The sequence below is a fragment of the Populus trichocarpa genome, chromosome 7, assembly GCF_000002775.5.
Source record: "Populus trichocarpa isolate Nisqually-1 chromosome 7, P.trichocarpa_v4.1, whole genome shotgun sequence".
NCBI classification, from domain to species: domain Eukaryota; kingdom Viridiplantae; phylum Streptophyta; class Magnoliopsida; order Malpighiales; family Salicaceae; genus Populus; species Populus trichocarpa.
The window spans coordinates 8,020,619-8,092,707 of NC_037291.2; the positions used below are offsets into that span (position 1 = coordinate 8,020,619).

At 33.6% G+C, this 72,089-nt stretch overlaps 5 protein-coding genes across 11 annotated transcripts; 3 read left to right on the forward strand and 2 right to left on the reverse strand.

Moving 5' to 3' along the window:
- The first annotated feature begins 5,723 nt into the window (after window positions 1-5,723).
- On the forward strand, window positions 5,724-11,410 carry LOC7462579 (MLO-like protein 10). Of its 2 annotated transcripts, none has more exons than XM_002310659.4 (15): window positions 5,724-6,216; window positions 6,726-6,783; window positions 6,927-7,153; window positions 8,355-8,471; window positions 8,715-8,775; window positions 8,903-8,991; window positions 9,089-9,163; window positions 9,244-9,332; window positions 9,430-9,479; window positions 9,571-9,611; window positions 9,687-9,860; window positions 10,023-10,058; window positions 10,166-10,233; window positions 10,420-10,480; window positions 10,838-11,410. In XM_002310659.4, exons 1-15 carry the CDS (start codon window positions 6,031-6,033, stop codon window positions 11,240-11,242), a joined length of 1,737 nt encoding a protein of 578 aa, XP_002310695.4. In that variant the 5' UTR covers window positions 5,724-6,030; the 3' UTR covers window positions 11,243-11,410. The 2 variants fall into 2 exon arrangements, with proteins under 2 accessions (XP_002310695.4, XP_024460878.2); XM_024605110.2 differs by having other exon boundaries at window positions 6,150-6,226.
- Window positions 11,411-37,242: 25,832 nt separating this feature from the next.
- On the forward strand, window positions 37,243-38,310 carry LOC7483081 (probable E3 ubiquitin-protein ligase ATL44). The gene has a single exon (XM_002310658.4). The coding sequence runs from the start codon at window positions 37,530-37,532 to the stop codon at window positions 38,106-38,108; it is 579 nt and encodes a 192-aa protein (XP_002310694.4). The 5' UTR covers window positions 37,243-37,529; the 3' UTR covers window positions 38,109-38,310.
- A 1,409-nt stretch (window positions 38,311-39,719) lies between these two features.
- Window positions 39,720-42,566, reverse strand: LOC112325995 (uncharacterized). 6 transcript variants are annotated; one of them, XR_008059650.1, is made up of 5 exons: window positions 42,351-42,566; window positions 42,219-42,279; window positions 41,136-42,128; window positions 40,489-40,616; window positions 39,720-40,399 (listed from the first exon to the last, which is right to left on the reverse strand). XR_008059650.1 is itself a non-coding variant. In XM_024593194.2 (4 exons), exons 1-4 carry the CDS (start codon window positions 42,451-42,453, stop codon window positions 41,412-41,414), a joined length of 360 nt encoding a protein of 119 aa, XP_024448962.2. In that variant the 5' UTR covers window positions 42,454-42,566; the 3' UTR covers window positions 40,959-41,411. The 6 variants fall into 6 exon arrangements, 1 of the variants encoding a protein (XP_024448962.2); XR_002979775.2 differs by having other exon boundaries at window positions 40,489-40,641; window positions 41,136-41,472; window positions 41,994-42,128; window positions 42,219-42,566; XR_008059651.1 differs by having other exon boundaries at window positions 40,489-42,128; window positions 42,219-42,255.
- A 5,533-nt stretch (window positions 42,567-48,099) lies between these two features.
- LOC7483080 (transcription factor DIVARICATA) lies at window positions 48,100-49,094 on the forward strand. The gene is made up of 2 exons (XM_002310657.4): window positions 48,100-48,431; window positions 48,695-49,094. Exons 1-2 carry the CDS (start codon window positions 48,100-48,102, stop codon window positions 49,014-49,016), a joined length of 654 nt encoding a protein of 217 aa, XP_002310693.2. The 3' UTR covers window positions 49,017-49,094.
- A 16,015-nt stretch (window positions 49,095-65,109) lies between these two features.
- LOC7462577 (eukaryotic translation initiation factor 6-2) lies at window positions 65,110-67,086 on the reverse strand. Its single transcript, XM_002310073.4, has 7 exons — window positions 66,919-67,086; window positions 66,680-66,776; window positions 66,453-66,538; window positions 66,307-66,351; window positions 66,076-66,206; window positions 65,800-65,910; window positions 65,110-65,699 (listed from the first exon to the last, which is right to left on the reverse strand). The coding sequence occupies exons 1-7, from the start codon at window positions 66,926-66,928 to the stop codon at window positions 65,442-65,444; spliced, it is 738 nt and encodes a 245-aa protein (XP_002310109.1). The 5' UTR covers window positions 66,929-67,086; the 3' UTR covers window positions 65,110-65,441.
- Window positions 67,087-72,089: the final 5,003 nt, after the last annotated feature.

Consider the following 72,089-nt stretch of genomic DNA (forward strand, 5'->3'; position numbering starts at 1 on the left):
GAGTCCACGCACGCTCACGTCCATGCCATGCGCAACCACCTTTTTCAAATTAAATAATATATAATTAATGCAAAAATACGAAACTACCCCTTATCAAACTTGATAATTGCTATAAAAAAAATTAAAAAGACCAAAAAAACCCTTGACTCGAAGGCAAAGAAAATTGTCATGGAAGGGTTTTGTGGTAATTTTACTATGCAACTAAAATCAAAAGGTCAAAATTACCCCTACCCATTACACTACCAGAAAATCTATAAATACAAACGGAAATACCGAGGGAATATTTCCGCCAGTAAATTTCCGAGGGATTTTACCGACGGAAATATTCCCTCGGTATATACCGAGGGAATTACCGTGGGAAAAAAAATTAAAACAAAGCAAAAAAAAATGATGACGTGCCATTTTTACCAACGGAATTACCGACGGAATTTATTCCGTCGGTAAATATGTTGGTAAACTGTGAACACTGTTCATCATGTCAATTACAAAGGGAATCACCGACGGAACTTTCCGTCGGTATTTTCCAAAGAGCTCCAGAGCTGTTCACTTTCCAATTGCACTGTTAATTGTTGTTCTTTACAAACAAAATCACCGACGGATTGAAAAGTTGTCGGTGTTATTTGGCGGTTTTCTAAAAAAATTCAATTAATTTAAAATTTTATTTACAGACGGATTGAAAAATCGTCGGTAATTGTTGGCGGTTTCTGAAAAATTTTTACGAAATTAAAAATTTAAATTAAATATTACCAATGGAATTACCGACGGAAAAAAAATTACCGACAAAAGATTTACCGACGGAGCATCTGTCGATAATTTCGTTGGTAAATTAATTACAGACGGAATATGTGTCTTACGCCGACGGAAAAATTTCATCGGTAAAACTGTTAAATCTTATAGTGTTAGTGCATATGTTTTGGTATTTAAGGGCATATTAGTCATTCTATTGTTCAATAAATGACAAAGAGACTATTATACCTCATTCACAATGATATTTGTGTTATATTTGTAGGGGTAAAATCATCTTTTCATTGTTCTAACCCACAGTAACAATAAGTCTATGTATAACATGATAAATGCATAATAAAATCAAGATATCTTTTTAGTTTCTTTTAATATATATTCACACATACTCCAAAGCCAAAATCGAGCTGGTTAGGACCATTACAAATTGCAATGGAAAACAAATACCGATAAGGATTGTATTTTGTAGATAAAGAAACCTCATTTTAGCCCATAATTATTTATTGTTCTCTATTGGATCCCAAACAAAAAAATGCTATCCATTTGGTCTGAAAAGCTTCAAATAATTCTCAACCAAATATGCATTAAATGGAAAATATTAACAAAAATTGATGGTAGGACCCTGTTGAGAAATGTTTTTTTTTTTTAAGTTAAGATGTATATAAGGAAAAATATGAACAGGGATACGAGGGGCATACCCCAAGAAATACAATGAATTCGTTATCAAAATTAAAAAGTCATGAAACCTATAAGATTAGGGCAAATAGACTACAAGAAAGCTCAAAAAGCTAAACAACCAAAAGAGATATCAATATCATACTTGTAAGGAGAAAAAAGAAAAGATTGTTGGAGACTCACCGCCACTCGACTGAGAACATTGCCTACAACCAAAAGAGCTTGTTGAATTGGTTTAAACTCAACTGCAAAGGGATGCAAGATGACATCGAAAGAAGTTGCATAGTTAGTTAGAGCAATGCTCTATAAAAGCAAATTGAACAAAACACAATGAAGTGAGTACCCGTCTATATTCAATCAATCAATTCTATTTAATTAAAGAAAAAAATTATTTTGAGAAAATATATCTAAAAAAGAACAATATATAAAAAGACTCCATATAACCCAATCAAATAAAAAAAACAAAGATGTATAAAGCATATGAAAAAATGAGCTTAATCTCAGATAAAATAAAAATCAAAGGATAAAATACATAAAAAAACATTAGCTTAAAAGAACGATAAAACAAAAAAGCAATTATTAGCGAACATCCTTAAGCTAGGTTAATTTTTCAAATTGGGATTCATGAAATTCCAAAATGGGGTTAACCAAAAAGCTCATATCCAAATTAACTTAATGTTAATGAATGTAATTGAGTGTAAAAAAAAACAAACTAAAAAATTTAGCAAAGTAAAAAAAAATCTAAATAATAAGGATAAAATCTGATAGGAAAAAAATGATCGAGAGAGAAATCTCTAAAAAAGTTACACTATAAAACTTATCTCAGATGATATAAATACTAAATAAGACAAATTTAAAAAACCAAATAAAGACGAAATTGAAACAAATTTCAATTTACATAAGTTATTTCAAATAACAAAAATATTAACAAAAAAACCAAGGACTAAATAAAAAATCAAATGAGGATAAAATTGAAGCAAAATTTGATTTTCATAAGTTATTTGAAATAAATAAATATCAACCAAAAGATCATGAACAAAATCGAAAACATAGATAATCTAAGGGGCTGTTTTGAAAAATTACAGGGCAGAGCGCAAGAATCAAGGAAGAGAGAGGGAAAAAAAGAAATGTTTGTTGAAGTCAAATTAGAACTCTATTTTCTACATGCGCCACCTCAACATAGAAGAGATACCGAGACAAATCTAATGACAATCTAGAGTGGCATTTGTAGTTACCAAAATCAACCACACACTCCGTCCAAAGATGATGGAGCGGTTGACGCATCAACGTGTGCCCAACACATGCTAATGGTATTTTTTTAACTCCCTTTAATTTATTAATATACAAAACTAACCCTCAATTTATCCAATAAAAAAAAACTAATAGTACAATAATAAAAATACCATCAGATCTGAGACATGTAAAAAACTAAAACCTAAAGGCAAGGAAGTATTTTCACTATGGAAATACAAAGGATAAAATACAAACACCCTTTCTAGCCTGTCAAAGTTTTATTTTTGTTTATAAAACTAGATTGATAACTTTAATGTGCAATTTATAAATAAAAATATAAATTTATCCCTAAATGACACCAAACAATGCATTAATTTTAAAGCTAAATATCCATCTTACCCTGTATCAATTTAAAAATACCAAAACATGTTCATTGAAAAGATAATCATGCCTACGTTTTTTAGACAAAGTTTTTTTTTTTTTTCATGGGTAAAAAGCGGACGGAAGAATTAACTATTCTCATCCAAAGGTGGAATGTGCCTTGGGAATCCCTCATTTGTTTTTAGTTTTATTTATAATTTATAATAATTAAGCCAACTTCTAGACTGAGCAGCAAAAGTCAACGGACTTTTAGTCTTTGGAACAATGTCTAAACAAAGTCCTGATATAAAAAAAAGTCAAAGGATGTGGACCACCCAAAAGGAAATATAGGACTAATTAAAGGACTATAAGGTTCGTTTGTTAACGCTGACAACCCGCATTTAACCGTTTCAATACGATGCAAAAAGATGTTTTTTTAGATTTTTTTCAATTAAAAATAATGTTTATTTAGATTTTTTCATGATGAACACTTAGGCGAAACGCATCCATCAATAATGTTTGGTCAACGCGGATAACTTGAAGAAAAGAGGAGGAGTTGAACACAAGAAGCAAGGAGGCCTCATTGGAATTATAATCATAAAACCCCATTTTCAAAACAAATTCGAAGGTGCTGAGCTTGTTTTCAAGAGTTCTTTCGTTTTCATAATATGCATTTCTTCATTCGTGGGTTTTAAGGCGGTATCTATTTTTGTGATCACACCGTGTTTTTAAAAATATTAAAATTTTCCTTTTCAAATTAGATTTTTAGTGTTTTTTGAATTATTTTAATATGTTGATGTCAAAAATAAATTTTTAAAAATAAAAATTATTACAATCATTTATTTTCAAACAAAAAATACTTTAAAAAGCAACCACTATCACAATACCAAATACTTCTTTGTTGATTTTTTCTTTCAATATTGATTAGTTAAGAAAACAATATGTTGGTTCTCTTTTTGTTTTTTTAGTAAATTAAATGTTTTCTTTAATTTTAACAATTAATGTAATTTAGCTTAGTGATTGTGTACCCAATAACTTTGTTTAAGTTATATCAATACTATAATTAGTAAAACAAGATTCGAGTCTCAATAACTATAATTTTAGTAAATTAAATGTTTTCTTTATAAATATGATGCATGTATTTTTGTGGAAAATATATTTAAATTTATGTTTTTCTCAATTCCTTTTATACTTTCGTCACTAATAAATCAAAGATTCAAAAGCATTAATTAAGAAATGTATAGGAAAACAATAAATTAATATTTTTAATAGTTAAAACACATTTTTAAAATTATTTTGAAATATAATGTAAACGTGTATTAATTCATGATCAATTAGACATAATTCCACAATCAATGCCAGATTCATTGCTCAACACGTTTTGCTGTACATATTTACACAATTAATTTCCTCATCCTTGAAAATTCTTTATTCTCCCGGTCCAGAAGCAGTTTTAATTTCAACTTTTAGAAATATAAATGTTCAATAAATATTTTGTTTTGCGAAAAGAAAATGTAAAAACCAATTATAAGAAGAAGACATATCTTTCCTACTTCTTTAATTAACAAGTTCTCTCATAAATATATGATAAATTGTTGTATTTTCAATTAAAATATACTTTTGTAAAAATATTTTATATCATATTATCAAACATACACATATCAATTTAATGTTTTTCAAATAAAAAATAATTAAGAAAAAACTTTAAAAATTAGTCTAATGGGTAAGCTGTATGTTTCTCATTATGATCTCTTGTTCAAAGTCTGAGGATGATGATGGCAAGGAGTACATGGGGAGAAAGGGATTTATAGTTGTAAATAGTTTATTGAGTGCTCTTGCTGCAGCTTGTATCTAAAATTATTTTGGAAGTCGTAAGAAAATAATATCTAATACAATCAATTTTTTTTTTGACATTATCTTATAATAATTTAGATTTGAAAAATCTCATCTTAATTTTTTTATTTAGTTTAGATTTTAAATTAAATTATGAATGAGTTGCTTCGACCTGATCTTATCAACTAAAAAAGTCACAAGAAAAAGAATCAAGGAAACAAAAACATGTTCACCCAAGTCAAACCCCTCAAAACCGCAATTCGGGTTATCAGCTTCACTTGATTGAATTATTTTTTATTTTATTTTATAATAAAAGGTATATAATAAATTCATAATAAACTCAATATTAAATAATAAAAATCAATATAAATTCATTATCAAAGAATGAACTTAAACAAAAAAAAACTAACAAATAAAAAAAAGGAAAACAAAAAACCCTATGACTAATAAAAAAAAAATCATGGGTCTTTTATAAAAGAAACCTAGGCGCATGCGCCTGAGAGTGGCACGCGCACCTAAGTTTTTTTTATATATAAAAATATCTTTAAAAAAAAATACATGTCAGTTTATGAAATAAAAATAATTTTACTCCCACCACAAAATTGTTATAAAAAATTAATAAGTTAAAAGAAGAATATAATAACATTGTTCCCTGGTAATATAATCAATTAAATGTACCCATATTTTTTAGTTGTATTTATAATAATAATATAAATAAAATAATAATAAAATAAGTCCCAAAATACCAAAACTCAAATTTTATCTCATTTCAAAAAAATTCTCAGGCAAACGGATTTTATAATTTCCTGTCTACCTCCTCAAACTGAGGACGTTATCTTTATATATTTAAAACTGACCAGAGGAGGGAGGTGTCTTTAGTAGCCAAATGAATAAAAAAAAACTCCAAATGGAAAGGAGCAGAGGGAATACAAAACAGGACTGATTCTCTGTTGCCTGTGCTTCTTTTGTTTATTAGGTTCCTCTGATCTCCAAAGCTAAATAAAACCTTGTTTCTTTGAACTCGCTTGCCTGCGTTGACCCTCTCTTCTCGTCTCTTCATCCTTCCTTTTTCCCTCTCTCTCTCTTAACATAAACTTCCATTTTCTTTTTCATTTCAGACCAAACAATCCCTTCATTTTTATCACTCATTCATCTCTGCTCTGTTTCCTCTGTGTTTGTTTTAATAGGATGAAAGTGCTGTTAGGTCTGTCTTTAACGGGTGTTTTTGGAGGTGTAGTGGTTAAGGCAGCAACTGAAAGTAGTGCTACGACAAGGAAGCTTGATCAAACACCAACATGGGCTGTTGCTAGTGTTTGTGCTGTTATTATCATCATTTCTATTCTCTTGGAAAAATTTCTTCACAAAGTTGGAACAGTAAGCTTTTATATGTCTGTGTAAATGTTGTCTGTAATGCTTTTCTTTAATTTTGTATGAGTTTCCTGGTGCTCTTCGACTGTTTTTCCTTCTTGGTAGTACAGTTTAGTGGATACTGATATCACCAGATTATTTAGTTTCTTCCTTTTTTTATAAAAAAAAAACTCTGCTATAATTCTTCTTTATTCTTGTTGTATGGGGGGTTTAAACAATCTATGCCATGTCTGTTTTTAATTATGTAGAAAAGAACTGACAACTCGAAGTCATAGAAAAACACTGCTCTCTCTCTCTGGTGGCCATTTTTTTTTTTTTGCTGCTTAAATTTCGTTGAATTTCCCTTTACTGCTATGAGAAAAATGATTTTTTTTTTCGTTTTGCTTTATCCTTGTTTCCTCTAATGTTAGCTTTACTTGGTTAAAAGAATCGTCTTTTTTTTTTCCCTGTCAATTTTGGGATTTGTTCTTTGAGTCTCGCTAATTTTCCAATATTTTATTTTATTTTCAATTCAGTGGTTTACAGAAAAGCACAAGCAAGCTTTGTTTGAAGCCTTGGAGAAGGTTAAAGCTGGTAAAGAACCAAGCTTTCTATTTCACTAGTACTAATGATCATGATTCTCTCCTTTGGCCTTGACTTTTTGCTTAATGTTTTTTTATGTGCTCCTTTAGTGGGAATGTTATTAGGAAATTCTGAGTTTGGAATGATTATTGCAGAGCTGATGATTCTAGGGTTCATTTCACTGCTCCTGACTTTTGGGCAGTATAACATTGCAAAAATCTGTGTTCCCCAAGATGTTGCAGGCACCATGTTGCCTTGTAAGAAACAAGGTGTAACTGATAAAAGTAGTAGCACCAAAGGGGAAGAGGAACCTGGACGGAGACTTTTGTGGTTTGATCGTAGATTTCTAGCTGGTGCTAAGGGCGCAGTAAAATGCAAGGATGTAAGTGCATATGCTGCAAAACTTGCTGTTTGTTGAAAATTTAAGATCTTCTATTGGCTTTAGATAAATGGGCAAGTTTAAAGTCTATCGATGAAAGTTTTTGTCATGACTAGCATGCAAGATTTGGCCGCAGTAAATGCATCAGTAATGGCCTTGCATTGTATAAAAGAAGCTGAACAGTGTTTGAATGACAACCATTTAAAGCATTATTTTACTGGAAACAAATCCAAAGAATGCTTTCTAGTGGAAGGTGGGGGGAGTAGGTATGGGCATGCTAAAGCTAAATTACATGATATTTGATGCTTTTATATGTATTTTCATTAAGCCAACTAGTTTAGTTGCATGCTTAGAAGTTTCAGAAAAATCCCACATGTTTTTGGAATGAACTCGTTGTTTTGATGTCAAGAATATACTGTGGGCTGTGAAATGCATTTTCATTCTTGAAAAATGATTCACATAAGCTAATTGGTTGATACTTGATGGATACTGATAGGTGTAAACATGGTATGACACACCTTAGATCTGGCCCATCAATTTTCATCTTGAGTTTCCTCAGTTACCGTCACAATTTAGACCACGACAATACAGAACTAACATTGAAGCAACAAAGTGATAATACGAGGAAAGAATGTTATCACATTCTGGTGTTTAATGAGATTGATAATCGATGCTGTTGGGTATAATGCAGAACTAACATTGAATAGGCATTCTGGAACTAATTTTCTTAGGACATGCCAGATTTGATTGAAAACATAGTACATTCTATTGTGGGATCTTGAATTAATCTAAAGCAATGGAAGAAACTGCTTGCTGCTTAAGGATATTTGTTCCTGGTATTGAAATTTAATGTTATCCATCACATTTGGGCATCCTCAAGAGAGCTCATAATAAGTTGTGAGAACATAAACCTATGTTTATCCAAGTCTAAAGATCCTTCTTTTCCTTTTATGAAATATTTTATGGTACACATTACTACATGCTTTTGAACAGTATCTTCAAGTGTTGTAACTAGATAATCATTCCACAAGTTTGTGCCATAAGTAATTTTCTTTGCTGCTTTACAGTAATTAATTTTTATACCAACATTTATTACTCACATTGTTTTGGTAGGATATTAAAATTTGTCTTCATTACTGTACGAGAGGATAACATTGAATCATATCTTGCTCAAAATGATAACTATTCTGAATTTGTCCTGCAGGGGTACGAACAACTCATATCTGTTGATGGGTTGCATCAATTACACATCCTCATATTCTTTTTAGCATGCTTTCATGTGTTATTTAGTGTTATTACAATGACACTTGGGAGATTAAAGGTATGGAAATGTTCCTTTTCTTACACTTTCCTTTATGCTATGCTATCCATACACTCATCAAACTGCCTGGATTGGTTATGTTCATTACTGGAAAATAAAAAACCTATGGTAATGAATAAACTAGAAATATGTTGTCTAATTTTAGGTAGACAAGCCTGTTGACAAACCTATCTCTGTCCCTGACCCTTAATGTGATGCATTGAGTCAAATTTACAGTTGGTAGTAAGCACTTACTTTTTACAGACTCGCGCCTGGAAACGGTGGGAGCTGGAGACTTTGTCCCATGATTATGAGTTCTCAAATGGTATGCTGTCTTATCTTAAAGGCCAGGCTCCCTGTTTATGTTATAGCTTGAACTTTTCTTCATAGTCCAAACATTATACTTGAATACCAGGGTTTGTATGCTCAGTTGGATATTATCTTATGCACAGATCCTTCAAGATTCAGGCTTACTCACCAGACATCTTTTGTGAGATCACACACCAGTTTCTGGACTAGAATTCCTTTCTTCTTTTATGTTGTAAGGATTATATCACTTAACTAGCACCTTTTTTTTTTTTGTGTGTGTGTGCTTGTGGTAGAGCAGTATGGTCTAAACTTGTTTGTATCTATTGCAGGGATGCTTTATCCGACAATTTTTCATATCTGTTAGCAGGTCTGACTACTTGACATTGCGCAATGGATTCATCACAGTGAGTCTTCGTATGCTCAAATTTAATTATTCACTGTTGGATTGCCGCTTTCTATTTTTGACATTGCCATTTTTACGTAGGTCCATTTAGCTCCTGGAAGTAAGTTTAACTTCCAAAAATACATCAAAAGGTCATTGGAAGATGACTTCAAGTTAGTTGTGGGAGTAAGGTAATAGTTCATTTATTATCTCCTCTTCATGTTATATTTCTTTGGTTACACAAGATTTCAAATATATGCATCTTGATTTAAATTGATTTGTTGGCAGTCCTGTTCTGTGGGCATCCTTTGTTATTTTCTTGCTTCTGAATGTTAATGGTAAGTTCCTCTCCCATGGAAATTTTTAGAGCAAATAAGCACTTAAAATTTGAATTTGAAGACAGTTTGATATGTTCGTGTTCCGTTACAGGATTGCAGGCTTTGTTCTGGGCTTCTATAATACCTGTGATTGTAAGAAATCTATTCCCAGTGACCAAGTTTCCAGATCAGAGAAAATATCATTGTTCTGACCATTTATTGTTGCAGATTATCCTAGCAGTTGGCACAAAACTTCAGGCCATTTTGACGATGATGGCTCTTGAAATCACTGACAGACATGCAGTAGTCCAAGGGATGCCTCTTGTTCAAGCTTCAGACAAATACTTCTGGTTTGGTCGGCCTCAGTTACTTCTTCATCTTATCCATTTTGCTTTGTTTCAGGTACAGTATGGCCGCCTCTGCAAATACTAAACCTTACATTACATATACTTAAAATGGAATGGTTAATTTTAGATTCTTGAATATCAAGATTCTTTGCTTTATTCATATTACTCAACTTTAAGTGTGCTAATTGTCATGTTCTTTATATCTTGGTGCTTGCAGAATGCATTCCAGATAACATATTTCCTGTGGATATGGGTAATTAACTGTTTTCAGCAACTCTATTTTGCAAGAATGGATTGTCTGCTCCCATTCTCTACTTCCATATCTATCCATTGCTCAACATTGATGTTCTATATATGCAGTATTCATTTGGGTTGAACTCTTGTTTCCATGACAATTTTGATCTTGTTATAGCCAAAGTTGCTTTGGGGTAAGCATTGGTTTCTTCCCCCCATCAATAGATTGCCATTTCCAGTAATAAATCCATCACAAACATGTTATAGAGGCTGTGAAAATTAACAGTATCCTCCTAACTTCAACATGGAGAAGACCATGTTTTGGACATTAGTCTTTATTTCAAATTGAACTGATAGACTGAATTTCCGTGGCCTTGCAGGGTTGGAGCTCTAATTCTGTGCAGTTACATCACACTTCCTCTATATGCCCTTGTAACTCAGGTACCTTTAAATTTCCAAGAGCTTACAAGACAAGCTCTTCTGTTGGAATGAAGATGATCAAGTAAAATCCTACAAAAAGAAGCTCTAACTTCAAATGGATCATTTGTTCCTAAAGCAAGCCTTTGATCAACCAAAAAATTATCTCCTCATTACTAGAAATGATAGCACGGGTTTCAATAATATCATAGCAAAACCTAAAAGATGCTGGCACTAAAGAGTCCTCGTCTCCGAGGACCTATAGCCTTATTCGTAGATAAACTTTGTATCGTTTGTGCTTCTTCTCTTTCCCATCGCTTATTTCTCACAGGTTTTTTTACGGTTTCCCGGATACTAATCTTTATCGGTGGACACTCTCAGATGGGTTCGCGTATGAAGAAATCAGTCTTCGACGATCAAACATCCAAGGCTCTGAAGAACTGGCACATGCTTGTGAAGAAGAGGCATGCGAAAGGAGGAAAGACTCCTTCTCGGACGCTGGGAAGTGTAAGCCCAAGCGTGTCTTCTGCCTCTTCCGCACACGCATTGCAACGATTCAAAACAACCGGGCACTCAACGCGGTCATCATACACTCTCAATGATCAAGACGAGTCTGATTTAGAAGCCGAGGCATTGTCACCCACAACAGCAACAACCAGTTTTATTGTGAGAGTGGATGATGATGACGACGATGTTACGGAAGTTGATGTGCCGCGCCAAGAAGAGGAAACCAGAAATGAAGACGATTTCTCCTTTGCCAAGCCTGCCCCTCCAACAAAACCATAGTTTGCATAAACTGCTGCATCATCTTCTTGTACGTTAGTTTACGAAAGATCATTGTAGATTCAGATAGCGAAATACAATATCGAATTTATATATTTTTTTGTGTGTATATTTACACTCTTTTCAAAAATCTATCTGGTTTTGAATCTATAATATATCTTTTTTATAGAACCTTTAATATTTTCTTTTTTATAATACAAGATTGGTAAACCCCTACATGGTGGGTTGATAATGATGATTAACGTTGATGTGAGCTTGATTATTCAATTTGTAAAATTATTATTATCATTGTCTTCTTGTTGGGCCGATGTGACAACCATGTCTCATCCAGAAATGTAAGTATGGCCATAGCATCCTCGTGGAAATAGACTCACTCTATTGATATTAATCTTTGAAAAAATGTGCTTTTGTGTCACCTTTTGAATTAAAGTATATAAAAAACACTCTCTATTTATATAAACCATTTTTTCAAATATTTTAATTAAACAATTTAATTAAATCATAATCCAATTAGGATAACATAAAAATCAATTATTAATTAAATACTTTAATTCAATCCTAATACAATAAGAAAAATTAATTCTATAATTAATTTAATTTAGATTTTAATTTTAAAATATAAAATCAACATTTTATATAGCAGAATTATAATTCCATCTCATATACCATATTATAATAAGAAATAAATTTCAAGGGTAAATTTGTAAATTGCACTCTAAAAACCCTATTGTAATAATTTATACGGTGTAGGGGCAAATTCATCAATTTGCCCCGAAACATAATATTTTTTGTTTGGGGGAGTGGGGCACAAAATCATAATTCTCAGCCCACTGCTGATGGTTGGAGCAGTGGTAGCCAACATTATCACTGCAAGCTAGAAGTGTGAAGGTCTACCCCCGCCCTTCGCAGCCTTTAGCGGTGGCCACAACCACCCATGATTGCTGCCTCTATACTAGTGGCGCGTTAGCTATGTGCACAACACAACCAAACATGCTGGCATAGATCCCACTATTGGAGGTTATGCAGCAACCATCTTTTTAATTTCCTGTAAATTTATGCTAGAAAAGCAGATTCTAGCCAAATTCAAATAATCTCGCCAGATTTAGTTGGAACAATAGCCAAAAAAATGTTTTTAAGAAAATCACGAGAGAAAGCAAAATTTAGCAAAACTTAATTTTGCACTTAAATTTAATTTACAATTAACACCAATAGCAATTAAAACATGGAAACAACAACCCTGATTGTCTAACGATGACTCTGAAACCACTGTTAGGTTTCTCGAAATATATACATGCAGTAGAAACAATAAATTTCAAAACTTTTCGGGAGTCTCAAAGATCTTGTCAGATAAATCTAGAGTTTTTTAGGGTTTATACGAATATAACCAGAAGATCAGATGTTCTTCTTGACTTCGAATAATTGCTTCAAAGCTGAGTTATGCAAACCACAAGTCATCCAAGTGTCAGGCTTCTAACGGTAATCCATACGAAACACCAGTGAGAAATCTCCTAAACCCTTTTAGGAAAGAGGGATTGTTATGCATTTGAGTGTTAGCCTTTTTTCTTTTGTGTTTTTCAGGTGTTCTATAACTTAAGTAGTTTTGTACAAAAAAGAGGCATAACATTATATTTATAAAGAAATCTTAAAACCCTATAAAAAAATATCAATTTACTCCGTGAATAATATCATATATATTATTTCAAGATAATTTTATAAATTTATTCAATCAAATCCCTACTTGATTTTTCTAAGTCTAGAATTGTAATCCCTTGTATTAATTACATTTTAGTCTTTAATTTCTAAAACTTATTTACAATCAAGTTACACTTGATTAATCATCTCATTTTAATTTCTGACCAATGATTCTTATATGTGTGACCCATTAAGTTTTTTAATAAGTTGGCCTAAATAAAAATCACAATCCTAAATAAAAGAGGATTAAATAAATTAATTTATTATCAATTCAACAAATGATTGATTTTATATTTGAAGATCAAATACAATATCTAGCAACATATCATAATCTCCCAAATATTAGAAAAACCTTTCAGTGACTAGTTTCTTAGCGTAATTATTATCACTTCATCAACAATGTTCTGCTTTAGATATTATAACATGGAGTGTGTCTACTATGTTAAATCATGTATGTTCTTAATACCATAGTCATTGATTCTTTTATTAAGATTCGAAACTTTTTTCAAATCTCATTCCACCTTACGCAAGGATTTACATTCAATACTATTTGAGAGCAAATTGAATATTTTTCTTAATTCACCTAGGGTAATGAAAACTCTCTTGATTACTCAAATACCTTCATATAATTCATGTTATATCCAATATATGTCCATTTGTTACCCTTGATGACAACTTGTAGCAGGATCAAAATATAACATTTTCTATATAAGATAACTTGGTGATCTTAAGTTTAAGGATAACTTACACAACCGTTACGTAAGCCTTTCTATAGACACATGTGATATCTTCATATAAAATTTTCATGCAGATCAGTTCAGTATACATGTCATCTTACAAGCACCTACATATTAGTTCTAGGTATTCCTCATACCTCATCTTATGAGAACAACTGCTTCTTTTCATAAATGAAAGAACATAATATGTATCAGTCTCAACAGCTCTAATTAATGTTCAGTCTTAATAGAGCATTGATCATGAACATTTAGAAACAATACCTTAAAAAATAGAAATATCATAATTATAACAATTTTATAATTTCATTTGCAAAACATTTTTGTCCTAAAGACTCTATTTTTACTCTAGACTCATTAATCAAATATTAGATTCATTAATTAAATATTTGATGAATATTAAAGATAAATAGAGTCTTTATTAAAATTAAATATGTTTTTATGAACAAAGTCAATGTCGCATATAACCAATCAATTAACTACATGACATATACACTACCACTATAACTTTTTAATTGCCACCTATCCTAACTAAGTTTTTAAAATTATGTTTGGTAAGTGTTTCGAAAAAGATACATACAAAAGAGATATAAACGAGTGTTAGGTTGAAGAGACAAAAATGAAAATATGAAATAAATCTATCTCAAAAAAAAATTTAAATTTTTTTTTAATACTTTTAAAATGAAAAAATACAGCTATTTTTATCCAGCTATCTTTGTATTAATTACACTAAAAAAACAAAAACGTTCGTTAAAATAAAAGCCCACCCCACCCAGGGGAAATATTTGTCAAGTACAAGGAGATAATTTCATAAGATCAGGTGAAAATAAAAGAAGCTTAGTTCATCTTGATAATGTCTTCAAGTGCCTCTATGTGCTCTCACTACTAAAAAAAAAAGGGTCAATAGCATCGGCAATTAGTAACGAAATATTTCAGATGCAAATTTAATAACAGATTAACAACGAATTATATATATACTAATTTTTTAATATTAGCAACGGATTATCCGTTGCTAATACAATGGCACGTTTGCAATGACTGTGCTGATAAAGAGAAGAACAAAATTTGATTTATATATATAAACAACAAAAAGCACCCCACACAGTATATAATTGGTACAGGTATATAAACGAAAAAACACTCGGGAGGAGACAATTAATTACTCCAACTCAAAATCAAACAACTTTCATTCTCCACATAAAAAACCCTAACCCAATCGATTTGTCCCTTTCTTCCTTTTCCAGAAACCCACCCGTCCTCTGTCACTTTCTTTTAAATTATTGTCCAGGAACATGTAATTCCAAAACATCCCTTTTCAATAACCCCACTTTTGCTTTCTTAAACTTCTTCTGTGCTGTGCTCTCAAGAACCCACTTGCAAAGAACGGTGGTGTGCTCCCACTTGCAAAGAACTGTGTTGTGGTGTGCTCCCATTTGCAAAGAATCGTGCTGTGCTCCAAAGAATCCACTTGCAAAAGGTATAACAAATTAAAACAGGTGTAATTAGAAACCCATATTTGAGATATTTTATTTGCAATTTAGAGATAATGTATTTTATTTTATTAACTAATTTTATTGATGAGAATAATAATTTTGTTTGATTTTTTGCAAATTATTTGTTAAATATGGCTTTTATCATATGCTAATATTTTTAATTATTAATATAATGTATTTTATTTTAAATTTATTAACTAGGTGAGGTATAAAAAAATATATACAGAGAGAGGGGGGTTGAAATTTATGTTGAACAGATCATGCAAAACAGAGCATGGAAAATGTTGTAGAAAGTAGCCTAACTACTGTTGCAAAACTATTGCTTTCTTTGCAGTAACTAGTAAAAATGTTGCAAAACAGAGCATGCAAAAAGATGTAATCCTAACTAGTGGTATAAATTACTAGTTACAAAAACCGAAAAAGACTAGGGAGGGAGCTTTCTTTGCAGTAGCCTTCTTATCATTTGTGCAATTTCAACAATTTTTTAGTTATGGCACTGCTTGTGTGCATCACCATGCTTCTATTTAGGTGTCCATTTGTTGAGCTTCATCATCATTCTTTTGCAGAAGCCCAGGAAAACTTTTAAGTTTCACCATCCCTTCTTTTGAAGCCCTTACTCAATTTGGTGTTGCTATAGTCTCTGCTGAAAATATTAGGGAAGTGGAAGCGTCATATAGCTTAACGGTATTTTAAACATTGTCCTAGCATATTGGGTCATGATGCAAAAATGCTTAAACACATACATGTTGATGCAATATTTACTCTTACTTGGATCACAATGCTTAAATAATGTTGTTACATATAAAATATAACATAAGATTCATTACAGCAATTTGGCATGTTTTATTATTTCTTCATACAGTAATGTTGGTCAATAAAATCTAGTATATTTCACTGCCAGTATATAGTCATAGTCACACCATAAATAAAACCTTATTTTCTAGAAGCAAGCAATCACATACACAACTTCTTGGATAAGCCTCCTGTAAAAAATCTATATGGGAGCAGTGCATGAGATGAGAAGTTAACAACTAGGTATATATGAAACTCCAAAATCATACGCACACATAAATTAATAGTTTTAAGTAAAAATTTATATAATTTAAATAATTTAAAATTTTAATACAAACATTCATAATATCCATAGATTTTCATCAACCAACAATTAATAAATTTAAAATAAATAATATATCGGTGTTTCATCTCAAACAAAAAAATATCTCAATTGATAATTTTATTAACAATGCTTACACTGGATTTTTCTCAAATTCAGTAATATTTTAGTTAATGTTAAATTAAATCACATCTTATGATCTCTCAATTAGAGAACGTAAAAACAATTAGCAATAAAAGATGTATTGTAAGAGTTTTTCATTTTTAAATTATTAGCTAGTTATTAATGAAGTTATTTTGATAATTTGTTATATAAAGTTTTAAATATAGATTAAGAAATATATTAAATAATATTCTAATTTTTTTTTGGTTTTAATTATGTTAAATAGATTAATATGAACGATCAATCATGGATGTATCGTCGTCGTAGGGATGGTCATATTTGTCCGAAATTTATTGCGGGTGTACGAAGATTTATCAATTGTGCATTTTCAATTGATGAAAATGTATCTGGAGGTAAAATTAGATGTCCTTGTGTTAGGTGCAAAAATCAGAAGTTTTTAATGGAAGAAGATGTTTATAAGCACCTGTTTTCAAGAGGATTTTTACCTGATTATGAAAATTGGACTGTATATGGAGAGCCTTATGTTTCAGAACCAATAATTGTTGGACCTTCATCAGTTGGGTGCAGTCATGTTGTGAATGATGTTTTTGAAGAAAATTCATATAGGAATATGGTTCTGCATGCAATGGGGGTTGGTGATACATACTCTAATGATATGGTTTCTAGTCTTATGGCAGCAGAAGAACTTCTGAATCCAGAGGCAGATAAATTTTATAAATTACTTAAAGCTGCAGAGGAGTCTTTATGGGATGAGTGTACCAAGCAATCTAAATTATCTGCTTGTGTACAATTGCTTAATATGAAGTCAACTCTAAATTTAACTCAGACTGCCTTCAACAAATTTACTGAATTTACAAAAAGTTGCATGCCTGATAATGAAAATTTAGTTTCAAGTTTCTATGATGCCAAGAAATTTATGCGGCCACTTGGACTTGGTTATGATAAATATGATGTGTGTCCTAATTATTGTATGTTGTACTATGGGGTAGATGCAATGAAAACAAATTGTGACTTTTGTGGAAGTTTACGATACAAACCTAGAAATCCCACTAGTAAAGGTTCTAATAAGTCAGAGAAATAACTCCGATACTTTCCCTTGACACCAAGACTTCAGAGGCTATTCATGTCTCCACATCATGCCAAAGATATGACATGGCATCATTTTCATAGGTCAGATGATGGAGTTATGGTGCATCCATCTGACGGGGAGGCATGGAAGAAGTTTAATCAAGACCATAAAGACTTTGCATCAGATCCACGAAATATTCGGTTAGGATTATGCACTGATGGTTTTAGTCCATTTAACATGTCTTCAAATGTCTACTCTTGTTGGCCAGTAATTGTGACTGTTTATAATTTGCCTCCTTGTAAGTGCATGACACGACCATTCATGTTTTTTTCAATGATTATTCCTGGGCCGAAGAATCCAGGGAAAAAGCTTGATGTTTTCCTACGACCATTAATTGATGAGTTGAAAAAGCTATGGCTTGATGGTGTTAATACCTATGATATATATATATATATAGGAAGGTAAATTTTCAATTAAGGGCAGCTTTAATGTGGACCATTAGTGATTTTCCAGCTTATGGTATGTTATCGGGTTGGAGTACTCATGGTAAGTTGTCTTGTTCTTATTGTATGGAGCATAGCAAAGTCTTTAGATTAAAGCATGGGGGGAAAATAACCTTTTTTGACTGTCATCGACGATTCTTACCTATGGATCACCCATATAGATATCAATCAGACAAGTTTTTGAAAGGAGTAACAGAATAGCTCCCTCCTTTACCTCGTCGATCTGGTTCAGAAATGTTATTTGAAGTGTCTAATTTTACGGAGGGGCATATTAGAAGTTCATCTCACAATGACAAAATACCAGGCTTTGGTGTTAAACACAATTGGGTGAAGAAAAACATTTTCTGGGAGCTTCCATATTGGCATACAAATTTGATTCGTCATAATCTTGATGTCATGCACATTGAAAAAAATTTCTTTGACAATATTTTTTATACAGTAATGGATTGTCCAGATAGAAGCAAGGACAATGTAAAAGCTAGGTTGGATATTCAGTTGTATTGTAAGAAGCCTAACTTACATTTGCAATAAGATGCAAGTGGTCGGGTTTACAAACCTAAAGGCACTTATTATCTCTTCAAGAAACAACAACAAGAAGTGTTTTCATGGATGAAAGAATTGTCATTTCCTGATGGTTATGCTTCAAACATCTCACGGTGTGTAAAAGAGGCACAATATAAAGTTTCAGGCATGAAAAGTCATGATTGTCATGTTTTTATGCAGAGACTTCTTCCAATTGCTTTTCGACCTTACTTGCCTAAGTCACTGTGGGAGTCATTAACTGAATTGTCAGTATTTTTTCGAGACATTAATGCTACAAGTTTAAATGTCCAACACATAGAGTTGTTGCAGATGAATATCATTGAAATTATTTGCAAACTTGAAAAGATTTTTCCTCCATCCTTCTTTAACTCTATGGAACACTTGACAATACATTTACCTTATGAGGCAAAAGTCGGAGGACCCGTTCAATATCGATGGATGTATCCATTTGAACGGTATGTTTTCATGTCATATTATTTTTTATTCTTTTCCATTTTTTCTCAAACTAATTGATATCAATGATATAGGTATATGTTTTATTTGAAGAAAAAAGTGACCAATAAAGCTAAAGTTGAGGGTTCCATATGTGAAGCATATTTGATTGATGAAATTACCAATTTTGCATCTTATTATTTTGGTGATGACGTGCAAACAATATGGAATCGAGTTTCAAGGAATGATGATGGTGGCCTTAAAAGTCTTGATGGACAACTTTCAATTTTTTCTTACCCGGGGAAAAAATTGTTCAGAAGATTGTATAGAAGACAATTGTCACATGCTGAAATGAAAATTGCACATAACTATATTTGTTTCAACTGTGAAGAATTGAAGCCCTATTTAGAGTAAGTATGGATTTTTTATATATACTTTATTCTTAATAATTTAATTTTAAAAATAAACTATTTATAATTTAAGCAATGTCATCAAGAGCTAAAGTCACAACAACCACATACGAGCGATGCTGAAATAGAAAAATTATGCGAGGAGATTTTTCCAATTTGGTAAAAAAATAATGTAAGTAGTTTTATATAATGATTTTTTTAATGCAATTTTATTCTTTTAATAAATTATTTTATTTTTGAAAAAAATATTTATTATGGTGTTAAATGTTATGGTAGGTTGAATATCAATCAAATGGAATTGGGAATCAAATCTTTGCACTTGTTATGGGCCCTTCAAATTTAGTTAAGTGTTATAATGGGTATTATTTGAATGGTTTCAAATTTCACACTCAAAGTTATGGTCGATTTAAAAAGACGATGAATAGCAGGGTTTGTGTGAAAGGAAGTTGCTATGATGACAATGAATATGATTATTATGGAATGCTTGAAGAAGTTGTTCGGCTAAAATATTTGGGGAGTAAGTGCAAAGTATTCATGTTTAAATGCCATTGGTATGATACAAGAAGAGGAATTAGAATGCATCGTTCAAATGGTTTGGTTGAAATCAAGCATACTTCTCGACTATATGGAAATGAAGATTTTGTGATAGCACAACAATGTCAACAAGTCTACTATACATGTCCACCTGATAATAAATCTTCTGAATGGTGGGCGGTAATTAAGACAACTGCTAGAAGTCGCTATAACGTTGACATGGGTGAATTTATTGAAGATGATAACAATATGAGATCATTTGATGTCGCTCAGTCAGATGCGATTTCTCAACCATGTCGTGTCCTTCCTACTCAAACACTTGATGATCCAAATATGGTTGTTGAAGCATCATATTATACAGAAATCAACCATTGTGAATTGCTTCAGTTACAGGCAAATTCAGTAGAAGTTGAAAGGGCTTCAGATGAAGAATTTGATGATGATGTTAATGGTGATTACGATGCTGATGATGTGGTTATGAGTGATGATAATGATGAGCAACATGATGATGATATATTGTAAAATTTAGTTTTATTTATTGTATTTGGACTTATTTTTAAATGATGTAAGTTATGTTTGTATTAATGGTATTAATTAAAAATAATTATTTTGTTCATTTTTATTTTTTTATTGTATTAATTAGTTCTATTCAATAATTAAAAATAATTCAGTTATATTTATTCTATAATGTTGTTTATTGATGTTAATTTTTTATTATATTTCAGGTATCTAGCATGCCCCGACGTGGTTCTATATTAGCTTCCAGGAGTAATAAGACCACTTCATCTAGATCAAATGGCCCTTCATCTGGGCCGAATAGCCAAGCATCCATTTCTCATCAACCTTTTCATCTTGAGTTGCATGATCGCTATAATCCTACTCGGCAAGATTATAGGTGAAGGGATGATTATCAATCGTACGAGGGTTTTTGCTTTCAAGATTTACTTCAAACTCAAGAAGGTTTCCCTCAATATCACCCATATACTTTTAGGGGATATAATGTTGATGGGGGGTTATTATGATTGGAGGGGCAAGGATGTTAGGGGAGATGAGAGAGTTGAGGAAGATAGAGGAGAACAATATGAGAGAGTAGATGGTGATAATGATGAAGATGAGGGAGATGATGTTAATGCAAGAGGATTAGGTGATGAGGGAGATGATTGTAATGTTAGAGATTCAGAGGATCGAGATGACATCCCTTCAATCCATGGTTCAACATCTTCTCCAATGCATCATGAGCAACGGGTTCAAAAGAAGGGTTTTGACACACATAAGGATCCAATTACAAAAAAAAAAGAGCTTCATTTATATGAAACAACAGAGTAAGTTGAAATTTATAAGGTTATTGTGTTTTATAATTATTTTTTAAGCTTTATTAATTTAATGAATCTTTGTCATTTTTTTAAGCTTCAATAACTTATCGTGTGGGCGTGAGATCGGACTTATTTTGAGATCAAATTTTAAAGGACCATGACACAATTAGGAAAAAAGTTGGTTCAACTTATAAGGATGAACTCTTTAAAGAGTTTAAGGTATGAGATTATACATTTTTATTTTAGACATAATTATGTTGACTTATTAATTAATATTATGAGACTTGAATATATTAATAAATATATGTATTGAGAGATTGTTTGATGGATGAGATGTGATCCAAGATGATTGGATCAAGATGGGAGTTGTAATGACATATAATAGAAGTGTTGTCGATAACTTGGTACCAATAAAAATAGAGACTCTGCTGAAATTTGTTTAAAAAAATTTCCATAATTTTAGACATCATTCAATAGTTGACATTAGTAAAGAAATGTTTGAGATTTCATGATATTATATTTGAGGATGTTACATTCTTTTTTTCTATGCACACCATCTCTTAGATGCAAGGATTATTACTGTAGTAAAAAATAGTTTTTTTATGGAAGTGAAGACCAAAATGAAATAAGAACCTCTTAGATACAATTAATGTAAATAATAGTTTTTTATTGATTGAAAACATAAATTAATATATAATTGTTTTTGCATCTCTAACGACTTCAATTAGGTTAGAACATGTCATGTTACTATGATATAAGACAAATTAATTCTATTTTAGGAATATATTAAGAAATGGTAAGGTATATATCAAAACAATATTATAATAATTAGAATATAAGACATTAAATTACATTTTATGATGTAGTTAAGAAGTTTTTATTTTATCAATATTTTTTGTTCATCTTTTTTACTTCTGATTGCATGATTGTAATTATATAGGCTAGTTAACAACTATGTTGAGCTTTGTTTGTTTTTTTTATATAGAAAAAAAATATATTTTCTGAGGATGATGAACCAATTGTTCGTAAAATTTGGGAAGATAAGACTAGAATTGCTTTGAACCAGCAGTTGACACGAGCTCGTAAAAGAGCTATGTCTGACAGAAATACCACAAATATTATGATTGCATAATAAAGGTCCAGTTTGGATACACAATGATGATTGGAATCAAATGATTAAAGAAATTTGGTCCACCCCAGAATTTCAAAGGAGATCAAAATCTACAAGAAATAATCGGCTAACTGAAACAGATGGTAAATTAAGCACTCATTCTGGATGTACGGTGTCATTTGCATCATATCGAGCTAGCATGATGAGGATTGTTTATATTTGTTATAATGGACTTCAAATTTTTATATTTATATTTTCCAATATTTTTTGTTTGTCGATAGCAAGAAAAAGCAGGTGGAAAAGAACCTCTATGAGATGATGTGTTTTCGGTGTTGCATCAGAGTGTCAAGCAGCCCGAAACATTCATAGATAACAAGTCTAAAAAAGTTGTTGTAAGTATTTTTTTAATGTAATTTAATATTATTTAAAATTTAAATGAATTTATTATTATATTTAATTGTATTGTAGGAGAATTACAAAAAAGAGATGATTTCAAGATATGGAGCCGATCGGGAAAATCATCCTTCATTTGATGGAGCAACTTGGTGTGTGGCTATAGGAGGAGTTACAAAGGGTAGAATATATGGTGCACCTGGCATGCCAAAATCCATGGTTAGTACGAGTGCTTCATCACAATCCTATACGATTGAGTCAACACCTTCTAGCTCATCAATTCAAGCATTGAAAAAGCAAATAAAGGAAAGAGATGGTCATATTTTATCATTACAACATGAGATGACCTCAATCAAAAAATTTCTTAGTAATATGGGATACCAAGCTTGGGCATCAAATATGGACCAAGGTATGTCGGCACCTATGGCTTCATCTATGCCGTCACATGTGGCTCCATAGATGACGACACCTATCACTACCAGAAAATCGGAGAAAACCAACGGAATTACCGACGGACATAATTCCGTCTCAAAATCTATCGGTGTATATCGACGGCCTCAATCTGTCGGCGAAACGGTCGGTATATACCGACAAAAATATTCCGTCGGTATATACCGACCGTGTCGCCGACGGGGTATACAGTTTGTCTGGAAATATGCAATGGCGTGGTGACGTCAGACGATTTTACCGACGGAATGACCGAGGGATTCAAACTGAGATATCCGTATAGTGACGTGGCACTGTCACCGACGGAATCACCGATGGAATCATTGACGGAAGTAAGCCGTCGGTGATTCCATTGGAAAAACCATTATATACCCACCGATCTGCCGACACTCTTTTCCTCTGTTTCTCCTTCTTCTTCTTTCCCATCCCACCTCTCCCCTCCCAAACTGCAGCCACACCCATCCCAACTCTTCACTATTCTCAACACGAGCACTCAATATCCGTACGTGGTCACAATATCCGTTTCTTGTAGATTTTATCATTTTTTTGTAAGTAAATCTATCCTTTTTAGTTTTAATATTTAATTGTGAATTTTATTGTTTTAGTATATGTATTTTGTTAACGTTTGTAATTGTTTAATTGTTATTTGTCAAAGAAACTTGTAGTATGAATGTATACTTTTGTAGTTGTTATAGTTTTTTTTAGATTTTATCAAATTATATTTGTTTGTAAATTGTTGAATTTTTGTTTGAATTACACCGAATTAAATGTGTCGTTGTGATGAAATAAATAATTAATAGCTTGTTTAACGAGTCTTGTTTAATTGTTATGAATTCTATTTCAAAGTTGTGATTTCTGTAAATTTATATATGTATAAATTTGTATGTATGAACGTTGATAGTTGATAATTGATAATGAATATTTAACATAAGTGTTGTTTTAGTTTGTTGGATAATGTCGGGGAAAACCAATATTTTTGTTATGTTTTATAGAGGTTCAATAGAAGTCATGGATGATCGTTCATGGATATATCGGGACTCACCCCAAGGATTGCGAAGGATGGATTATTGTAACGGTGTCCAGGGTTTTATTAATTTCGCAACATCTATTCCGAGGAATTTTACTGATGGCGGTATTAGGTGTCCATGCAGGAAGTGTAAAAATTTAAAGTGTCTGCATCAAGATGTTGTAACGATGCATCTTCTAACCAAAGGGTTCATGGAAGATTACCTGTGTTGGTATGCTCACGGAGAACTGTTTGTTCCTGATGAGAGCATGGAAGAACAGGTGGTTGGGTCAACTTCTAGTGCTAGCAACATGCATGAAGTTGGAAATGAGAACAGTAATCCTTACAGGAATATGGTTATGGATGCAATGAGAATGAGTAAAGGTAATGTTAGGGAATGTCCAATCGTAGAAGAAGAACCTAATGTAGATGCAGCAAGGTTTTTTGATCTGTTGAGAGATTCTGACGAACCATTATAGGATGGTTGCACGAACCACAGTAAATTGAGAGATTCTGACGAACCATTATCAGCCGTAGCACAGGTGTTCACCATCAAGTCAGATCACGGGTTGAGTGAGGCCGGTTATGACAAGATTATTGAATGGGCGAGAAGCATTTTACCTGAAGGGAATAGGCTGAAAGAGAACTTCTATGCTGCCACGTCCATGATGAAACCCCTTGGTTTAGGATACCAGAAAATTGATATATGCCCTAACTTCTGCATGTTATACTACCTTGAAAATGCTGAGATGGCCGAGTGCATGACATGCGGGCATTCCCGTTACAAACCCAGAACTGGTAGAGAGAAGACTCTCGTGGCATATAAAAAACTTAGATACTTCCCAATCACACCTAGACTGCAGAGGTTATTCATGTCACCAAGGACTGCTGAGCACATGACATGGCACCAATCACACCATGCGGTTGATGGAGTGATGGTTCATCCTTCTGACGGTGAAGCCTGGAAACACTTTAACAGTATGCATCCTCACTTTTCAGCTGAATCAAGGAACGTGCGTCTTGGGTTGTGTACAGACGGATTAAACCCATTCGGGTCATTTGCTGCTCCTTATTCTTGCTGGCCGGTCATACTGACGGTTTATAACTTGCCACCGGGGATGTGTATGAGGCCGGAGTTCATGTTTTTATCTATGGTCATACCAGGTCCGAGCAGTCCGGGTCGGAATATAGATGTTTGTCTTCGTCCGTTGATTGATGAGTTGACGCAGTTGTGGTCCTTTGGAGTTTTGACTTATGACATCTCGAGGAAACAAAATTTTGTTATGAGAGCGGCTTTGATGTGGACTATCAATGATTTCCCAGCTTATGGAATGATTTCTGGTTGGAGCACGCATGGAAAGCTAGCATGTTCATACTGTATGGAGAACAACAAGGCATTCACGCTAACAAACGGGGGTAAAGCTTTTTTTTTTTACTGTCACCGTCGTTTCTTGCCACATAACCACAGGTACAGAAAGAACAGAAAGGATTTCTTTGTTGGCAGAGTTGAAAATGATGTTGCACCCCCGCGTCTTTCTGGTGAAGAATTGTTTGATGTTGTGTCAGAGTACGGTGACATTGTGTTTGGTGTCCAATCAGGTAAGCAAAAGTTTTCTGGTTTTGGTTTGACCCATAATTGGGTGAAGCGAAGTATATTTTGGGAGCTTCCTTATTGGAAGACCAATCTTCTCCGCCATAACCTTGACGTCATGCACATTGAAAAGAACGTGTTTGAGAATATTTTCAACACCGTCATGGATGTGAAGGGGAAGACAAAGGACAACATCAAGGCTAGATTGGATGTAGCGCTATTCTGTAACCGTAAAAATATGGAGTTGGTTTGTGATGGGTCACGGGTCACAAAACCAAGAGCAAGTTTCGTGCTAGAGAAAAACGCACAACTACTAGTCTACAAATGGCTTAAGAGTATGCGTTTCCCCGATGGACATGCCTCGAACATATCAAGGCTGGTTAATACAGAGGAATGCAGATTATATGGAATGAAGAGTCATGACTGCCATGTGTTTATGCAAACACTCATCCCATTAGCTTTTCGTGATTTGTTGCCAAAGGGGATATGGGATGCACTAACGGAGATCAGTCATTTCTTCAGAGATATATGCTCCAGCAAGTTGAATGTTGATCACATTGAAAGGCTTGAAAAGAATATCGTCGAGACAGTATGCAAACTTGAGATGATATTCCCTTTATCATTTTTTGACTCAATGGAGCGTCTACCCGTACATTTACCGTTTGAGGTAAAAGTTGGAGGACCGGTCCAGTTAATGTTTTTAATTGATAATGTTTTATATATATATATATGCAGGTACTTGTTCAATCTTAAAAAAAAGGTTAAGAACAAGACGCATGTTGAGGCGTCAATATGTGAGGCGTATATTGTTGAGGAGATCTCAATATTTATCTCATACTATTTCGAACCTCATTTGAGAACGAGGATAAACCGTGTTCCACGGCATGATGATGGTGGTGAAGTGCATTCAAGTGGGAACTTGTCAATATTCTCCAATCCTGGACGACCCACACCTAAAAATGCCGTAAGGGGAAGATATTTGTCTGAAATAGAGTTCAGACAAGCACACAATTATGTCCTATTTAACTGTGATGAGCTGAGACCTTTTATTAAGTAAGTAGATGTTCGACTTAAACTTTGTCAAGAGTGTACTATTTATGTTTTGTGATACCATACACTCATATAATTTGGAACAACCTTACAGGCAACATCGACGATACTTACTGTCCAATAACTCACAGCTGACCGAATCTTAGATCTTTCAATTACAAGATGAACAATTTGCCACATGGTTTAGAACACATGTAAGTCCTATCACAAACTCATTATCTCTTGCAATGTAATTAATTGTAGTCAATGTTACATAATATTCGTTTATTGATTATTGTTGTATTTAATTTACAAGCTAGGTTTATCAAATGGGAGGTAGTGTTGCTATTTCACTGTCTTTACTATGTCTGGGCCCTGAAAGAAAAGTCAAGTGCTATAATGGGTATTTTGTCAATGGATATGTCTTTCATACTGAAGAATACGGGCATGGAAGAAAGACATACAACAACGGTGTTTGTATTAAGGGATCGACTTCTAGTAAGTTTGAAGTTGACTACTACGATAGATTGGAAGAGGTCATCGAACTGCAATATCATAGCGAGCAAAATAGAGTGTTTTTATTCAAATGCTATTGGTATGACACAACTGACAGAGGAATCAGAGTAGATCCTCACTATGGTCTCGTTGGAATTAACTCAAAAGCTAGACACCGCAACGTAAACGACGTCTTTGTTTTCGCAAAGCAATGCCAACAAGTTTATTACACATACACCCCTTTCTTTAGAAAGGACCGATCAAGAGTTGATTGGTTATCCGTTTTAAAAACAAAACCCAAGGGTCGTGTCGAGGTTGTTCAGGATAAGAACGAAGACACAAGTGTGATAGATGAAGTCTTTCAAGCTAGTGAGTTGGTTGAACTATACCGAGTTGCTCCGTCAATTGACTTAGAAGAATACTTGAATTTTCATGTTTTCAACGATAGTCTTGTTGATGTTGACGCAGAGGAGTTGAATGTTGTTCTGAGCTCTACTAATGGAAAAAAGAATGTTGTTGAAGAAGATGATAACGAAATTGAAGAGTGCGATGAAGCTGATGATAACAATTCAATAGAGGACGAAGATGAAAATTCCGACTAACTAAACATGTTATAAAGCCTTATTTTATAATTATGTAATAATTTGAAACATGAAATATTTATTCTTCTTTAATGGTCAGCCCTTGTTATTGTGTTGTGTGTGCTGTAAGATTGCAATTCAAGATTTTTTGACAGCGTTACATAAAAAAAATAAGAAACATTTACGGTTTCACCGACGGGGTTACCGACGGACTATAACCCGTCGGTATTTAACAGAGAGTTGCAAAACAATTACGTATTGTGCCACAATCACCGACGCATTTGCCTACGGACTATAACCCGTCGGTATTTCACAGAGAGTTGCAAAAAAATTACGGGATTGTGCCACATTCACCGACGGCTTTACCGACGTAAAATACCGATGGATTACGCACATCCCGAAGTGCACGTATGTTTGACACGTGTCCGTCTGCACAAATACTGACGGCTGTACCGACGTCCATTACCGATGTAATCACCGACGACTTTACGCACTTCCTGAAGCGCACGCATGTGTGACACGTGTCCGTCTGCACGAATACCGACGGATTTTCCAACGGATCGAAAAGTTTGGCGGGATTTTTGAACTTTTTTGGTGCGCATTTCAATTAATTTCTGACGGAATTACCGACGAAATTTAATGCCACTGACAACAATTAATGTCCGTCGGTAATTCCGTCGGAAAAATTGCCATATAAATCCCCCCTCCCCCCCCCCCCATTTGGTTCATTTTTTTCTCTCGGCTCCGTTTCTCTTGGCTCCGTTTCTCTTCTTCTCCATTTCTCTTCTCCTCTCCGTTTCTATTTGTCAAATTGAAGAGATTTTATTGTTTTGGTGGTTGTGATTTTACCAAGGTATGTATTCTTTTTTATTTATCTTTGTATTTTTTTTTTTTAATTATGATTATTTTTTTTGGTGTTCTTTGTTTTGTGTATTGTTTGTAGATAAAATCTTACATTCAACACACTATTAAGGTAAGCATTTTTTATTCCCAAATTTATTTTGAATTGATATAGTGTTTTTTAGTTTTGTGTATTGTTTGTTTTGTGTTTATGTTGTTTTGTGTAATGTTTTTTAGTTTTTTAATTTTATTTATTAATTTTATGATATTATTGTTTGTATTACTATAATTTTTATTGTTGAATTTATGTTAAAAATGTTAATTTATATATATAGAATTACTTTTAATTAGTTTATCTTAATTTAGGATATTATTGTTTGTATTGCTATAATTGTTATTATTGAATTTATGTTAAAAATATTAATTTATATATATATAATTGTTATTGTTGAATTTATGTTAAAAATGTTAATTTATATATATAGAATTACATTTAATTAGTTTATCTTAATTTAGGATATTATTGTTTGTATTGCTATAATTGTTATTGTTGAATTTATGTTAAAAATGTTAATTTATATATATATAATTACATTTAATTAGTTTATGTTAATTTAGGATATTATTGTTTCCATGTCATTGTTATTGCTTGTTATTACATTTTTATATTTATGTGTACACGTTAATTTTTATTTTGAGGTCCATTAGGGTCGATCGTGTTAGGAATGATATTGATTTAGTTATCTTTTGCTTTTGACCATGTAATTATTTATAAATTAAGAGTCTTGTCTCCTAAAACTTGAAATGTAATATTAATCCGTAAATTTGAATGTATGACTTTAATCTAATGTTTGTAACTCTAAGTACCAATTTAACAATGAATGTTCATAGTTGAAATTGATTCTTTTACTTGAATATCATTATATGATGTTATTGAATAAAATGTTGTGTTGATGATGATGAGTTGGGTTGAGATCCAGGATGATTGGATCGGAATGTGAAATAAAATTGGAAGTGTAATATGATTTTGTCGATAACTTGGGACCCCCAGTATAGGGGAGACTCTGTCGAATTTTTTTTAAAATAATCAAAGTTAATTATGTAATTATTCGTATAAATTTGTGTAGATGCGTTGAATGAAATCTACAGCACGTTGTCAAAAGACGGTTGCAGCTAGTTCTTCTAGCAGCGAGGAGGACGTATCCTTAGGTGCTGATCACGGCGAGGAATCTACGCCAACTTGTGATGCTGCCTCTTCTAGCGCGGTTTCACAGCGCAGAAGCGGTGTGCCTTCAAAGCGGGGTCAATTCACCCGCAAGTACCAGGCACAATGGAAGGATGACCTCTCAATGTAAGTTTGTTTAGGTTTTAGTGTTTTTTTTTTTTTTATATATACTTATAACATAATTTATGAACAACTAATTAATATTACTACTTTTATTTAATTTCAGGTTCACAAACATTGAGGCTGCAAGGACTATAACATTGGCGTTTAAATCGTCGATGGAGATTCCATTGTTTCAATGGAGCCAGGTTTCCAGACATCCTGAGTGGAAACCTAATATCGATGCATGGTTTAAGCGATTTCAGGTCGGTGTTAATTTTTAATTTCCACCTTGTTTTTAATAAATGATTTTTATAATTTTATATCTTGTACTATTCTTATTTTATATGAATTATTTATATACACAGAACAAATTTGAGTGGGATAGGGCGGACAACAATGTTGTGAGGAGGGTATGGGAGAATCACGCGGCAACTAGGTAACATCGAAAATAATATTTATTTTTGTTTTATAATTTTATGTTTTAAATTCTAATTTGTTACTATGGAAGTAGGTTGCGTGATTTTTGGTATGACACCCAAAAAAAAATCAAAAAGACAAGCGAGGGATAACGGTCTTGAAGGATGGAATGAGGTGGCGGTTTGGCAGGAATTCAAACCGCCATTCATCTCGGGGGAAATATGGACGGCATATATTGAGCACGTGACCTCAGAGCGGTTCTCACGGCGCTCACAGTCCGGCGCCGACAACCGGAACCGGAAAATTCATGGTTCGGTGACCACGCACATTGGCGGATCCGTCCCATTCAGCGCACATGCAAAGCGGATGGTAAGATTAATTTTAATTAAATATATCGTTAAATAATTTGTTGTTCCTTATAATATATTTAACTTTCAACCTATTTTTTCCTTACAGGCTGCGTCTCTTGGACGTGAACCGAGTCCAATTGAGCTGTTTCTGGAGACGCATGTGCGGAGTCAAGACCGCCAAAAGGGGGTGCAGCAGTTCGTGGACAACCGTGCTCAGCACTTCGTGGTATGTTCGTTCATTCATTTTATTTTGTAAGTTATTAATTTCTTGAATTGCATCTTGAATTTCATTTTATGATTTTTTACCGACGGAATTTTCAGGAAACCTATAATAGCCGGTTGAGGGAGAGATATGGAGACAATCCGTCGACCCATCCAGATTTTGATCCAGATTTGTGGATGGAGGCGGGATCGTCTGGTGGACCCGATAAAAATCGGGTCTACGGGCTCTCCAACAGTACGGCTGAAAACTTGCGTTCGGCTCGTAGGGTCTCAACTGTTGGAAGCTCTCCATCAGTATCAAACACCCAGTCTGAGGAGTTCATTGCGTTGAAACAACAATATCAACAACTCTCGACGAATTATGATGAGCTCCGTCAAATAGTCATGGAGATGAGATCAAATATGGGTGACGATACTTGTGCAGCTTCTTTTTTCCCGTATAGTCCCGGGAACAACCAGCCTCCTCCTCCTCCTCCTCCTCCTCTAGCTGCGCCGCTATTCTAGTTTAATTTTGTTTTTTAAACACAATAAATTTGTAATGAATATTATTTAACATTACTTTTATATTTTTAATGTTTAATCCATTGTTATTTGTTTATTAAGGTTTTTTACTATTAACAAAATTATTTTTTATATATATTTTAAATAGCTACCGACGGATATACCGACAGATAATGTCCGTCGGTATTTCACAGAGAGTTGCCAAACAATTACCAGTCATGCCATAATTACTGACGGAATATATCCGTCGGTGATTAAATACAGACGGATTTACCGACGGATAATATCCGTCGGTATTTCACAGAGAGTTGCCAAACAATTACCAGCCATGCCATAATTACCGACGAAATATACGTCGGTAAGTCCGTCGGTAATTACCGTTGAAATTGCAGACGGATTTATTCCGTCGGTAATGTTCCCGCGGGAAACTTTTTTTTTTGGCGCGCGTGTATCCGTCTGTAAGACCGTCGGTGTTCTGTCGGTAGGTGTTTTTTTTATTTGCAACAGACTTAGCGACGAAAATGGGTTTTACCGACGACTGGTATACCGACGGACGTGTTCTGTCGGTGAGGCCGTCGGTAATTATTGTACCGACGGATTTCATTGCTTGCACCGACGGAATTAGTCCGTCGGTAAAACTGGTTAATGGTGCAGTGTATGTATCTCCCGTCTAATCCAGTATATCGACCTAGGCCTCGACCACCATATACCGATCCCACCTTATGATGGTCAACATTGTTTTGGTTTGTTTCCACCACCACCCCAATCACCACCTTTATGATAGAACATATTTATTAAATTGTGACTTATCTATTTTGATGTAAGTTTAATGAGATTTAGAAATTTATTATGAAATTTATTTTTATTTGCGTTATTATTTTTTATAAAATAATTTCTAGTATTAATTTATGTTATTTATATATTTATCTATAATTTTTTAAATATCCACAAATAATTAAAAAAAATTCAATAGATGGGAAAAATAATTTAAAAAATTCGAACAAATCAGCAACGGATCAACAACGAAATATCCATTGCTGATTTATATAATTAGCAACCAAATTTTAGCAACGAATAATCCGTTGTTAAAAAATTAGCATCTATTATTTGCATCTGAAATTATCCGTTGCTAATTCCGTTGCTGAGTTTTATTAGCAACATATTTTAATATTATCTGTAATGGATTAGTTAGTTGCTAATAGGCTTTTTTTTTGTGGTGTCTCCCGGGATAGGGGGCGCGGGGGCACCGTCAGTGGCCCCATCTCAATTAGCTATAGCACCTAGAAAACCAACATTTAAAACAAAAATGTCCAGATTACATAAACACTGATGTTAGATATTAGTAAACTTTATTGTTAATTAAGAAACCAAAAAATTATCAAAAATATTTAATAACAAATCAAGAGATCCCATTAAAGTCTACATGCGCAACAAAAGTTAAAATAATGACGTGAATATATATATATATATATATTAACAAAGAAATAAATACAAAAGACACATACCTAGAAAATAAATTCCCAAAAAACCCACATAACTACGTCAAAAAAATAATCTCGAAAGAAAAACCCAAATCTCAAATTCCTAGATTAGAAGGCGGGGAAGTTGCTAAAGGAGCTTTTATGGAGGACTTACTGTAACGGTAGGAAATATGGGTATGCATAAAGACGTGAATGAAGATTGGAAGGTTGTGGAGCCAGTTCGAACGAGAGCTGCTGGTGTTTTACCACTCAGACAAAAGAAAAAAGACGGTGTCGTGACCGTAGTCTTTAAAAGTGTCCATTTCTTACTTCAAATTTCAATTTGATTTTATCAGTTTTCTTTCTAGTTTTTGAAACGATTTTGCGTGTCGCTATTTCTTCACACAAACCTCAGCTTTTACCTTCCAAATGAAAATTCTATGATACACATGATAGTTTTCTTGGAATCCTCTTTCATGAGACCTAAGATGTCTGTCAGGAGCTGCTTGCTTGAACTCATGAAGCTGGATATATACTCTCTTTTTGTTTGTATCTGCATGTGGCAGCACGGCAAACAAAAGTTGGGTACATGTTTCTGGTATAGAAAGCTGGGTACTCTCTTTTGTTTGTATCTGCATACCACCACTAAGGTGACGATGCATATTGACCTGCTCATAAATTTAATGTTTGTAGCCCTTAATTAAGATTTTTGGTACGTGTTTTACCATGATATATATGGGTACTAACTATTATTTAAATGCTTGTCTACGGGTAGATATTTTCAAGGCTTATGTACGAGCTGGGAAAGGTTTTAAGAAGAGGGTACTTTGCTATCTAGGTCGGCAGCAGCACTCGATTTCGTTAGAAAGATAAGTGCAAATCACGAGTGATCTGTATTTTATACTGCCAGAATGGTTAATAAAAGACGTAGGCTGTAAAAAAACAGAGAGAGACAGAGAGACTCAGGTTGTCGTGTTGCTGCTTATGGGAATGAACAAAGCTCAATGTTTTGCGTGTCCGAAAGAAAGAGAGAAACCCACCCACTTGGATGACAAAAGGTCTTTGCTTGACATGGATTCATTTACTTTGTGAGACAGATGCAATCAATGTTTAGCCTAAAGAATTTGGGACTGATTTCTTTTGTTCAAACTTGACACAAACAAGTTGCTGAGGCTAATTAATTTGAAACACTTTTCAAATAAGTATGGACCTCCTCTCTATACATACATATCGAGTCAATTGCTGACGGAAACATCAGCTTTTCTATTCAACTCAAGCACTGTTCGATTGGATTTTTTTTTTTATTAACGTCGGTGTATCTGATCTAGCTTGCGCGTACCTCGACTAATCTCACAGATATTAAAGTTAACGATCATGTAAACTTCCAGTAATTCTAAAGGAACTCCAACTTGTAACCATGGAGGAGTAAATCTAAAGTTTGACTAGTTAAGCTAACCCTCAGGGCTACTCGATCAGGTCAGCTTGCGCGTACCTCGATTAATTTTACAGGCCTTGAAGTTAACGATCATGTAAGCCTCCAGCAGCTCTGAAATTTATGAGACTCGAATTGGTAATCTCTATAAAATAAACTCAAAATCTGACCAATTAAACTATACTTTTTAGGTTGCTACATCGGGATTTTGAAAAGAAAGGTGAGGGATCACGAAAGTATCCTGACTCACGACAGCCTAGTATTGTTTTATAATTTTTTGATTCAATTTTGTCTTCAAAAAACAGTTCATGTTTCATTCGGATTATTTCTTTGAAATTATTAGTCTTAATCTCTCCTGGAATCATACTTGATTAAACAATGAATGGATGGATTTGTTCACGAGTATAGAATATAAAAAAGAAATCATGATCATAATTAATATAAGAAATCAACTTGTTATTTTTTACTCCAACAAGAAATTAAGACCGGCACTCGTAAACCTAGTCCAATGATATCCTAACGATTAAGAGTGTAATAAAAATGGACCAACTAAACTTGACTATAGTCGGCCCTCTAGACTTGTTAATGTCAAAGTTGTAATAATGATAGAATATCAAAACTCCAAAAGAGAAGGAGTTGTCTCAAACCCAGATATTGGACTCTATATAATTAATTGAAACTCAATCGTATTGGTCCAAGCAAGAACTTTGTATGATACCTTATCCAAAATAATACACCGAGGAGGAGCTGCCTCCTTTCTGTCCAAACTAGTTACCCCTCGCCCACCTTTTAATTTTCTCCACCCATAGAAACTGAAACCGCCTACCCAAAACTTAAAATCTTCAACTCTCCACGGACTCTTTTTACCTTTCAAAAATATTTTCGTAAGAAAATGATATTTTTTTAAATTTAAAATTAATTTTTTTTTGTTTTAGATTGTCTTTATGTGTTGTTGTAAAAAATAAATTTTTAAAAACTAAAAAATAATTATTTTAATATTTTCAAATAAAAAAAATACTTTAAAAAATAATTATTATTAAAATATGCTCTAAATCAATCACGTCCCGTGATTCAAGAAACAAATCCTTGATTTACTTCAATAATAACTTCCGTGAAACCAATTCTTGATTTAGTTAATGAGACAAATCCAATAAATGTTTGCGTCAACTTGTTCAGCCTAAACAATTTGGTATTGATCTTGAAACAAACAAGTTGCTTAATTAGACTAATCAATTTGCTTGTTAAGAATTAACTGCAACATTTATTTTTTCTATTCAAGTGAGGCTATAATATTATACTAGCATATTGTTTGTGTGAAGCTGAGCAATAATAATTTTTTATTTAAATATAAAAAATATATTAAGAGTGTAGAAAATATTTTAAATGTCTTGGGTCTGACGGTCATGCCTGAAGTCCTTAACCCAACACACGCCAGAAACTTTTGGAATAAAAATAGAAAAAACAACGCCCTCCATGGTTTTTTAAACATCTATAGTGTGATCCACAATGCAAACACTCTATATATATAATACCAGCACGTAAAGATAAGTGAAAAAATCACATAGCTTAAGGGTCAATAATTTAACGTCGAATGATGAAATTGTAAAAATAATTGTTAAAAAATTGAGAAAATAAATCTAAGTCAACTATAGTTAACTTGACTAACCTATTACCCGAGATATAAGATCGAGATAACACAACAAAAAAAAATAAAACAAACAATGAAGATAACGGCTTCATAATAAAATATCAAATTATAAATTCAAAAGAAAAATTCAAATTTCAAAAGGATTGCCTTGTTGGAAGGCAACCATAAAAAAAAATAACAAAGTACAATATTTAACCGTAAAACAATTAAAAATCCAAACAATACAAACCAAATATGGTATAAAAACAAAATGAAAGTAAATAATCAAGGGCTAAATTGAAAAACAAAAAAAATCTATTGAAAGGATAAAAAAAATAATCGAAAGAATGAGGATCAAAACTAGATATAAAATCAAATGAAATTAAATGTTTAGGGACAAAATTGAGAAAAAAATAAATCAAGAAAAGAATAAGAATATAGCAATCAAAAGAATGAAGACAATCGGATTAAAAAATCAAATTGAATAAAATGCCCAACGAAAAAATTGAAAAAGCATCAAAAGTCATATAAACAGTGATCAAAAGGAGGGCCAAAATCGATCAAATCACAAACTAGATGACACAATTGTTTTTTGAAAGTCAGACGCGAATTTCTAGGGAATGAGAGAGAGAAGAGGAGAAAAAGAGAAAAAAAAAAAACCCCACTTCAGCCCAATCGGACCTTCTCCGTTAACACCTGCTACACCGCCGGAAAGAGAAAGCGGGTTTTTGGTAACCGGAAAAGATCTCACGTGCCACCTGAATTGCGCAAAGGCTATTACGCACTAACGTGTGCGGAAGCTTTTTTTTAATAATATAAAATTACCAAATAACCCCAACAACAAAACCAGAAGAAAAGAACCAAGATACCCTTGAAACAAACCTTATTTTTCTTGGATTCTTTATTTTTCTACTAAGAGATATTATCATAACTTAACTGTGTAAAAGTTTTGGAATAGACTGAGAAGATGCCCTTAGAAAAGCCTTATATTTTTTTGCTCTCATGGGTAAAACAATTATTTAACTATACTAGAAAAAAAAGTGTCTGGACCAAATTGCCTCTAATCAATTTTGCAATGACTAATATACCATTTAAAAAAGACAATTGTATTTAATAACTATTTTTTTCCATAAGGGTAAAACCATAAAAACACTACTCCCATGAATAGAAACACGTGTCCAGCAGCATAGTAATAAATCACTTTAGTATTTTATGTAACGTCTCATGCACATAAACAACAAAACAATATTATCTTGTAAGAAAAAAAGAAACAAGAACTTGTATGGTGGTGTGGTACCTTTATCCATAATAAGTAGGACCTGCCTCCTCCGACCTCTCCATCCTTCCTAATTAATTACTTCTTTACCCAATACATTTCAAAGTAGAAACTGAAAAAGGTGCATGCCCTGCACCCCTCCATTTCTTTCTATATATATCAAGAACCTCCCCCCCCTCACGCTATCTTCTACAACCTTCCAACAACCCCAGACTTCAACAACTCATGCCTCGCTTTTCAAGAATCCTCTACGCCTCCGCGGATGCGGCAGCGCCCCCAGCGGCTGTTAGCGTTCAGTCTGACCTTATGGTTATATTAGCAGCTCTTCTGTGTGCATTACTATGCGTGGTGGGGCTTATTTTGATGGCTCGTTGTGCCTGCACCCGCCGTGTTACTGGTGGGTCACCGTCATCGGACAAAGCTAACAAGGGTGTGAAGAAGAAGAACCTCCAGCTGCTGCCCAGGTTCAGTTACTCTGCTGGAGATGGTAGCGGAGAGGGTGGTGGCGCCACCACCAAGTTTGGATCAACAGAGTGCGCAATTTGCTTGGGTGAGTTTGTTGAAGGAGATGAAGTTAGGGTTTTGCCTCAGTGTGGACATAGCTTCCATGTTGTCTGCATTGACACATGGCTTAGGTCTCATTCCTCTTGTCCCTCTTGCCGTCAGATTTTGGTGGTGGCTAGGTGTCAGAAATGTAGTCATTTTCCTGCTTCCACCTCCTCCGCCTCCTGTGGTGGTGGACCTGCCACTGGAGAAGATTGCAATGTCAAAAACAGTGATACCAATCATGCCCAAGAAATGTAGTCACTTTCTTGCCTTGACAAATAGAGAAAACAGAATTTTGCCCCACTTGGTTGTACTGTAAAGCTGATTAGCAGGAGTAAAATGTTCCTGGACTGTCTAGTCTAATGCATGCTTAATAACTAAATTACAGATCATGAGTTATGTATATCAGCAAGCTTTTATGTACCAGATCATATTTTTAATGCTAATTTATATCTCTCCATTTTAATGATTAAGCTCTTTCCAAGTTAGAATTCGAGCATGACTAGTTTTTGCACAACGAGGGACTGGGTTTTGAGCATATTGTCATCCGCATTGTCACCGGTGATTTCACTGTTTTATTAAGGCTTTATTTAATATTGTAATGCGGTGGAGATGGATAATAACTTCAAAAATTGTTTGATTTTTATTGCTTAAACTTAGCCTTTCAAATGCCTATGCGGCTGACTTCCACTAGCAATGGAGGAGAGTTACTTCGAAGTCAATTCTTCACACTAATGTTTGTGAAGATTCATTCTCTATCAAGAAACTTGTACTCACTTTCCACTTTGCATAGATTACAAGTATAAATCATTCTAATTTCTAAACCTCGTAGCACTCGCAATTTCTTGATAAATTATTTCTCTTCATCCATTACCCGTTTGCCATCTAGTTTGAATTTCAATTTTTTATTTAGAAATATATTAAAATAATTTTTTTTATTATTAAAAAATTATTTTTGATATTAATTAATTAAAAAAATTTAAAAATATTAAAAAATATTAATATTAATTTTTTTAAAAAAATATTAATTTTATTCTGAGCATTTTATCCAATTTAATGAATCCAAGATTTAAAAGGGAAGATATTCCAAGAGGTTAGAAAACGGGGATTGATATTTATCCTACAGAGCATCCTCTTTACTTTTCAAAGCCCACATCACAGAGTCGATCGCAAATCCGAGGTTATCCTCAAGAAAAAGATTGTAAAATATCTCATGCATCACAGGTTGAAAGGGTAAAGCGATGCATCCCCCCGGCATGACGAAAGGGATAAGCAACAACCTGCCTACATAATTAAGTCTTCTTGGAGATTTCAATGTTTATAACTTAATTGGTTAGGTTTTAAGTTTATATTTTACTAGTTTGAGTTTTACAAATTTTAAAATCACTAAATAATTAAGTGTTCTTAGAAATTCTAATATTTATAACTTAATTGGTTAGATTTTAAATTTATTTTTAAAAAATTACTAATTTAAATCTTATAAATCTTAAGAACCATTAAATATTTACATAATCGTTAATCTCAGAAAACACATATTAATAAAGAAAATATTAAAACCTTCATCATCAACATCTGTATGATTTTAACTTTATGACTCGATTTTTAGTGACTTGGCCAACTTTCCCAAACTTTCCTAAGAACTTGACCAATGGCAAGATGGCATCTCTCCATGCAACTTCTCACTTGTGTGCCATCATTATCTGACTGCGAAGAAGCTTCAAACTTTTAAGTCTCTACACGAAATCCAGCCTAACATAGGTGTGATTGTTCCAGGGTCAAAAAGTTGAACTAATGAGAGAACAGAGCCCTTCCCATATTCAATATAGATGTAAACTTTATCTGGTTGACTCCTTTGTTGCAACATAACCATTAAGGCGAGTATTGAAATATCTTCATTAATTATCTTCTCAAGCTGGAAAGGGGGACTCGACAAGAGACATCAAGAGATCAGCACAAAATTTCAGGAAGTACATCTCTTTTACCTTGTAGAAGACTGGACCGTTACCACCCCAAAATCACCATGAACTAGATTGGTTTAAAGTTACAGGTTAAACTAATTAGTCCTAGCCAATCCATCTAATCATTCAACTCCCTCCTCCTCATCATCACTTCCACCACCAAACATGGCTGCCATTTTCATGGCCCAATTAGGAGCCATTTACATCCTTTTAAAATCAGGCATCAACCTTAAGCTGTCACGCACATTTCCTATTTCAGACATCAACTGTTCTAAATCCTCAAAGTCAAAAGGAGTAGCTTCATCCGACTCTCAATTTTCACGAGGCTCTTGTACATTAGGCACCACTCCCTTATCACCCAGCAATTCCGTTGCTGATGACGAGGGCTGTATCTCTTCTTTACCAAACTTTTCTCTGTTCTCATTCTCACATTCTTTGATAGAATTATTTTCAGCAACTGACCCCCCTACATCTGGAATGGCAGTTGTACCATTTGCAGAAACCCATCCTCCATATTTGTCGTCCCGTGGTTCAGCTGACCAGCAGATAGTGCTTTGTACTCGAATTCATAATCAGATTCTTCAGAGATTTCTGGGCAGGGTGTGTGAATACATTTCACTTAGCATTTCAATTAACAACACATAATATGCATTTAATAATAGTGGCATGCCATGTCAAACCTTCTTTATCAGGTAAAGTTGGTCGAGATATCTTATTGTCAGATTTCAGGATCATTGCTGGCCACATATGAGCAGAAAGAGCACCATAGAGACGTTCTATTCCTTGCAATCCCCATCAACTGATAAACCTGCAAAAACAACATTGCAATTCTCCTAGATACCAAAAGTGAGACACATAGAGATTTAATATTATTAGTTACAACTTTACAACTTTTGTTTGTTTCCTGGTTTATCTTTCATCAACCTAAATCGATGACTAAATCCCATGTTAATCTCCATGAAGACCCAGTCATGTTCTGTTCCTACTTCTCTTTCACTTCAAAATTCCAATTCTCAATCCATCAGCAGGAAAATGTTTCAGTAAAGCAGGGTGAATGTCCTTACTGAAATTCTACAAAATTGTTGACCTCAATTATAAACGATCAAAACACTTCTCATTCTAAAGATAGATAGATATATCAAAAGTTAAGTAGAATGAAAAACATCAGGTTCTACATTATTATTAACATCATGATTTTACTTGAGAAAACTACATATTGCATAATGTCATTTATTGAGTACTTGCTATCCATCAGGAGCTTGGAAAAGTCATGAAATAGATCCCTTTTGAAATCATTACAAACTTGGAGATAGAAGATGGTACTCACATTTGTCAAAATCAACATTCAAAGCACAAGCTTCAATGTACTCAATGCCATTCTCAGTGCACCATTCAATACAGGACCTCTTCATCTCCCGCAATGGCTCTTCTTCATCATCCAACAAACTACCTCTTTAAGTTTCAGAAATTCCAAACTCATCAAACTCTATACTCAGATTATCAAAAGACCCCGACTCTCCAATTCTCCTTAGCTGTTTTCTATATTTAGCATGAACAGGATGACCAGGAATCCGATCAACTTTATTCCCAACACACAACAATATCAAAAAGTTGCTAATATCAGTTCCAGCGACCCAATCCTTAAGTGCAACAAGAGATGATAACTGCACACAGTTCAACAAAAAAACCATACTTAACATCATAGCTTGCAAATTTATAGCTTTCCCCAAATTGAAGCATTGGCAATTTAAACACTTGAAACCAACAAAAAGAAGCATAATTTAAATGAAAGCTTGAAACTCAAAAACTTATATGTTGGCCACCTTCCAATTTCAACAATAAGAAACCAACAAAAGAAAATTCTTTGCATCGAAGCTTGAAACTTTAAGCCTTTCTCCAAATATGTTTTGAGGCATTTGCATATAAACAATTAAAAAAAAAAAACAACAAAAGAAGCAATCTTTTCATCAAGGTTTGAGACCTTAAACCTTTTGGAAAATGGGTTTTGAAGAATTCACATTTACACTTAAAACCAACAAAAAGAAGCATAATTTCCATCCAAACTCAAAATTTTAAAGTTTTCTCCAATTGGGTATCGCAGCATTTGCATCGTTTCCAATTCAAAAAATGAAAAAAAAAAAAATAGATTTATCACAAATATATTATGAAGAACTACAATACTAACATCACTAAGTCAAAAACCATAACCAAAGCAGTAAGCTTGTTGTAAAATGGAAGTGATCCAATTGAAAATCCTTCATGAAGATGAGCCATCCATAGAGCTACATCAGCCGTGTAGTACTTTGTATTAATAATCCATCTATTCAACAAAACAAAAAGAACTTATTAAGCACCATTACTACACAATTAAAAGAACTTCATTGAAAAAACAAGCAGCTATAAAGCTAACCCATGTGAGATAACTTGATTTGATGAGTCAAAGGAGTCTTCACAATCAAGTGACAGCATCCCTACAATCAAAATTGATCAATAAATTAAAAAATGATTAAAGAACCAATCGAACAGCGAGAGTGGGGGTTACTAGAGTGGAGGGTGCGTTTGCCAACGCTGGAGGATCCGATAGAGAAGATGCCTGGTCGGGTCACAAGGGATGTAGAGTCTGGCGATTTAGTTTCTTCACTCATTTTCTGAATGTTTCTGTAAGTTTTTGTCTAACGATTGAAACTTGGTGTTGATCGTTGAAGAGAAATCAGTAAATTAACTAACTAAAAAGGTATCAGCCTTTCACCAACTGCAATCACATCTTTTTTTTTTTTTTCAATACACTGTTGATTGAAATAATATATATATATTTTTTTTTTTTTGTTATTTTCACTTTTATCCTTGAATTTTTATTTTGCATGATTTGACTCTTTTAAGTTCAAATTAGTTCCAAATTGTATATTTTTTTAAAAGAAAGTGTTGAATTAAAAGCTAAGAGAATGAAGTGAAAACCTTGAGTAACATAGGGAGTGAGTTTAAAATTTCGTTAAAATATTCATTTTAATCCCCTGTATTTTTTAGATATCAGGTAATCAATCCCTTAAATTTGAAGAAAATACATTTTTATACTTAACTTCATTTTCCTCATTTTCAGTTCTTTTTTGTTGGGAGGAGCGAGAGAGAGTCATCGAATTCTGGCTTAGAGAGAGAAATTAGCTGTTGAGGAAGATTCTGGCCACCAAAATAATCAATTTTTGTGTCAAAAGGTTTCATATGATGAGGGGGGTTATGATTAGATGTTGGTTTACCTTGAAAACACCTAAAATAGTAGATTTGAGCTCGGAAATAATTTTTATTTCGGGTTTTGGGGCGGTTTATTGGCTTTTTGATGGACATGGATTGATTTAACAAGATCTCCATGGTGTTTTCTAGGTGTTTTGGACAAAAGAAATAGGTTGAAAATGAGATATTGAGTAAAAAAACAAAAAACCCCATTTTTTAAGCCACCACAATGGCTGGATTATGGGTTTCGCAGGTGATGCATTTTTTTTTTTTGAAATATTTAGGCCCCATTGAACTTTTTTAAAAATAAATTCTCGCACTTGGGCCTGGCCTTGCAGGCCCGCGCGTAGACTGTTGCTTTATTGGGCCAGGCGCTAGGCTTGGCCCAGTAGCGCCTGCCTTGATTCTTTTTTTTTTTAATTTTTAGTTTTTTAAAAAATAATGCATTATTTGTGTATATTTTTCAAATAAATTTTGGGTTTATATTTTAATTAGATTATGATTATTTTTAAATGATATTGGAAGTGTTTAATTTTTAAAGATGTAAGTATGATTCATCTGTGATTTTTTCTTAAATTTATATAGATTAATTTTTTTTATAATATTTATTTTTTATAATATTTTTCATAAGTGCAGCCTTGCATTGTTTGTTTCTAATTATTGTTCAATAAATTTTATGTTTGTGTTGGTTTCTATTACAAATTTATTTTGATAGAGGAATTCATTAAATATAACCACGTAAATTACCCGTATTGCGATGTTAGATATCTTGATCTTTATTTTTTGCTTGGTTTTCTCAATTTAATTTTTGTTTATTGTTGATGATTTTGTTTTCATTGTTTTACACAATGATTATTAAGTTGTTTAATTAGATACGTGCATAAGTTTTTCGATTTGCATCTAAGAGTTTTTTTTAGTGTAAAAAAACACTTTGAAGAATACTGTATATTCATTTTATTATTATGTTTTGATGTTTAAGATTTGATGCAATCTTATGATTTTTTATTTTTTTTCCTTTAATCTTTTATGGAAGTTTCATTATTTTTAGTTTCACCTTTCAATCTAAATTTATGGTGTAATTTTTTTTTTATCTTTGTTCTTTTAATTTTTTTCCTTTTGTTAATATTTTTGTTCTTTTTAATTTAACTTTCAAATTTAAAATTTGTTGTTACCTTTTGATTTATTTTTTATTGAAATTTCAACACTTATTATTTTTATTGTATTTTTTAATTTTGAATTTTTTTGTGCTGTTTTTTTTTTGTGATTTTAACCCTCACAATGTTTTTTATATATAATGCTTTCGGTTTTATAACCCGAGTCATGGTTTAAAAATTTAACAGTAATTGACTTTTTTTGTCTTATTTTTTTTCTTTCTATGAAATTATCCTATTTTTATTTAATTTTTACTTTTTTAACAAATAAGATCATTGATATGTTTTTGAAATATTGTGAAGATATATTTCCATAATATTGGCAAGCGTTCATCTTTTGCATTGAATCGTTGTTGTTTTTGCTTTGTTTGTTGTCGATATTTTATTTTTTAATGATATTATTAAATTAACAGAGTTTATTAAACTCACTTGAGCTAATTTTCTAAATATTGTATTTTTTATTTAAAAAAAAATGTTTACCTTTTTTTATTTTTTTATTCTAAAACAAAGGTTGGTTCGCAGCGTAGCGCGGGCCACCTAACTAGTAAATCTAAGAAGTTGCGCTACGGATTTTTCCAGGTTCATATTCAGAAGAGATTTCCTCTGAACTTTTTTCACAAGTTATCCATAATAAAAATTTAGTTTTATGCATATAAAATTGAAAAGACAACTTTTCATTTTCTCAACTTATACTTAATATTTTAATGAGGAATTTAATAATGAAACATGTCTCATTCAATACATGGCATAACAGATATATATTTAATACATAACAAGTTATATATAAACATATATCCTTAGCATTAAACATATTCGATTAACGATAACCTTGAGTAACTCACAAGTTATCCATGAATAAAAATTTAGAGGGTGTTTGAGAGTGTGGTTGCTGTTACTTTTCAAATAACTTTTCATGCCAAAATATATCAAAATGATGTTTTTTTATTTTTTAAAAATTATTTTTGAGATCAGCACGTCAAAACGATCCAAAACATACAAAAAAAAATAATTTTTTGCAAAATAAAAATTTTAAAACCGCGTTCCCAAACAGACGCTTAGTTTTATACATATAAAATTAGAAGGCAGCTTTTCATGTTCTCAACATATATTTAATATTTTAATGAGGAATTTAATAATGAAATCCTAGTCCTATTACGATATGACAAAACTCAAAATTTTTAAATTAAACATTTTAATTCAATCTTAATCTAATTAGAAAAATTTTCTATAATAATTTAATTTAGCGTTTCAATTTCAATATAAAATAATATTTTATATAAGAAGGGCTAAAATCAAAATTTCAGTAGTGGTAGCAGTGCTGCATCTGCACCTGGTGGCAGCAGCCCTCGCGCTGCCACTGTCTGGCGTTGCGCACAACGCTAAAGGCAGCATAGCAGCGCCTGACGCTGTTGTGGTCTTCTGCCACCGACCTTGCAACCACCAAAAACTATTTTTTTCATTCAATGGTGGATTCCAACGAGATCTAAAAAATCAAGCCTGATTTGGATGGAAGAGTAGCTAGAATCTTTTTATTAATTTTTAAATCATGAGATCAAAAATTACATTTGGAAAAAATAATTTTTGCACATAAAATCAATTCACAATTAACACCAATAACAATTAAAACATGTAATCAATAACCCTAATTGTCTAGCGAAGGCTATGTTACCACTGTTGGTTTCGTGAATGTCATACATGCAACAAAAACAAAAGAACAAAATTACTCGGGAGTCCCTAGGATCCCGTTAGATAGATCTAGAGTTGTTTAGGGATATAATACTTGAAAATCTGATCTTTTTCGGCTTTAAATAATTCTTTAAAAGTTTGGTCGTCACATCCGATAAGATGTTCAATTGTTTGGCCTCCAACAGTAATTCATATGAAGCACGAATGATAAATCTCCTAAATCCTTATTTAGGAGAGAGGGATTTATATTCCTAGAGTGCTAGTTCTATATTATGCGACTTATGTAGTTTTCTATCTAATAGACAACCACTCAAAAATAAAAGGCATAGCTTATTATTTATAGGAAAATCTAAAAAACCCTATAAATTAGCAAAATATCAATATTTTGCCCCCTGATAATATCCATATATTAATTTAAGGCAATTTTAGGAATTAACTTGATCAAGTTCTTATTTGATTTTTCTAAGTCTAGAAATATAATCTCTGTATTAATTATATTCTAGTTTTTAATTTTTAAAATATATTTTAATCAAATTATACTTAATTAAATCATCCAAGTTTAATTTCTGACTAATGGTTCTTAATGTGTGTGATCCATTAGGTTCCTAATATGTTGGCTCAAATATAAATTATAATTATAATTAAATTAAATTAAACAATTTAATTTATTATCAATTCAACAATTGATTGATTTATATTTGAAGATCAGGTGCATCGTCTAGCAACATGTCATGATCTTCTAAATATTATAAAAGTCATTAGTAGTTTGACTTAACCTTTCAGTGACTGGTTTCTTAATGTAATTAATATCCTTTCATCAATAATGTTCTGATTTAACATTAAAGCATGAAGTATGTCAATTATGTTAAATTATATTTGTTCTCTACATAATAATCATTGATCATTTGAATAAGATTTGAAATTCTTTTCAAATTTCATTCCACTTTGGTCAAGGATTTCTTAATCAATATTATTTGAGAGCAGATATAATATTTTTTCTAATTCACCTAGGGTGATGAATCATCTCTTGATCACTCAAGTACCTTCATATATTTCATGTTATACCCAATATCTGCCTCTTCGTTAGCTCGATTAATAAGATAACATGTAACAGGATCAAAGCATAACATTATCTATATAAGATAACTTAGTGATCTCAAGTCTAAGAGTCACTTACACAACCATCACGTGAGTCTTTCCATAAACATAGGTGATCTCTCCATATGAAATTCTCATGCGGGTTAGTTCATTGTTCATGTCTTATGACAAGCACCTAAATATTAGTTTAAGGTATCTTTTATACCTCAGTTTATGAGAACAACCACATCTTTTTATAAAGAAAAGAACATAATATGTATCGGTCTCTACGGCTTTAATAAATATCTAGTATTTAAGAGATAATCGGTCAGGAACATTTTAAGAACAATACTTTGATGCATTAGAAATCTCATAATTATAGTAACTTTATATTTTCTTTTGCAAAGCATTTTTTTCACATAGATTTTATCTTTACTCTTGATTTATAAATCAAATATTAAATTCATTAATCTAATATTATATGAATATCAAAGGTAAATTAAGCATTTATTAATAATAAATATGTATTTACATGAATAAAATAATATCAAGTGTAACCAACCGATAAGTTGCAATGACATATATATCAAATTAACATGAATAACAATAGAGCAAAAATGAAACTTTTTAAGAACAAGAAATGTAATGTTAAAAAATCTTAAATCATGAGAGCAAAAGTGAAATAATAATGAATCTACAAGGAGGAGGGATGTAGTTTCCCTTTTATATATTGATGAGAAAGAGGCAATTAAGTATGTGTATACAGATAAGAGATGATAATTCGCATGCTGTAAATTTATGGAAGAAAAACTCTTGGTCCTCAAGAAACGTCCCCATGCATGCATGAGCCAGTTCCCAGATAGAAAACTATTCTAGTGCCAGAACAAGACTGTAATTGTCTTATTTACTCATTCACCGTCTTGGAAGAACCTGTGTATTTCATTTGATTTGGAAGAATTTATTACCTTCCTAAATTGAACACCTCAATTTGGTAAATTCACACCACACCATATTTTTTACACATTCAGTCAAATGCAATTGAAATGACTAGAAACCCTAGCCAGGTAAATGTTTCATTTATATAAGTATGGAGAATTACCATTCTTACACACACAAGTTTTCTCTTGAAATCCATACTTTCTAACAGAAAGAATGAATTCATCATCATCTTCTTCTCCTAATAGAGAGCGAGTGAAGTGGACTTTGGAGGAGAACAAATTGTTCGAGAACGCTATCGCAGAGTTCGATCCTGGTTCTCCTGATTTTTTTGAAAAGATTTCTGAAAGAATTCCAGAGAAAACTTTGAAGCAGACTGAAGATCATTTTCTAATATTGATTGAAGATGTTGAGAAGATTGAGTCAGGCCTTACCCCATTGCCTGACTATGGGACTACTTCGAGAGGTGACAAAGGAAAAGGGTCTAACAGTAATGATAAACCCAAACAGAGAAAGAAAGGGGTTCCATGGACTGGAGAAGAACACGAGTATGTATAATAATAATTAAAATATTATCCTTAATTTGCTTTCTCTATCTTTTCCTCAATTTTGATTTTCTTGTTCTTAATTAACTTGAGCTTTAAAATCAATGGAGGACATTCTATGATTAACAGAGTGAAAGATAATTATTAGGCTGCTTATAAATTTATATGCCTTTCTCCGCATCCGATTGTATTTGGGGTTATGGCGTGGTGTTAAATAATTTAAATATGTTATTAATGCATTGTAAGCCCGTGTAATTAATTGACAGGTTGTTCCTGAATGGATTAAAGAAATATGGCAAGGGAGATTGGAGAAGCATTTCTAGGAACTGTGTAGTGACGAGAACCCCTTCACAAGTTGCAAGCCATGCCCAGAAGTACTTTCTTCGCCTTCAAAACTCCAGCAATACTGAACATAAACAATGGTATAGTTCGACCTCAAGGCATAGGAGGAGGAACTCATCATCATCATCAACAACCGATAAAGCAGCAGCATCCATGGCCGCTGCTCCATCTCCTCATCTCTCTGTGCCCGCCTCAATCTCTAATGAATTCGCTGCCACCCCATTTTCTCATTTCTCTAGTGATTGAAATGCTCCTGCTTCCATCACAGACCAATCCTTTGCTGCATACCCTCCATATTTGGACCGCCAGAACTAAATGATGACAAGTGCTTCTTGTTATGTAATTTATGAATCAGATTTTGCTTGCTGCTTAATTTTTATGCTTCAAGGATTTATTTTCCACCAAGTGTTGTGTTCCTTTTATAAGATTATATTGTTGGACATGTCTACTGCAAACTTGTTTAATTATGAGTGTTTTTTTATTATTAATATGGTCTTATTTGTTATTTGCTTAATTCTTTTTTTCCACATCAACTTATTTTTGCTTAATTTAGTATTGCTTTCATGAGATGAAAATGTGTAAATGTTCCTTTTATACACACACACACACACACACACCAGTAAGCAAATATAAGCAGAGTATTCAGTACGTGACGTTGTTATACCTGAGAATGATCTAAAAGATCGAGTCACAGGTTTCCAGTCTATATACTGATTTTATAAAAGAACAAGAACAAAGAAAAGAGGAATATAAACAGATTTCTGATGCGAATGAACAAGGCAAGACCAACAATGTCAGGATCCTTGATCAAACACAGAGCATACTTAAATATAACAAGAATAAAAAAGAATAAGAACAGATATAACAAGAATGTAGATAAAAATAAGATTGGCTTACTTAAATTTGTAACGAAAATTAATACAGGAGATATTAGTTATAGAAGAGAATGGAGATGAGTTATAGATATGAGTTACAGGGGAGAGTAAAATTTTCTGGAAAAAAATTAGTTTGTCTCTTGAGGATTTTGAAGTGGCCTTTTTATAGACGAATTGGCATGGAATGGGCCAAACTGTCCTGATGAAAAAGCTCTTCAGCACCCATGTGAACCCATGTGGTATTGTCTGTCTTGATTGGATGATGACAAAATAGAAATTGTCCATGTTTTTGGTGAAGCTTCCTTTGTTGTCGTCTTGCCACCGACACTTGATTTGTTGATTTGTAATAGCAGGTAACATTTATAGAAAAAGGCCTAAAACAGATGGGCCTAAAGACAAAAGGACTCAAAACATATGAGTCTAAAAAGAAATGGGCTCTAAACAGATGAGCCTAATAAAAGCCTGAAATGCTCCTTTTTTTTTTATTTAACGTCGCGTGATAGATGGTAGGATACCAAAACAGTCATCTTCATTATCATTGCCAAGGGAAATGGCAGGAGATGTCGAGCCAGATGAGCTGGATTGGGACAAGATCGTTTCCGGGTCTTGGCTTTGTATAATTCCTTATACTATTTGTAGGTATTCTTCCTCAGTTCTAGCAGAGGCAAGGAGAGCTGTCGTTTGAGCCTTTCGGGCTAAAAACTTTGATTAAGGATGAGGATCAATGATGGGAGCTGTTGTTTGATGTTTTTGTAACCATTCCGTAACAGCTAATTTTGAACTTTTGGACTCTGCTGCAAAGGAATCCCACCACTTGATTTTGAATTTGCGAACAAGTACTGGATGTCCGTTTTGTAGATTATAATCATAGAACCATGAACATACCCACAGAATAAAAAAATTTTGTACAGAAGATAAGGAGGGAAGAAAACTTTCTTTTAGAAGGAGCTGGTTGGAAATTATTTTTGAAATGTAAATAACCATTTTCAACTAAAGGATGTTCTTTAAGGTAGTCAACATGACAACCATAAAAGTCTCACCATTGAAGGAACCAGAGGGGGAGATTTGTAGTATTCATGGTATTGTGGAAGTAGAAAAGCCAAGAATGGCTATGATTTTGATTTTGTATGAGGAAGGCATTAAACCATGCCTGTTGGTAATCCCAATATGTGTAGGTAGTATTGAAGTCTTGGGGGCTTGTTCGATAGTGCATGGGGAAGGAGAGAGGTTGATGCAAAGGTTGCCCCCAATCTTTAGGGTGGATGACTTTGTGAATAATGCATGTAGAGTATGTCGGTTCAGTGTGATCAGAATGTAGTTTCAAGTGTTTGAATTTGACAGAATCGGTGATTTCAAGGATGGTTGCATAATAGAATTGTGGTTGAGCTAGATTCCAAGGTTTGTAGTACCATTTTGGAGGGAAAATTTTTGAAGCAGCAATGGAAGGGTTTTCATGGTAAAATCCTTCTTCCATAGTTAAAATATTTTGGAAAGCAGTTTTGAAAATATATTTGGATTTGATTTTTAGAAAACTGGTTTGTTGTAAGGAAAGGAGGGGTTTTGAAGATGAAATGCCTCCTTGGGGTTTTGAAAGTGATTTGGAAATACTACCTGTTTGAGATACGGAATCACTGGAGGCTTGTTGGGACACTTTTTGCAATGCCAGGAGTAATTCTGGCGATTTGGATATAATGTCAACCCAATGTTGAACTGCGTCTGTTTGTACCTGTGGTGGTTTTGTAGTTTCTTCATTTTCAATAACTGCCTCATACCAAGATTTGATAGGCTTGGCAGCTAGGATGGCTGAAGACATGAGTTTTGTAGAAGGCTTGAGGCTCTCTGGTTTTGTAGGCTGTGTTTGAGGGGCTTTTCCCTTGTCTTTGGCTTTTGCTTTAGGAGACATCAGGACCTGTTTTGAAGGAATTCTCGGGTTAGGAAATCAGGGATGGAATTTGATTCTCCTTTAATGTAAACAATATCGAAATAAAAAATACTTAAAATAGCTTGTCATCGGGCAAAAATCTGTTTGGAAGCAAGATTTTGGACATCTTTTTAGAGAACTTCTTTTGCAGATTTGCAGTCTACACGTAAGAGAAATTTTTGATTTAATAAATCACTTTGAAATTTTGTAATACAAAGAACAATTGAAAGGATCTCCTTTTTTATAGTAGAGTAATTTTTCTGACAGTCATTCCAGTGGGTAGATGTGTACTGGAGTATTTGTTCTTTGTTATCTTGTAGCTGTTTAAGAATCCCACCATACCCTAGGTCAGAGGCGTCAGTCTCTACAATCTTAGGAGCTAAAGGGTTAGCTAAATGGAGGAGAGGAATAGTTTGGACCTGTTTCTTAATCTGTTTGACCAGGTTGGTATGGAGGTCAGACCAAGGAATGTGGTTGGTTTTTAACCTGTCATGTAAGGGTTTGGATAGACGACTAATATTGGGATAGTAGTCCAAAACATAATTAAGACTGCCTAAAAATCTTTGCAATTGGGTTTTATCAGTGATTTTGTCAGGAAACTTATTTGTAAAGTTTAAAGATCTCTCTATTGGTGTTACGGTACCTTGGCAGATGTAATGACCTAGAAAACGGACACGGGTTTGAAAAAGAGAAATTTTTGTTTTAGAAACAACTAAACCATTTTGTTTAGCAGTATGGAAGAAGGTATGTAGATGCTTGAAATGTTGTTCTATGGAATGGAAAAAATGAGCACGTCATCAATGTAAACAATGCAGAATTTTGAATATGCATTAAATATGTCATTCATGATGCGTTGAAATTCGGAGGGTGCGTTTTTTAAGCCAAAGGGCATTACATTCCATTCGTATTGGCCAAAAGGAACTGTAAAAGCAGTTTTGTATCTATCTTTGGGATCAATCTGGATTTGCCAAAATCCAGATTTCATGTCAAACTTAGAAAATATGAATGCGGAGTGCAATTTTTGTAATAAATCTTTTTTGTTGGGGATTGGATACCTGATCTATTTTAAAGCAGAATTTAGAGGTTTGTAGTTGATCACAAGTCTTGGTGTGCCCCTTTCGATTTCAGAATTTTTATTGACATAAAAAGCCGCACACGACCAGGGTGATCGAGACTTTTGGATAAGACCTTTAGACTTGAGATCGCGGATTTCAAGTCTGCAATGCTGTTCTAAATCAGCATTCATTTGTATAGGTCTTGCTTTTGTAGGTATGAGTTTTTCTGAAAATGTATCTTCATAAGGAAGATCAACGATGTGTTGTTTTCGCTTCCAGAAAGCATTAGGTAAGTCTGAACATATCTGTTGTTCAATCTTATTTTGGAAATCAATGATTTTCTTTTGTAAATCAGAACTTTGTAATTGTTTGTTGATACGACAAAAAGAAACATGGTTTTGTAAATCATGTAGATGGAATTGTTTCCCATGAATCAGTGCATTGATATGATAGGTATGTATGGAACATGCTTTAATCAAATTTAAATTTCTAGTCTTAGATTTCTCTAAGAATGGAAAAACAAGTTTGGTGTTATTGATTTTGGAAGTAATACAATTATGATGTGCTTAATATGGAGTAATCATGTCAATAAATGGAGTGCCAAGAATGATGGTATGATTGATGTCTTTTGTAACAACAAAAAATGTTTTAAGAGAAATGCCTTTGTTGAAAATGGAGGCTTGGGTTTTTCCTGCAATATGTAATTTGGAATTATTAGCAGCAGAGAGTTTTTCAGAGGTATTTTGTAAAAATCTTTTTGAAACCACGCCTTCTTTGATGCAGTTCAAATCTGCACCTGTGTCAAATAAGGCAATAGTGTCAAGCTTGAAATCTTCTGAGAAAACAAGATTTATTCTAATTAAATATTTCTTGGAAGATATTTGGGTTAGTACGTTTAAGAAATCATCTGGAATATGCTCAATATTTGTAAGTGTATGTGGTAATGCATGAGATTTAATGGTTTGATCTTCTGTATCAGACTCAGTATTAGACTGGCTTTCAATTTTGGACAGAAGGTGTTGTAGTATGGCAGAGTCTTTCTGTTGGGCTTGTTTGAGGGTTTGCAATTCGGATTTGAGGGTTTTTATTTCATAATGTAATTCTGGAATGGTGATTGTGGTTTGTAATTTCTTTTTGCCAAGGATCTTTGTAAGGTCATAGGTATTGGTGCTGGTAGAAGGTAATATAGAGCAGTTAGACGGGGGTTGCTCCGGTTGGCTAAAATCTTTCAATAATTTATCCAAATAGGTTTTTTGGAGTTGGGGATCATCAAGTTGTTTGATAGCCTCAAGAATGAATTCCTGATCTTGGGTCAAGACGTTGATTTGTTTGGAATTTATAGAGGCATCTGAAGTAGCACTGGTGGTTGCTATTTCATCGATTTGAAATTCTTCTTCAGAAGTGTCTGAAGGAGAGTGGTTAGTGTCTGTAGCCTCAATGTAGAGATTTTGTATTTGGTTGATGGTATCTTTATCTATTTGGAGTTCATGAAGTTTAGTATTGACCTTGCAGAAACGGGATGTATGTCCTTTCTGGTTACATTTATAACAGGTAATGTTTTTGGGGTCAAATTTTGTTTTGGGTTTTGACTGGAAAGGTTTGTGGGGCTTGGTAAATTTGTAGGGCTTTTTGTAGTAAGGTTGATCTGGTTTAGGATAGAATTGTTGTCGGTTTTTTATGTACTGATCATCTATAAGGAGGTCTCTGGCTTGAATATTTTTTGGGTTGTGAACAGTTTCCACTGCAGGAGGGGTTTTTGGTAAAAAGGTTGAACTGGTGACAAAAACTACCAAGTTCTTGTCTGGTACGTTTCATTTCTCACTTTAGGTGCTTCTAGAGTTTAAGATCCTGACAGATCTTCAGACCTTCTTTTTGAGTAAAGCTTACAAGTTCACCATATGTGAGCTGGTCATATGGTATGGTTTTTGTTATAAAGGTATTTTTGATTTTGTTTATAACCTTTTCTCCTAAGAGAATAGGTAGTCCTACAAGGAATTTTTCTTTCCAAAAGGGTTGGTTTGAATCCTCCCTAACCATGACACGGGTAAGGAAGGTGTTTTTGTACCATTGAAAGTCACTTAGCTTTAGGGGTGAGCAAAAAAACCGAGAAACCGATTAAACCAAGAAAAAAATAGTCAAAAAAACCGATTAAACCGACTAAAATTTTTGAAAAAAAATTCGATTCGGTTCGGTTTCGGTTTCAGAAACCTGAAACTGGCAAAACCCGAACCGAACCGAACCGGTTCAGTTGGGGGTACTATAAATACTAAAAAAACACGCGTGCTTATTCTTAACCCTAGCGTCCACTGGACTCCAGCCGTCCTTCTCCTTGCTCCTAAGCCGCTCCCTCACAATTCACATTTCACACTTTCATCTTCACGCACAGATCTGTAACTGTAACTAAAGGTATGGCCAGTGGGAGGTTCTCTGCTACTTATAAGAAGGACAATGATAAGAAGGAGACAAGATCAGAGTCCTACCTGCAAGATTTCTTTGACTCCATTAGCTTTTTCACTTCCCAAATCAGGCCTTCTCTTTAGGCACTGAATACTTATTATAAAGAGAAGGAGATGAGTGCCAATGGCTGGAGCAAATGCAAGTTTCTGTATATTGATGTGTTTTGCTAGATCTGCTTTTGGTTCATTGTAACTTTTTTTATTGTTGATTTCTTTTTTAAATACTTTATGTTCGTAATTCAATTATATTGAAAATTAATATAGTGCTTTGAGATGTTTCTGTTTATTTTCGTTGATAAACTTTTGCTTGAATGATAGCTTACAGTGAAGCTTGAAGGAAAAAACAGGTTTTCCGGTTTTTATATTAAAAAAACCGAACCGAACCGAACCGAAACCGGTCGGTTTGAACCGATTCCGGTTTGAATTTTTCAGTTTTTCAAAATTTTATTTTAGTTAGTTTTTTAGATAAAAACCGAACCGAACCGAAAATGATTACCCCTACTTAGCTTCTTACATCTAAGGTTGGAAAGGAGTTCAGCATTTTTGTCTTTCAAATGGGAAGGGTCTCCAACAAAATGTAAGGAAATTGTAAGAATAAGGGTTGACACAGCGTCTTGGATAGTGTTTCCGGATGGGTCAAGGATGGGTGTTTGGTCCTCATATGTTTGGAAGGAGTTTAGGATATGTAGGTGATCGGTTTCAGTGAGATGGTAATCCCACCATCCTTTTAACTAGCCAGAGAAACCAGCAATAAGGAGCTCAGCAATTGCTTTATCTGGGGTTCCTGTCTGGTTTTTGTAGGCATTGGCTGCCATAGTCATTTTTTGGAGGGTGTTGAGGATATTATATTCGGACATTTCATCTATATTTCATTCATAGAGGGAAGAGGCATTATATTTGTGTTGAGTAAGGATAGTTGGTTCAGTAGTTATGGAAATGTCTGGGGCAATGGTTGTTTTGGGAGTTTGCCAGGTAAGTCTGTTTAGGGTAAGAGGTTGGTTTGGATAAGTACCTTCATCAGAAGATTCCTCGGGGCCATTTTGTAAAGTGTTGACTTGATTTGTGGAGGTAGAAGGGTTGGTTATTTGTGGTGTGTCTGGGACAGTTAAAGACGAACTGTCAAGGTGTTGTAGATGTGTTTTAATAGCTCTAAGAAAATCTGTTTGGTTTTCTTGGATTTGTGTTTGGCTGGTTTGTGTAATTTGGTAAGGTTTGAAGACTGGGTTTTTTAGTTTTAAGTCAGTTGAGGTTTTAATGCCAACTAAACTTGTAGTAGTTCTTTGTATTTGTTTCTCTAGTCTTGTAAGCTGTTTTCCCAAGGTATTAAGGTTGGTGTTTGTAAAGTTGTTTTGGTTAATGATGTGCTTTGTATTGGAAAGGGTGTCATCAGTGGATAATTTGTAAGGAGCTGCCTCGACAGCCTGGTTATTGTGGGTTATCTGGATATTTCTCAAAGGTGGATGTTCAGATTCAACTGTAGGTCCACTTGTGAGGTTCCATACAGGGGTTTTTGACCTTGATGTGACCGGGCATGCATGTTTAATGGATGCAAAAAGATATGGAATGTGATGTTTAGATGCATAATATAATTCGAACCAATCAAAAAACAGAATCTGTATTTTGTGTAACTCAATGAAATTATAAAATTGTTTTTGTATTTCACTTCTGTGTTCGAGAAAGTTTTGAAAAAACCAAATTCGTTTTGTAGAGTTACAGGTCGAATAAAAATCCTTTTTGAAGAGAGTTTTGTCAAGAACAAAATGTTTCTCTGAAGTCAAAATATTCAGCTCGTTTTGGATATTTTCAGTAATAGCTGAAAAGGTTGGTGAAGTTGGAGGATATGGTTGCTCAAGGTTTGTATAGACAGGTTTTGGTATATTTGTAGTATAGTCTGCATTTTGGAAATTAGGAGAAGAGATATTGGATGTAGATTTTCTTGGAAGGTTTTCGTGATAAGGGATATTGATAACAGAAGGGATTTGGTGTGTGTGTGTGTTATATATATATCACTGGGTCAATTTTTCATCCCAAAAACAGACCTCGCACAGCAGTCTAGTCCCGCTAGACTCAGCCTTTCCCTCACCAATTCACTCGTATTTGCCTAGCAACTAAATGTTTCCCTCACCAAGAGGTTTCCCACACTCTCTCCCATTACGTAGACAAGCGAAATACACAAGTGAAGATGCACAGAACCAAGCACACCAGTTATTACAGGAAAACACTCACAACCTTTATTAGTCTCATCAACAAAGGGTATACACAAGTCCGTTAATGTGTGTGCTATCACAAGTGTTCTGCCTCGAGAACATTGCATGCTACACATCTATATACAACTTATTACATGGAAGATTACAACAAAATTGTCTCCTAAGACATGGGCCACATTTGGTCAATTTGGCCTACTGGAAAATTGTCGAAAACAGCCAAAACCTGCTGCTTCTTCCTTGGCCTACCACCCAACAAGCTAGTTGTACCTTCTGTCAATTCCCATGCTGCTAGAATAGGTTTTTGAACGCCTTGGAATGTCCATCGTCCAAGTTCCCAATCTCATCAGCCCATTGCGCCAATATGCCAATGTTGCCGAATTGCTAGACGTACATTGTTGCTGAATCTGCCAACGCTCATGCACGCTGCCACTGTCGATGCATGATGCCATTCGTGCCAGTAGTGTTTACGTCAAGTCTTGGACTATCCCTCATCCAAAATTATCGTTGTCGATCTCATCAATGCTGCCAAATTTGACGCTATCCTATTATGTCATTCCAGCAATATTTCGTTAAGCCTTGGACAATCCATCGTCCATATTTATCGTCAACCCCTACTGCTGATTTTGTTGATGTTGTCGAATTTAACACTGCTGCTGAATTTGTCAACGTTGTTGATTCCAACATTGTCCACTGTGTCTAAACCAACATTGTTTCGTTAGCGTACCTCTGACGAATTTAACCCTGTGACAAACCTCCCTCACCAAAAGAAGTTGACGTCCTCATTGAACCAAGTCTAAAGCACCTCTGCCCCAAGTTTGTACGCTATCACAGTTCAAGGTCGCCCACACACAACCTTTCGATTCTATCCATATTCACATCCAGAATAGACAAAGTTGAGATCAATCTCGTCGATTTCATTTGGTCATAGACAAAGTTGCACCCCTCCACAGATACATTATTGTCATGTCTCTCCAGAATTCGTATGCGGCTTCCCCAAGTCACACACAAGCTATTCTCGTTTCGTTAGCAATCCCATATGCCAACACTTCCACTTGCAAGCCTATTTTCACAAAGTTCAGATGCCACACATAGCACCCAAGGAATCCGTCCCTTTCTTCACAAAATATAGCCATACAAAACCCTCATCAAAGAACCATATGAACTCCCATACGAACACACAATTCCTCAATTGTTCGGTATGTAAAACCTACAAGCAAAATGAGACAACACATTCAGTGATCAACAACTCTTTTGCGTCGAAGTTCTTTCTGCAAGCCTATCATCAAACCTGCCTAAGCCCACACATAGATAGCATCCCAACATCAAATCCATCTGACCCGGTTCCCCCATACGTTATTGTTGTGTCCAAGACCCTTCATCACCCATACAAGATTTTGCTAACCCAAAACAGCCCCTACTATTTTCGACCCTTTCTACATGTTTCGTCCACCGAAAACCCGCAACACATTATCCCAATAAAGGCCAATAGCATTCTGCTTCCATCATCACAATGCACAGAATAGCCACCCATACTGCCTCTCCTCCAAGACGGCACACCAAATCATCATAGTCGACGTTTTTGGCTTCTCAATTGAGCCCACTGAATCAGCTGTCGAATCTGTCACCTAGATTGTCCATCGTCAACATGTAGACTCTTATGGCACACCCCCGCGGTACTGCCTTCTCTGTGTTGCCTCCCCACCAAGGCAACACACCAAACTAAGTCCGTCTAATTTGGCTCCTCAATCAAATCTCTCCACGACTTGGATGCCGAAGTCTTCATCTTAATCTGTCCTTGTCGTCAAGGTGCCTCGAATTCCCAATGACATAACACCATTGTGCTACTTCCACTGTGTTGTCTCCCCACCAAGGCAACACATCAAACTAAGTCCATCTAGTTTGGTTCCTCGTTGTATGGCCTGTTCATTGGCCATAGTTCCAGCATGGTTGTTTTGCTTCCGTCACCCTGAACTTCCATCAACAAGGTACACAAAACAGGCCCTAAATCTGCCCCATCACAGGCAAACTCGCCCGACCATGGTCACCTCCTCTAGGCTAATCCTAATGTGACTGAATTCCATCTCAGCCACTAAGCACACGCATGTGATTCACGTCTGTCGTGTCCTCATCTCCATCTCCCACATCGATAGCGTTGATTTTTTCCCTCTTCAAGAATTCTCTAGCGAAGTGCTTTCCGGAATTTTGTTTTGAACCCTTACCAAATGCCTTCTCAATTGACCTTCCATCGTTAGAAGCATGTATGGGTTCTCCCCCTACCAAATTTCTTCTTCCTTTTCGTCTCATCCCCCCTTTAAGATTTGATGAAAATCTAGAAGTTCCAGCAGTCCTTTTGTTGGTCTCTACTCTAAAGTCTACTAGTCCATCGGCAGCAGCAATGGTTCTCCCAAATCAGTCCTTCAATTTGTCCAAAGAAGTATCAACATTCTCGTTGCTGGTCACTACGCTGAAATCTGCTTATCCATCGGCAGAAGCAGTAGCCACCTAAATCAGTCCGTCGATTTGGCCACTGAACAGTTTCATCGTCCTGCCAAGAACGCAACCGCACTCTAATACCACTTGTCACGGGGTCAATTTTTCATCCAAAAAACAGACCTCACGCAGCAGTCTAGTCCCACTAGACTCAACCTTTCCTTCACCGATTCACCCGTGTTTGCCTAGCAACTAAATGTTTCCCTCACCACGAGGTTTCCCACACTCTCTCCCGTTATGTAGACAAGCGGAATACACAAGTGAAGATTCACAAAACCAAGCACATGAGTTTTTACAAGGAAACACACTCAACCTTTATTAGTCTTGCAACAAAGGGTATACACAAGTCCGTTAGTGTGTGTGTGTTATGCACAAGTGTTCTACCTCCAAAACATTGCATGCTACACATCTATATACAGCCTATTACATGAAAGATTAAAACAAAACTTTCTCCCAAGACATGGGCCACATTTGGTCAGTTTGGCCTGCTGGAAAATTATCGAAAACAACTGAAAACTTCCCCTAACTGCTGCTTCTTCCTTAGCCTGCCACCCAACAAGCCAGTTGTACCTTCTGCCAACTCCTATGCTGCCAGAATAGGTGTTTGCTGCCATGGACTGTCCGTCGTCCAAGTTCCCAATCTCATCAGCCCATTGCGCCAATATGCCAATGTTGCCGAATCGCTAGACGTACATTGCTATCGAATCTGCCAACGCTGATGCACGCTGCCACCGTCGATGCATGCTGCCATTCGTGCTAGTAGTGTTTACGTCAAGTTTTGGACTGTTCATCTTCCAGACTTATCGTCAGCCCTTGCTACCAATTTTATATATATATATATATATTGAAACGAATCAAAAAAAAAATCTTATCTAATGAAAAAAACAAACTTTAAAAGGAAACTTTTTTTTTTGGCATATTGAAAGGTTCATTGGATTTTGAATTATAAGCAGAGAAGCATTTTCTTAATCCGCTAATATTTTATGTGAACAAGAATTTATTAAAAATTAAGATAACAACTAACTGTATAATTGTCGATAAAATAATTATTTTGATAGGAATAAACATATTTGGCTTTTTAAAAAAAATATGTACTAATTAAACTTGGAATTTACATTTTCTTTTCCTTTTTCAAGAATAAAATTTCTTAAATTTTAAATGGTTAGGTGGAAGGGTGAGATTTCAAGAGGAAAAAAGAAGTGTTTTTGTTCCCACTATTACAGCAAGACTAAATAAAGCGCCAAAAAGAAACCCCAAGAAAATACAATAATGTATTTTCTTTTTCTTTTTTTCTTTTTTAAAGAAGCAGATGGATAAAGCAGTGACATGTTTTTAACAGGTCCAAGAAAATTATGTAAATAGCGAACCTTACGGTACATTAATTAGAGAAGGTCATTCGGCTCGATCTTTCTAATAATCCCACGCTCGCTATTTACCCTTCGTAATGAATGACGGATAGGAGATGGGTTTTTATGCACGGGCACTGCCCACCTCAGAATCATTCTAAAATAAGGTGGGTGAGATTTTTTTTTTCTTTTTTTTTAAGTGAGGTTGTTTTAAATCTTTATTCCTAAAATATGATTGTTTTAAGCTCACTTTATGTGTCATGTAAGCTCTACCTCAACAATTTTTATAATTTGTTTTGTCTTGATATAGTAAAAAAACTATAATTAAAATCAAAATCTTATTTCCAAATAATTAAAAGATATAAGCATTTAAATCTCTCATTTTTATAGGTTCATTAGTAATATCTTCATTGTGGCGTGTATAATCATTCATTTATTATTCTTGGTAATTATTAAATTATTTAAAAATTTAAGGAACAACAACTTTAGAAGATTTAGAAAGTAAAGAATATGTACCCTAACTTCTTGAATTTTTATATTACATGGTGTTTCACTTCCTTCAACTTCATTATTTTCAATGAACCTAACATTTCCAGTTTTAATAATTATCGTGTTATGGCTAGACAATAATATATATATATATCCGTTAGATTTATGCGGATAACTAATGAGGAAACCATTTGATTGTTCCTGAATTTGGTCATATGAATTTTCATATGGATTATAAATTCTTAATTATATCGGGCAGCTCTAAACATGCAAGTGTGTCTTAGAGTAGGTTTTCTACTGGTTCACATTTCATAGGGTGTTTTTGAAACTACTTTACTAGGAATCTTGTTTAATAAGTAAATGGTAGTTTTCAATCCATGCATTCATTATGACGTTGGTAAAAATGAATGGCTTAACGTATTCCTTGTTGCGTGTAGGTGTGTGGCATAACAGGATGTCGAGACCGAGGAGTCACCACGTAATTGTTTGGTCCAGGGTCACTAGAAAACCCGGGTGTACTGGTTTTATCAGAAATTTTCAAGGGTAAGGGATTGGTTTGTATGGACTAGATATGGTTTAAAGGTTTTGTTGGGTTCCTAACCGATAGTATGTCTATGGCTCAGAATAAAGATTTGTTCCCATGAATAAATCTAGCATTTCAAATTTATTATGGGCTCGTATGCCCAGATAAAGTCTTATGACAATAGTCCATGTAGGTGTCTTGACAAGGTTAACCTATCCTAGAAAGAGAATGTTTTTCCTATAACTCGTATATTGTGATGAAAAATACTCTCAATTAAAATTGGTAATTATTAAAAAAAATTCTGAGAATTTTCTAATCAACTCTTGATATTTAAATACCAACCTGTTTTTAGGTCCAACATTATTCCAAAATGTTGACCATCAATTTTTAGAGAAAACAAAAACTTAGGGTTATTGAAATATTGGTCAAATCCTTAAGGAATTTTACAAACTTGTTGTAAATTCCATAAAAATACAAAGAAATACAAAAAGATTTCTAAAACAATGCTAAAACATTTTTTTTCTCTTTTTTTATAAATAAAATGCAATTTTTATAAGGATTGGGCAGTATGAAACAAGCATAAATCATTTATTTAATTTTTTTTACGGTCATGTTTGGCAAAACCATATTTTTGTTCAAAACAAAACTGTCAAATCAGCTCTAATGACGTGTTTGTCAAACACGCTCTTAAGCTAAAATTCTTTTTATCAAAATAGTTGCAAACCAAACAAAACCTTAAGTATTTGACCTGGTTTTGATCTGACCAGGTCAACTCGAAAATACTGGTTCAACCATAAACGGAACCAAAAAACCAATGTTTCATCCAAATCTAAACTAGAACAGAGATTTAAACTAAAACAAATCAAAACTATAAAAAAAAAACACAAAAACATAAAATTTTCTAACGAAAATGGATCAAACACCAAGGAAAATAAAGAACACAAAGAACAATGAAAAACATTCAAACTCAAACCCAACAACGTAAATATCAAACCAAACCAGATTTCAAGCAATAAAAGGTAAGGTTTTATTTGTAATCATGTGTAGATCAGGTATATTTCCATGGTCAACTAGAAGTATCCAGACCTTTGCATCTGTTTCACCATTGTATGCCTATTAGTATGAGTGGCACAGACTCTCTCATTGACTTGCAATAAAGCTTTCTCAACCTCTTTTTCATTTAAACACCTGAGAAAAGTCATGTCAAAAGATCTCGTATATATGATTTCACCATTTATGTAGTAATCTATTGTCATTATCTTCATAATCTTTTCATCCTCCTTGGAGGCCCCTAGAGGGTATTCCTAGTATTGGATAATCCATTTGATGTCATTGTACCATGATTTCCTATCTAGTGACTCTTCTAGTGAGTAGTGGTGAGCTTGGAGATTTCTAACTTCAATGCTTATTGGTTGGATCCTACCCTCAATATTGATTTGTGTCACCGAAGCTAGGGTGGTTAAGGCATCAGTAAACTGGTTTTTTATCTCTGTTTATGTGAGTGAATTTTATCTCATCGAACTCAATAACTAACTTTAAGAGATAATCCTGATATGACGCCAGCTTCACATACTTAGACTAGGATAATCATTATATAATCCTTAATAGACTAGGAAACGTTTTTCTTTTGAATGCTAAAAATCCTCTCCCATTAAGGATTTGATCAGCCGAATTTACCTTGCACAAAAAGAAGAATAATTATTGACTTTTAATCCTTATAATATTAGAAAATCTTGTATAAACAATGTTGTCATAGGGCTAGACACATGAGGCCCATGTTGCACATGGATTAAGCCTTTCTTTTACTTAAATTAGATAAATCAAATGTTGTTTTTTAATCTCTATTAGTACTACTTGCTCTCTTAGTTCATCTTGGCTTAAATAAGCTGAACAAATTTATTTAATGTTTCTTTAAGTTTATTTGTTCTGGCCCTTACAATGGATCCACTTGGCACTTCTAAGGAGTGAATGGCATGTTTAGTTATAGTATTAGTTGGTTCTCATGTCAGTCATGCCATTGTATGTGGAAACTAAAATATTTTCCTTGCCAATGAATGCCATACCGTGTTTGATTTTGTCTAGGGGCAGTATATAAATAGAAGAGCTTCGTGCTTATGTTTTGAGCCCCTGGAAAGTGTTAGCACCAAGTCTGGTTTTTAGGCATCAAACAATGTTATAAGAGCTTTCCCTTTGTTGTGGTATCCTTCCAAGTTTCAACTGAGTTCTTTATTGTATCTAGGCAACCTAACTTTGTAAAGGGGGTTTTTGTTTTATCGACATTGATGAATTTCTCATTGTTAAAAAAACAAAAAACAGGATGAATATCACGGCAAGAAATACATTGGGCAGGAAGCCAATAAGATTTGACAGCCCAACCATTTGCATTCATAGGCACAGGAAACAACAAATTTGAGTAAATTAAATTCCATCAGTCAGGTATTTTTTGCTGCTGATAAAATGGTATATGGCTAATGTAACACTACATAAAGAGGGAGTCAAAATTTTCATGCATCAACTAACCAGGCCTCTGAATCAGGTATCTTTCAAATATTAAATCATTCATCAGCTAAAACTGCAGTCCCTCGTAAGATGCAGAATTTATATGCTCAAGCATTAAATCCTGCTCTGAACCTGAAAGCCTAGTTGCATGGGAACATTTGCAGCCCCCTCAGCACATTCACAGGAAAATGTAATTCACTTGTTTTATCCAAGTCTCAGCATCGCTAAAATGAACATAGTAACACCTTTATACGTGATATAGTTTCAGACATGAACATGAAGATTAAAACGCCTTCATTCGGATCCAAGCTTCTTAGCTAATAGCTACCATTGAAAAAGTTTAACCGATGATCATGCACTGGCTTTAGACCTGCTTCAAATTTGACCACAATCTTGTTAGAGCATATAGCGTACTGCTAGCATACAAGGGGAAAATAGGCACCCAATTGGACAATTTAATAGAGTTGAGCCACGTATCTTAGCAATCTTAGCAATATTGATAATACAAAATCAACAACAGTAAGCCAACTCAGTATCAGTTTTTGTTCTTCATGGTTATGAAGAAATTTAATAAAATAACAGAGATTGTGATTGTTTCATCGGTCAAAAATAGTATTTTTAAACGTAACAAGACATGAATCACCATGCCAAAACCAGTGGGGGAAAAATTGTTTGAACCAAACTTGATCTTTAATAACAAAACATGTGATTTCGAGCATCAGCATACTTTCAATTTGGAATATCAAGTGATTCAGCTTTACGGCAAGATAGCACCATTAATATATTTGACAGTTGGCCAACATCACTGGTTCATACATAGCTGTCAATCAAAGAGTTCCTCATCTCATTCACTATGGCATTTGGCTGAGCTTCCCGCAACTTGAAAACACTCTCAATAACAGAAAGTTCAGTAGCAGTAGTGTCTGCCCCACAAAAGGCAGCCCAGTCATTCACAGTCAAGCCAGCAGCTATCACTTCACTGCCACGGTTTATGGTTCCAGCCACTAAAGGCACCTGAAGGAGGGTTGAGAGTTCATCCAAGTCTTCAATGGATGTGTGGGGGTGCACCTGCAGCACAAAGTAATCAGTTAAAAACATGATAAGCATATTTAGATATTTCACAGCTAGTTGCCTGAATAAGCATTAGAAAAGCATATAAAAATCTTACCAGTCCACCTCTGTTGGAGAAAGCACAGTAGCTGCCCACAAGAACATTACCAGCAACAGTCTGCCTAAACACTTCTACTCCAAGAACATCAGATATCATTTCCTCTGTTTCCTGATCAAAATAATGAAGAACAAGCATATCAACATTTAGAAAATGCTTGTAATTACAGAAAAAATACAAGCAGACAGCAAGAACGAACTTCTAAAGATATGCAATAATATAAAGTAATCAGAGCGAATAAGAAGATAATGAATTCAAAGGAAGAGCTCAAAATACCTTGTCAAGATCAGTGTGTGTTAGAGCAACATGGTCATTGCAAGCTACACCATTTCCCAATGCAGATAATCTCTCTTCAATTCGCTGAACCACAACTTGATCAGGTAGACTGTTTCTTAAGTGTTGAAGTTCTGAAACAACAATGACAACAAATCAGTAAACTATCAACTTGGCTGCTTATACAATTACCCTAACCACAACAACAAATATTTTCAAAACTGTAATACTCACCTTGATCGGTAGTAGTATGCGGCAAGAGAATTCCATTTTTGTTTCCTACCCATTAAAACCAAACCAGTAACACATCAGAATTTCTTTCAGACATTAGTAAAACATAACCATTAGGAGGCTGGCATAACAAGAAAAAAACCCTTTACCTGCACAAAGTCTACCAATGATTCTAGAACCTCCAATGGAAGTTTTAACAACAGGAATAACATCTCCTAACTCTGCTTCAAATGTGCTGCGCACAAAACAACAGTAGAATCACATTACTAATTATAAAAACAAATTCTTTCACTTCTTTTCTTGCTTTTTATCATATTTAATTAATTAACCATACATTAAAAAAAAACATAAAAAAAAACCTTTTAAAAGAAATTACCTATAAAAGTTCTCAGAACCACCAATAGCAACCAAACAATATGCATTAGTGAGCTTTGAAAAGACACCAACTTCACATGAATTCTCGAACATAAGCCCTAACCCACATCAAGAAAGCACACAAAACACATAAATAAAACATCATTTCATTAAAACAACAAAGCAGAATTAATGGGGTTCAGATACTAAAAGCTCAGAAGATGAACCTTTTTTTAGGAAAAAGAAAGCAAAGGAACTTACTTGTTGCCATGATTGCAAAAAAACTTAATACTGTTGTTGCTTTTGTTGATTGTAGAGAGGGAGAGAGAGAGGGGCTACCTGGTTAGGAAAATAAAAGGAATGCACGTTTGCAAGGAGAGAATTTTACCAAATAGGGTTTATACATAGAGGGTATTTTCCTTTATTTTTTAGCTCGGTTCGAGGTTTATGTGTAAACGACAACTCGTCGGTCTATGCGGCTATGACTTTTGGATTTGACTATTTTTCGTGGTGCCTAGTGTTAAAGACTTTTAACGGTTACAACTATTTTATTTTTTATTTTTTGCCCCTGTTTTTTTTTTTAGTTTAACGTGAGTATCCGGATCAGCTTGCACGCACCTCGACTAATCCCACGAGCCCTGAAGTTAACGACCATGTAAGCCTCCAGTGGCCATCATATGAGCAACCACAGGGCTCGAACCTGAGACCACAGAGGGAGCAAACCTCTTGGTCCCAAGTTCTTACCACTGGACCACCACCTAGATGGTTCCCCTGTTTTTGAAGCTGAAAGTACGAGTAAACGAAGCAAGAATACATGAGCAATTTAGCTAAGTGTAAATTATAATTTAGTCTCTATTTCTTTTCCTTTTTTTTATGATACTGGTATATTGCTCGTGCTTTGGAAGGTCAATAATAATATTTTTTAATGTAAAAAAATATAAAAAATATTAAATGTTTTAAGTTTAGCAACAACTCAACTCTATTGAATCCTGCTGGTAGTAGGTCCAATACTATTAAGTCATGCTAGAGGCAGGGCCTAACACTACCCAATACTATTAGATTCTGGTGGCAGTAGGGCTTAATTCTATTAGGTCTTGTCAGCAGTAGGGCCCAACTCTATTAAGTTTTGCTAGAGGCAGAGCCAAACACTACCCAATGCTATTAGATCCTAATGGCAGTAGGACTCAACTCTATTAGGTTTTATTGGGCAGCAGGATCTAACACTAAGAGAAAAAATTTAATCAACTCAACCTCAAATGAAAAAAAAATTATCATCACCCAACTTTTGTATAATATAAAAAAAGTCTTGTCAATTTATTTTCTCTTTACTGTATGAAAAAAATTAAAAAAGAGAAAATTAAAAAAGCCTAAAGAGGAAAAAAAATTGGACATATTTGGGTCTTGTTGAAAGCCGGACCCAATAGTTATGTGACTCGCACTCCGTCGCAAGTCAAATATTTTATTTTTCATAAAAAATTATCTATGCAGGTTTTTTCAATACATTTTAGTAGTTCAAAAAATAAAACAAATATGCACACATGTAATCAAATAAACTAAAAATTATGTGCGTTAATAAATCAATAAAAAAATCATTAATGACACCTAAAAACAAAACTTGAAAAATCAAGAGATAAATGTAGATCAAGATATTGAATTTTGAAAAATAGAATATTAAATTGATTGAATAAAATAAAAGCAAAAAAGGAATAACATGTAAGGCCATATATATTAAGAATATCTTCTAAAACTAAATATTTTTTATTTTCAAAAATATAATTTATCTATATAAAAGATAAAAACAAAACCATGAAGAAAAACCACTTCGAAAATTAAATACATAACCAAAAAATCAATATTTTTTAAAAGAGGCCCCTAAACAAAATAAAAGAGATGAGGTTTTGTCTATTTTTTTTTTTTAGTTTTTTAACCGGTCACATTATTTTATTTCTTTTCAATTGCATTCTTTAAAGTTATATTTTCATGGCAACCATAGTTATCAAACCCGGCTTGGGGGTTGACCCGGCCAAGAGGTCGAGTCCCGAGTTACATGGGTTGACTCGGGTCACCCGGAAAAATTAGAAAAAAAATATTTGAGGTTTTAATATTTTATATGAAAAAATTAAGAAATAATTCAAGTTCGGGTTGACCTGGCGGGTTAACCAGTTTACTCTAGGCTAATTACAAGCCCGAATTTTGAATGAAATAGACCCAGCCAAGGCCCTGGGTCACCCATAAAAATTTTAAAAAATATTTTATGTTCTATTATTTTATATAAAAAAATTAAGAAACAATTCATGTAGATATAGGTTATACATGTTGTAAACAATTAAGTTTAAAATATTGTTTCAAAAGGTTTTTTTATCCCACATTGAAAAGATATTATCTTATTCTTCTAAGTTGAAGTATTTAAACCAAAAAGGCTTTTTATCCCATATTGAAAGAACATAACTTTTTTTCTTATGAACATAAAGTATGTTTACTAAAGGGTTTCAAATCCTACATTGCAAAAATAAAACATTCTTCTAATATTTATGTAGTGAACTTTGAAATGAGTTAGTAATTGGTTCAAAAATATGAAAAAAGAAGGGTCTCTAGGTAGGAGAAAAAACACATATGAAAAAAAAAAGGTCTCTACGGGGTTTTTATCGGGTCACCCGAGTTCCGGGTTGACCAGACAGGTTGATCAGTTTACTTCGAGTCAATTGCAGGCCTGAATTTTGAATAAAATAGACACGGTTAACCTATTGGGTCCTGTTGGGTATCAGGGCTCAACGCTATTAGGCCTGGTTGGGCAACATGGCTTAAGTTCTGTTGGGCAACAGTGCCCGACAACATTAGGTCTTACTGAGCAGCAAAACCCAACAACATGGGGTCTACCGCCAAGCCAATTTTCTTGGTCTGGTTGGGCAGCCAGACCCATTATTATTGGATATGGCGGTCAAACCAGACCCAATGCTATTTGATCTAGCTGTCCAGCTAAACCTAGCAGTAATTTTTGACTAAACACAGAAAAGACAACACCCTCATAATACTACAATGTCATCCACAATGTAAACACTCTATGTCTATGGTGTGATCCACAATATAATGAGTCTATATCCACAATACATATATAGTGTTTTTCCCCGCGCCTTTTAAAGTATAGCATAATTGCATTCTAGCCTCTCTTTTTTTTATTATTTTGAAAGTTATAAAATAGTTTTGTTATCATAGTTATTGCTATTTTTAAAAAATGTCTGGATTCACTTTTTAAAATACATTATTGGTATTTCTTAATAATAAGTCTTTTTTTAAAAAAAAAAAGGAATTAACTAATTATTTTGTTTATAACGCCAAGATTGAAAATAATTTACTCTTTAGCTTCAAACGTGAAATCGAAGAGAAACAGTGGCCAGCTAAAAAACGATTACATCATTTTTTAGTTTTATTTTATATTTTTGTCTATATTTCTTTTATAAAACATGTTCTTGTTTTTATTGTTTCAAAAAAAAATTTAAATAGTAATAAAATGTTTTTTTTTAGATAATGTCATCAGCTTAGCGATTAAACTAAGTTAACTCTAATTATTTTTGTGTTTATTTTTTTAATTGATTTTTTTTTAATTTCATCTCATTTAATATTGGATTGATTGAGAATTAGATTTCATAATTTTTTTCCATTTACTTTCTATAGGGTTATCAAAATCGGATTATTAAAATCTCACATAGATCTTGAATTTAGCAAGTTAACCTGTTTGATCCAATTCGATCCAATTCATTGTATTTTTAATATTTTAAAAAAGATATCATCTTGAAATTTTTTAGTCAGATTCCATTTTTACAGATCATCTTAGTTGTCTTTGGACCCGTTAAGTCGACTAAGTCATATCGGATCAATCTTCATACAGTTTAAAATATTTTTTTAATAGAAAACACATTAAGAATGTTTAAATATATTTTCTTACATGGAAAAAAAAACATTGATACAACCCACGAAGCTAACAATCTAATCTTATTTAAAAATTGAATTAAACATCCTTCCCTTGGGCTTTGATGCCTCTAATGAACCACTTGTCTGTAATTTATAATCAACCATTGAGGATTCATTAAGTAGTAGACTATCTTATATAAAAAAATTGCTTTCTCTCAGGAAAAAATATTCTTACATCTTAATTCTGATCATTCCAAGTATGAGTGGGAACTAATTTTAAATCACTTGGTGGTTAAGATGATGTTTACCATATCGTGCACGATGTCAAACAATTGATGTAACTCTTAAATCTATGGGGATTTTAGATATATTTGAAAAAATCATAAAAATATGATTTGAAGGGTTTATAAGTCAGTACCTGGTATTATAGTCATTAAAAAACCTAATAGTTTGCGAGAGGTTGGGTAAGTGGACTAGTTTTGTATGAGAGAGACTTATCACCTCTAATGCACCCTACTAATGACAAGCTGCATTATTTATTTGTCTGATATAAATTAAAATATTATCGTGTTTTCTAATTGTTGGTTTGTTTAAGGTTTAAAAAAAGTCATTTTCTGTAAAGAAATTATTATCTTATCAAGCTAAATCCTAGCAATTATAGAGTCAAAACATAAAAATGAAAGACAAAATAAGTTTTGTAGATTGTTTATTTATTCAATATCAAAATATGTTTTACCTATAAGTTCATAATCTCGTATATTAAAATAAACAAAATAATTTTTTGGTGTTTTCTTTTTGAAATGTAAGTCAAGTTCTCGTAACTTTAATAAACTAGTTATTAAATTCAAATGCTTAAAAATTAAAAAGACTATTTTTGTTAATTTTAGTATGCTAAATTATATAAATATGATTTATTTTTTAGAGACTTAGTCACATGCACAAAAATAAAAACAAATTTTTTTTAATTTTTTTTAAAATAGAAAATATTTTATTTTTTGTATTTGTTTCTGAAATTTTGAAGAAAAGCATGTATATTTAATACTGGGTCAGTATTACAATATAAGTCTACAACCCGATATTAAGCAAAATTATTGAAAAAATACGCAAGGAACCCACAAATATTTTTAAAATGGTCCCTGAATTTTTTTCAAAATCTTTGAAAATTATTTAAGGTTTGTTTGGAAAAACAAGAAATAATTCAGCAAAGAAAACTGTTCAAACTTTGTTAGTACGTGTTTGCCAAACACGCTCTGAAAACCCTAACAAAATGCATTTTTTAAATAAAATTTTGCACAACCGAACAATGCCTTAAGCCTAGAATGGGCTTGGCCCATTCACGTGGTCTGGGCTTTATAATCAAACCCAAAACCCAGAAACAAAAGCTCATCAAGTGTACAAACATGGTATTCAGCCCAAAAACAAAACGTGTAATCCATATTGACATTGTAGCCCAGCTCGTTGTCAAAGTAATTAGACCCAATTAAAACCAAACTGTCAGCCCATCCTATTAACATTACGAACGC

Coding starts and splice junctions, on each gene's coding strand:
- LOC7483081 (XM_002310658.4), top strand. CDS start 37,530: ATGCCTCGCTTTTCAAGAATCCTCTACGCCTCCGCGGATGCGGCAGCG.
- LOC7462577 (XM_002310073.4), bottom strand. Junction 66,207..66,306: donor GCATACTACTACCGATCAAG/GTGAGTATTACA, acceptor TTGTTGTTTCAG/AACTTCAACACTTAAGAAAC. Junction 65,911..66,075: donor CACACACTGATCTTGACAAG/GTATTTTGAGCT, acceptor TATTTTGATCAG/GAAACAGAGGAAATGATATC.
- LOC7462579 (XM_002310659.4), top strand. CDS start 6,031: ATGAAAGTGCTGTTAGGTCTGTCTTTAACGGGTGTTTTTGGAGGTGTA. Junction 9,612..9,686: donor CTTCTATAATACCTGTGATT/GTAAGAAATCTA, acceptor TTATTGTTGCAG/ATTATCCTAGCAGTTGGCAC. Junction 9,861..10,022: donor TCCATTTTGCTTTGTTTCAG/GTACAGTATGGC, acceptor TGGTGCTTGCAG/AATGCATTCCAGATAACATA.
- LOC7483080 (XM_002310657.4), top strand. CDS start 48,100: ATGAATTCATCATCATCTTCTTCTCCTAATAGAGAGCGAGTGAAGTGG. Junction 48,432..48,694: donor TGGACTGGAGAAGAACACGA/GTATGTATAATA, acceptor ATTAATTGACAG/GTTGTTCCTGAATGGATTAA.
- LOC112325995 (XM_024593194.2), bottom strand. CDS start 42,453: ATGAGTGAAGAAACTAAATCGCCAGACTCTACATCCCTTGTGACCCGA. Junction 42,280..42,350: donor CAAACGCACCCTCCACTCTA/GTAACCCCCACT, acceptor TTTTGATTGTAG/GGATGCTGTCACTTGATTGT. Junction 41,473..41,993: donor ATGGTTTTTGACTTAGTGAT/GTTAGTATTGTA, acceptor AACTGTGTGCAG/TTATCATCTCTTGTTGCACT.